Source organism: Amblyraja radiata, chromosome 17 (assembly GCF_010909765.2).
Source record: "Amblyraja radiata isolate CabotCenter1 chromosome 17, sAmbRad1.1.pri, whole genome shotgun sequence".
NCBI lineage: Eukaryota > Metazoa > Chordata > Chondrichthyes > Rajiformes > Rajidae > Amblyraja > Amblyraja radiata.
Genome location: NC_045972.1, coordinates 27,092,298 through 27,154,544, shown reverse-complemented (window position 1 = coordinate 27,154,544; position 62,247 = coordinate 27,092,298). Strand labels below are relative to the sequence as shown.

The window sequence follows — 62,247 nt, the reverse complement described above, 5'->3', positions numbered from 1 at the left end:
CAAATGGTTTTAAAGTTACAGAGAGAATGGGTGGGGAAGCTCTCGATTAAGGTGGGGGCAGGGTTGCAGTGGGATTGTTAAAAATGAAATGGTCATGTTAATGGGGGCAATAGAGAATATGAATGAAATAGTATTAAAGCTATAGAAGGAGCAGTTAGAGTGAGAACATATATGTAAGAGTTTTAAATTCAATGTTTGTGGAAGTTGTCAGTGACAGCACATTGTCCAGCCCCCAATTGCCCCTGAATTGATGCAAATTTGTGATCAACCAATTTCCTTCCTTGAAGAACATTGGAGAACGAGATGTTTCTTTGCACCAAACCTGCAATTGTAGGATTATCAATTACTAAGTACTGCATTTTAAAGTTTCCTGGTATATTTAATTCCCCAATTTAAGCAAGATTCAAATTCATCTCATTAGGGCGGCACAGTGTTGCAGCTGTAGAGTTGCTGCCTTACAGCGCCTAATACCCGGGTTCAATCCTGATTACGGGTGCTGCCTGTACGGAGTTTATACATTGCACTCAAAAAGTATTCAGACCCCTTCACTTTTTCCACATTTTGTTACGTTACAGCCTTATTCTAAAATGGATTAAATTCAATTTTTTTATCATCAATCTACACACAATACCCTATAATAAAACTAATTTTTTTGCAAAGTAATTAAAGAAATAACTGAAATATCACATTTACATAATTATTCAGACCCTTTACTATGACATTCACAATTGAGCTGGGGTGCATCCTATTTCCATTGATTATCCTTGATGTTTCTACAACTTGATTGGAGTCCACCAGTGGTAAATTAAATTGATTGTACATTATTTGGAAAGGCACACACCTGTCTGTATAAGGTCCCACAGTTGTCAGAGCAAAAACCAAGCCATGAAGATGAAGGAATTGTCCGGAGACCTCCGAGACAGGATTGTGTCAAGACAAAGATCTGGGGAAGGGTATAAAACAATTTCTGCAGCATTGCATGTCCCGAAGAGCGCAGTACCTCCGTCATTCTTAAATGGAAGAACTTTGGATCCACCACTATGAACCACCTTCATAGAGCTGGCCGACCGGCCAAACTGAGCAATTGGGGGAGAAGGGCCTTGGTCAGGGAGGTCACTCTGACATAGCTCCAGAGTTCTTCTGTGGAGATGGGAGAACCGTCCAGAAGGACAACTATATCTGCAGCAATCCACCAATCAGGCCTTTATGGTAGAGTGACCAGACGGAAGCCACTTTTCCGTAAAAGGCATATGACAGATTGCTTGGAGTTTGCCAAAAGGCACCTAAACAAGATTCTTTGGTCTGATGAAACCAAGATTGAACTCTTGGGCCTGAATGCCAAGTGTCATGTCTGGAGGAAACCAGGCACCCCTCATCACCAGTCCAATACCATACCTATGGTGAAGCATGGTGGTGGCAGCATCGTGCTGTGGGGATGTTTTTCAGTGGCAGGAACTGGGAGACTAGTCAGGATCGAGAGAAAGATGAACGGAGCAAAGTACAGAGAGATCCTTGATGAAAACCTGCTTCAGAGCGTCCAGGGCTTCAGACTGGGGTGGAGGTTTACCTTCCAACAGGACAATGACCCTAAAAACAGCCAAGACAACACAGGAATGGCTTTGTGACAAGTCTGAATGTCCTTGAGTGGCCCAGCCAGATCAAACCCGATCGAACATCTCTGGAGGGACCTGAAAATAGCTGTGCATCGACGCTCTCCGTCCAACCTGACAGAGTTTGAGAGGATCTGCAGAGAAGAATGGGAGAAATTACACAAATACAGATGTGCCAAGCTTGTGGTGTCATACGCAAGAAAACTTGAGGCTGTAATCGTTGCCAAAGGTGCCTCAACAAAGTATTGGGTAAAGGGTCTGAATACTTATGTAAATGATATTTCAGTTATTTCTTTTTAAATACTTTGCAAACATTTCTAAACACCTGTTTTCGCTTTTTTATTATGGGGTATTGTGTGTAGATTGATGATTAATTTGTTTTTATATTTAATCCATTTTAGAATAAGGCTGTAAAGTAACAAAATGTGGAAAAAGTGAAGGTGTCTGAATACTTTCTGAATGCACTGTACGCTTTCCCTGTGGCCGCGTGGGTTTTCTTCGGCGATCCGGTTTCCTCCCACACTCAAGACATGCGGGTTTGAAGGTTAATTGGCTTCGGTAAATTGGCCCTAGTGTGTAGGATAGTGCTGTTGTACAGGGTGATCGCTGGCTGGTGCAGACCCGGTGGGCCGAAGGGCCTATTCTGTATCTCTTGAACTAAACTAAACTCATCTCCCTGAAAAAAAGGTCTAAAGACCTGGATCATTCCCAGTAATAACTGCCAGATTCTGGAAGTATGTGGGTAGCAACAATTTGCATTGATATAGCAGCTTTGATATGATGAAGTATCCTGCGGGCTGACATTACAACAATCAGCGATAAAAAAGGAGTATTTAAGGTGGTGTAGTACTGGGATCTGGTATGGGCTGATGAGTGCATGGTTTATGACTTGGATAAACCTGGTGTGGGTAACAAAATAGACAGCAGGGCTTTTAGTGACTGTTCTATAGTTAGACTGTTAGAGGATGGAATCACAGCCACTAAACAAATAGCCAGATATATGGGATCGCAAGGAACTGAAGATGCTAGTTTACCAAGAAAATACAAAGTACTGGAGTAGCTCTGGCAGCATCTATGGTCTGACGAAGCATCTTGATCCAAAATGTCACCTATCCATGTTTTCCAGAGAAGCTGCCAGATCTGCTGAGTTACTCCGGTACTTAGTGACTTTGCATTGATTTGACCACAGTCTTTAGCCACCATCGAAAGCATCTACACCAGGCACTGCCTCAAGAAGGTGGCATCTATCATCAAGGATCCCCACCATCACAGCCGTGACCTCTTCTCACTGCTACCGTCGAGCAGAAGGTACTTGTCAAGCCTGAAGTCCCACACCACCAGGTTCAGGAACAGTTACTTTACTACAACCATCAGGTTTTTGAACCGTGTCGCACAACCCTAATCCCACCTCAGCAACGGAACACTACGGACCACCTCTTGCACTACCATGGACCTTTTTTCCCAATTGTGTATGTTTCACTAATGTTTTTTGCAGTCTTTTCACTGACGTAGAAGATATGTATAATTTGTTTTTGTGTATTTGAGTCTAAGTGCCTGTGATGCTGCTGCAAGCAAGATATTAATTGTATCTTGTGCAGATGACAAAAAACTTAACTTGACTGAAACTGAACAAAGATGGGCTGAAGTAACTCAGTGGGTCAGGCAGCACCTCTGGAGAAAAAGGATGGGTGGCGTTTCAGGTCAGGGCCTTTCTGCAGACTCAATAACCTAGTGTCAGGTGGGCGCCTGATTTTCTTTTAGTCATTGCAGCTTACCACATTAGCTTGTCCCATGGAGCTTAATTCATCAGGTGTTTGAGCTTAGTTTGTCACATGCACCGAGGTACAGTGAAAAGCTATTGTTGTGTGCTAACCAGTCAGTGGAAAGACAATACATGATTACAATCGTGCCATCCAGTGTACAGATACAGGGTAAAGTGAATAACTAAAATAACATATAGTGCAAGATAAAGTCCAGTAAAGTCTGATCAAAGATAGTCTGAGGGTCTCCAATGAGGTAGATAGTAGCTCAGGATCACTCTTCTTGTTGATAAGATGATTAAGTAGCATGATAACAGCTGGGAAGAAACTGCCCCTGTATCTGGAGGTGTGCATTTTCACACTTCTATACCTTTTGCCTGATGGGAGAGAAGAAGAGGGAACAGCCAGGGTGCAACATGTCCCTGACTAATAGACGTATAAAGCATACATTTCTATTTGTCCTAAGAATGCACAAAATCACACATGGAGCATTTTGCAGTAAAGATTTTAAGTTATTTAATTATGCTGAGGTTGTACTTCCTAAACTTTAAATGCGCTTTCCCCACTTAGATTGTTTACCTGTTTCTGTTTGTGTTTTATATATATAATACACGGTTTTTTGTTTGTTTATTATGGGCTTTACAGAGTATTATGTTTACATATCTGTTGTGCTACTGCAAGTAGGGATTTCATTGTTCCATTTTGGGACATATGACAATAAAACACTTTTGACACATTGCATTGGCAACATGATTCACTCCATCCTAAGTCACATTTCCTTAAGCCTCTCGAATAAATGAACTTCAGATCCTAAGTCACATTTCCTTAAGCCTCTCGAATAAATGAACTTCAGATTGTTGCCTTTTGGGGCTTTGAGTGCTCTGGGTACAGGTTGTTTAAATTATTCGACAGGTAACAGAGCACGAGAGAGACAGACAGGGGAGAGGGAGAGACACGTACATACAGAATGGAAACTGATGGAGTCAGACGGGGGGGGGAAGAGACAAAGGAAACTGATGGAGAGATGGAAAAAGAGACTGAGGTTGTGAAAGACTAGGAATAGAGGGAGTGAGGCGAGAGAGAGATTTGGTTTATGGAAGGAATTTGAGTAGGATCGAATGCCAGTGGTGGACAGGGAGGGAGAGGGCGAGACAGTGATGAGGGGGCGGAGTGAGGGAGAGGGAGGCGGGGAGCGAGTCCCGGACATGTTGCGGCTCCTGCACAAAGTTCGGAGGGTTTTCTGCTGGGAATCGGCCGCTCCGCTCCCGCCGCCCTGCCTGTAATCCCGGATCCCGGCGCCGGCAACATGCGGAGCTCGGAGGAGGCGGACGGGGTGGAGGGAGAGGCGGCCGGAGCGTCGATGATGAGCGCGGCGGGCAGCCCGTATCAGCCCACCACCGAGCCGGTGCTGCCCGGCCGCCGCCTGCACCTCCGCTGCGACACCGACTACCTGCGCTCTTCATTCGGCCTCCTCAAGCTGCTGCAAGTGGTGAGTGCGGGAGCCGGCGCCGCGGAGGGAGAGTGGAGAGAGGGAGCGGAGAGGAGGGAGGGAGGGAAGCTGAGGGCGAGAGGGGGAAAGAGGCAGACAAACAGGCAGAGAGCGGAGGGGAGGCAGAGAGAGAGAGACACAAGCACAGAGATACAGGGTGACAAACATACAGTGCCCTCCATAATGTTTGGGACAAAGATCCATCATTTATTTATTTGCCTCTGTACTCCACATTGTGAGATTTGTAATAGAAAAAAAATCACATGTGGTTAAAGTGCACATTGTCAGATTTTAATAAAGGTAATTTTTATACATTTTGGTTTCACCATGTAGAAATGACAGCAGTGTTTATACATAGTCCCCCCATTTCAGGGCACCATAATGTTTGGGACACAGCAATGTCATGTAAATTAAAGTAGTCATGTTTAGTATTCTGTTGCATATCCTTTGCATACAATGCTTGAAGTCTGCGATTCATGAACATCACCAGTTGCTGGGCGTCTTCTCTGGTGATGCTCTGCCCGGCCTGTATTGCAGCCATCTTTAGCTTATGCTTGTTTTGGGGGCTAGTCCCCTTCAGTTTTCCCTTCAACATATAAATGGCATGATAAATTGGGTTCAGATTGGGTGATTGACTCGGCCACTCAAGAGCTGACCATTTATTAGCTTTGAAAAACTCCTTTGTTGCTTTAGCAGTATCTTTGTGATCATTGGCTTGCTGTAAAATGAACCGCCGGCCAATGAGTTTTGAGTCATTTGTTTGAACTTGAACAGGATGTGTCTATACACTTCAAATTCATTATGTTACTACCATCAGCAGTTGTATCATCAATGAAGATAAGTGAGCCAGTACCTTCAGCAGCCATACATGCCCAGGCCATAACACCTCCATCACCATGTTTCACAGATGAGGTGGTATGCTTTGGATCTTGTTCCTTCTTTCCTCCATACTTAGCTCTTGCCATCACTCTGATATGAGTTAATCTTTGTCTCATCTGCCCACAAGACCCTTTTCCAGAACTGTGTTGCTCTTTTAAGTACTTCTTGGTAAACTGTAACCTGGCCATCCTATTTTTGTGGCTAACCAGTGGTTTGCATCTTGCAGTGTAGCCTCTGTATTTCTGATCATGAAGTCTTCTGCAGACAGTGGTCATTGACAAATCCACACCTGACTCCTGAAGAGTGCTTCTGATCTGTCGGACAGGTGTTTGGGGTTTTTCTTTATTATAGAGATAATTCTTCTGTCATCAGCTGTGGAGGTCTTCCTTGGCCTGCCAGTCCCTTTATGTGCAGTGCACTCTTTCTTCTTAATGATGTTCCAAACAGTTGATTTTGGTAAGCCTAAGGGTTGGCTGATGTCTCTAACAGTTTTATTCTTGTTTCTCAGTCTCATAATGGCTTCTTTGACTTTCATTGGCACAACTTTGGTTTATGTTGATAAACAGCAATAAAAGTTTCCAAAGGTGATGGCAAGATTAGATGCTGAGAGCTCTCTTATACCTGCATTAAGGAGGCAATTAAACACACCTGAGCAGTTACAAACGCCTGTGAAGCCATGTGTCCCAAACATTAGGGTGCCCTGATATGGGAGGACACTGTATAAACACAGCTGCAATTTCTACATGGTGAAACCAAAATGTATAAAAATACCCTTTAATAAAATCTAACAATATGCACTTTAACCACATGTGATTTTTTCTATTACAAATCTCAAATTGTGTAGTACAGAGGCAAATAAATAAATGATGGGTCTTTGTCCCAAACAATATGGAGGACACTGTATGTAGAGACAGATACACACATGAAGGTACTTGCAGTAATACATACAAACATACACATGCAGGTCAAAAACAGTTGCATGCTCGGACACATGGACACCAACATATATGAACGTACTAAACATGTACATAGACACAGACAAGTTACCCACATGCTCTTCCACCCATACCCTCATGATCTCCCCCTCCCCCTTCAACACTAAAGGGCCTGTCCCACTTGGGCATCATTTGTGCGTCACGCAGATGGCGCGCAAAGAATTTGTACATCCCAAAATCCTAGGGCGCCGCGCGCGATCGCGCGTCACTGCCTACTGCACCATGCGCACGTAATGCGCACCATGCGTGCGTCGTGATGCGTAAATTGTGTTGTGTAAATGACGCCCAAGACTCGCCACACACAAGTCCACGTCCCTGACACACAATGCAGATACTTGTGCACTTGAGTCCCAAACACTCCACAAACTCACCAACAACAACCACAGCCACTCCCTCTGGACAAATCCTCCACTTCCTGTTCATACCCCACACCACTCACCCCCCCTTCACACCGTGCACCACACAGGCAGACACATCCAGAGACACACTCAAATCCCCGTCCCCCACACCCCATTTACACCTGCCCCACACGCTCATCTGCACACATAATCCCAATCACACACACACACACACATTGCATATCCACTGCAAATCTCACCCTGGTCATTCCCCCTTCCACCCTCTCCCATCAGGCAAAAGGTACAGGTGTGAAAATGCATGCCTCCGGACAGAGACAGTTTCTTCCCAGCTGTTATCAGACAACTGAACCATCCTATCACTAACTACCTCTTTGGAGACCCTCAGACTATCTTTAATCAGACTTTACTGGACTGCACTAAACGTTATTCCCTTTCTCATATATCTTTACTCTGTGGATGGCTCGATTGTAATCATGTACAGGCTTTCCACTGACTGCTTAGCACACAACTAAACACTTTTCGCTGAAGCTCGGTACACGTGACCATAAATTAAACTAATAATTCACATCTAATGTACAAATATATTCACCCACACTTCTATGGCATACACATGTGCACACATTCAGGAACACGCTCACAAGTGCAAACACACACTCAGGGACACACAGGCACATGCAGGGGAGAGTGAAGTGCTTGCTTAGTGGTCAGTACAGTGTCCAGTGGCAGGGCCTCCACTGTTGGTAACAGTGTGGCACGGTGGTGCAGAGGTAGAGTTGCTGCCTTACACCACTTGTAGTGCCGGAGACCCAGGTTCGGCTACGGGTGCTGTCTGTATGGAGTTTGTACGTTCTCCCCATGCCCGCATGGGTTTTCTCCAAGATCTTCTTTCCCCCCACAGGCCAAAGACGTACAGGTTTGTAGGTTAATTGGCTTGGTATAAATGTAGATTGTCCCTAATGCGTATAAGGTAGTGTTAATGTGTGGGGGTCTTTGGTCGGTGCGGGCTCGGTGGTCTGAAGGGCCTGTTTCCGCTCTGTATCTCTGAACTAAACTATAATGACCAGAGTATGTCTACAATACTGGGACTGAAGCTGAGCTTTGAGGCAGGTGCGATGAGTTGTAAAGGGGAAGGGATGAGTTGCATGTTTGTGGATGAGCCATGACTGGCAAATACGTCCCTCTCCCTGCCTCGAGTGTGGCTTCACGAACCACCCGACCGTGGGGGAAGTGTCCAGACTCTTGTCTCCCTTGCAGTGAAGGGCAGGGAGAAACATTTGCCCAGTGCTAGGAGTAATAGTGCCGGATGGATGGGCGATGGGCAAAGTATGTGGCTGTGCACCTGGGTAGATAAGAGTCCAGAGTGCTTTGCTATCATATGTCCCAGATAGAACAATGAAATTCTTACTTGAATTCACACCAGAAAAAGTGAATATAGTGTAGAAATGGAAAGGAGAGTACTTTTCAGTGGCGAAAAACAAAGTGGTGGTTCAGGGGGTCTGTGTTACAAACTCCCAACTTACAAACATCCCTACGTACAAGCTAGCTCCTGCAATATTATTCAATTCAGGTCTAACTTGTGTACGCGTGTTTGTCCATATGAATGACAAAGTGCTCTCTCTCACCCTCTGCTTCCCTTCTGCTCCCCCCTTCTCTTTCGTACCCCCTTTCTCTCTCTCTCTCCTCTTTGCTCTCTCTCACTCCCCTCACTCTCTCGTTCCCCTTCCTCTCTCTCCCTCTTCCTCGCTCTCTCATTCTCTCTCTCTCTCACTCCTTTTACTAATGGTTCTTTCTTATTATCAGTGTTATGCAGTTCAGCCTGATATTGTGGAGTCATGGTTACGATGATGTCTGTGCTGAACGGGGCTTTATAACTCTTCTTAACTGTTGAGAGTCTCTGCCTCCACCACCCTCTCGGGGAATGTACTCTGGAATCCAACCACCCCCCTCTGGTGGAAACAAAATCTCTAAACTCACACCTCCCTGACCATGCTCTCATCTTACTGCTACCATCGGGAAGAAGGTGCAGAAGCCTGAAAACCGTGACCTCCAGGTTGAGGAACAGCTTTTCCCAACAATGACCAGGCTCTTGAACACTGCACAACACTAACTAGAGTATGGATTGCTTTAGACTTTGGAGCTGCAGGCCCTTCGACCCACCGAGTCCATGCCGACCAGCAATCATCCCGTATCCCGCACTACCCTAGAGGGATAATTTGCAATATTACCAAAGCTAATTCACCTACAAACCTGTGCGCCTTTTGGAGTGTGGGAGGAAACCGGAACAGCCGGAGAAAAACCATGTGGTCACAGGGAGACCTTGCCAACTCCATGCCAACAGCACCCATAGTCAAGATCAAACCCGGGTCACTGGCACTGTGAGGAAGCAACTCTACAATGCTCCACTGAGCTGTACCATTGGACGCACAATGAAAATCTTACTTGCAGCAGTATCACAGGCACATAGGCTCAGACAACACACAAAAACATAAGTTATACATAAATTCTAACGACAGAGAAAAGAAAAATATTCTGTAAAAAAACAAGACATTTGTGGAAATTTGATAACCAGAAATCAAGTCCACGGTAGTGGAAGAGGTGCGTAGTGTTCCATTGCTGAGGAGGGATAGGGTTGTCCGGGTTGATTCAAGAACCTAGTGATTGTACAGCACCCATGGGGCTGACAACACCCGTAGTCAAGATCGAACCCGGTCTCTGTGAGGCACAGTGAGGCAGCAACTCTACAGCTGCGGCATTGTGCTGCCATCCTAGTTGCACTAAGGATCAGTAATTTTGTGTTTATGATATTATCTATTCCTGTTGAATTTACAGGCCTGCAAGTAGTTATTGTACCGTTGTCAGTATGTATGACAATGAAACACAAAGTAACTCAACATGCTGCCTGACCCACTGAGTTACTGCAACAATTTGTGTCCGTATTTGTAAACCAGCATCCGCAGTTCCTTGAATCCTGACAATAAAACACTCTTTAGTTTAGTTTATTATTGTCACTTGTACCAAGGTTCAGTGAAAAGCTTTTTTTAATCTTTCTACGTGCTATCCAGTCAGCAGAAAGACTGTACATGATTACAACCAAACCGTCCACCGTGTACAGATTCAGGATAAAGGAGATGGCGATTAGTGCAAGATAAAAACTGATTCATGATTAACCAAGGGTCTTCCATGAGGTAGATTGGAGTTTAGAACAAGGCGTCACAGTTTAAGGATAAAGGGGAAATATTTTAGGACCGAGATGAGGAAAACGTTTTTCACACACAGAGTGGTGAATCTCTGGAATTCTCTGCCACAGAAGGTAGTTGAGGCCAGTTCATTGGCTATATTTAAGAGGGAGTTAGATGTGGCCCTTGTGGCTAAAGGGATCAGGGGGTATGGAGAGAAGGCAGGTACAGGATACTGAGTTGGATGATCAGCCATGATCATATTGAATAGCGATGCAGGCTCGAAGGGCCGAATGGCCTACTCCTGCACCTATTTTCTATGTTTCTATGTTTACAACCGCTCTCTAGTTGGTGATAGGATGGTTCAGTTGCCTGATAGCTGGGAAGAAACTGTCCCTGAATCTAGAGGTGTGCGTTTTCACACCTCTTGCCTGATGGGAGAGGGGAGACGAGGGAGTGACCAGGGTGAGACTGGTCTTAGATTATATTGGCTGCTCTCCCGAGGTGTCAATGGCGCGGAGTCTGGTTCGTCTGATGGACTGGGCTATATCCACAACTCTGCAATTTCTTGTGGTCTTGGGCAGAGTTGAAGTTGCACGAAACATTATTCCCTTCATCCTGTATCTGTACACTGTGGACAACTCAATTACAATCATGTATAATCTGACTGGATAGCACTCAACAAAAAAGCCAATCACTGTAGCTCGGTACACGTGACAACAATAAACAAGGCCGAGTGGTCACGATTGAGGGGCGGTGACCAGACACAGTCATACAGCGTGGAAACTAGCCCTTCAGCCCAACTTGCCCTCACCCACCAACATGTCCCATCTACCCTAGTCCCACCTGCCTGCATTTGATCCATATCGCCATAAGTTTGTCTTATCTAAATACCTGTTGTAATGTGTCTTAAATGTTATAATAGTACCTGCCTCAACTACCTCCTCCAGCAGCTCGTTCCATACACTCCCCACACTTTGTTAATTAGTTACCCCACAAGTTCCTATTAAATCTGCCCCCCTCACCTTAAAGCTTTGTCCTTTGGTTCTCGATCCCTCTACTCTGGGCAAGAGACTCTGTGTGCTCACCCAATCTATTTCTCTCGCAATTTTGTCCCCTTCATTCTCCTGCGCTCACAAGGAATAAAGTCCCAGCCTGCTCAACCTCTCCCTTTCAAGCACTTGAGTCCTGGCAACATCCTCATAAACCTCTGCACGCTTCCCTGCTTGACAACATCTTTCCTATAATGGATGTTTCCACTAGTGGGAGAGCCTAGGACCAGAGGGCACAGCCTCAGAATAAAAGGACATACCTTTAGAAAGGAGATGAGGAGGAATTTCTTTGGTCAGAGTGTGGTAAATCTGTGGAATTCATTGCCACTTAAGGCTGTGGAGGCCAAGTCAATGGATATTTTTAAAGCAACGATTGACAGATTCTTGATTTGTATGGGTGTCAGGGATTATGGGGAGAAGGCAGGAGAATGGGGTTGAGAGGGAAAGATAGATCAAACATGATTGAATGGCAGAATAGACTTGATGGGCCAAATGGCCTAAATCTGCTCCTTGAACTTATGAACATGGGGATCAAAACTGAACACAATCCTCTAAATGCAGCATCACCATCATCTGGTATATCAGCAACATGACGCCCCAACCTCTGTACTCAATAGATAAGGTCTGCGCATAGTATTCGGCAAGTGGCTTCACAGTAACTCTGCCCCGGCGCTCCCTGCCATGTGGAGCTCCACCGGTGTTATCCAGAGATCCAGACCTCTCGTGTTTGTGTGTAAAAGGCCGACTGACTAGCCGTGCCTCCTGTGGGTGAGACTGAACCAGCACATCCGGTCAGACCTGTTTAGCAGGACCACAGCCAGAACCTCAGAGGAAGTTCAGTGTAGAAACCAGAAACTGGTGTACAAAGAAAAGTCACAAAGTGCTGGAGAAACTCAGCGGGTCGGGCGGCCTCTCTGGAGAACATAGATAGGTGACCTTAGTCAGGACCCTTCCTCAGAGTCTCAAGAAGGGTCCATACCCGCATCATCTATCCATGTTTTCCAGAGATGCTGCTTGATACGCTGAGTCACTTCAGCACTTTGTGTCTACCTTTGATGTAAACCAGCATCTGCAGTTCCATCCTTCGCACTTATCTGTGTTCTCCTAAGATGCTGCCTAATCTGCTGAGTCACTCCAGCACTTTGTGATTACTTAATATAAGGAAGATCACATGTTTAAGGAAAGTTAGCTTTATTAGTGTCACGTGTAAACCCACATCAGCAGTTCTTTGTTTATACAAGAGCTTTGTTCTGCATGCTATCCAAACAGATCAGATAATACTATATATGAAGGGAAGTACAGTGGAGCAGGGATAGAGCCACTGCTTCACAGCACCAGAGACCCAGGTACGGTCCTGACCTCCGGTGCTGTCTGCGTGGAGTTTGCACGTTCTCCCTGTGACCACGTAGGTTTCCTCCGGTCTCTCCAGTTTCCACCCACATCCCAAAAGACGTTCGGGTTTGTAGATTAATTGGCCATCTGTAAATTGCCCCTAGTGTGTACGAAGTGGATGTGAAATGGAATAACATAGAACTAGTGTGAACGGGTTGGTCGGCATGGGCCGAAGGGCCTGTTGCCGTGCTGTGTCTTTAAACTGAACTAAATGCAATCAAGCCAAACTCAAGTACAGCAGGTAGAGCGAAGAGAAAGATACAGAGTGCAGAATATATAGTCAGTTATGTTACTACCATTCTCCTGGAGAACTCATCATAAAACCAAAAACACACAAATCAGCACTGCCACGACAGTTTACCATTGAATAGTAATCAAAAAGGTTGGACAAACTTGGATCGCTGTCTCTGGAACACAGGAGATCGAGGGGAAACCTGTCAGAAGTATATAAAATAATAAGAGGCATTATGTGATATGGTATAAATAGGGTAGTCAGAGTATTTTTCCCCAGGGTAGAAGCATCGAAGACTAGAGGGCGTAGCTTTAAGGCAAGAGGGGCAACGTTTAAAGGAGATGTTCGGGACAATGTTTTTTACGCAGAAGGAGGTCGATGCCTGGAACGCGCTGCCAGAGGTGGTGGTGGAGTCAGATATGATAGTGCTTTCTAAGAGGCTTTTAGTCAGATACATGGATCTACAGTGAATGGAAGGGATATGGATAGTTTAGTTTATTGTCACCGAGGTACAATGGAAATCTTTTTGTTGCTTGCTAACCGGTCAGTGGAAAGACTATAGATACATGGTTACAATGGAGCCATCCACAGTGTATAGGTACAGGATACAGGGAATAATGTTTAGATAAAGTCCACTAAGGTCTGATTAAAGATAGTTCGTGGGTCTCCAATGAAGTAGATGGTAGGTCAGGACTGCTCTCTAGTTGGTGAGAGGACGATTCAGTTGCCTGATAACAGCTGGGAAGAAACTGTCCCTGAATCAGAGGTGTGTGTTTTCACATTTCCGTGCCTCTTGCCTGATGGGAGAGGTGAGAAGAGGCAGTGACTGTGCTGAGACAGGTCCTCGAAGTTGGCATCATGTTGAGCACAAGCATTGTGGGCCGAATGGCCTGTTGCTATGCTGTACGGTGGGGGGATGGGGCAGGATATTCACTGTAGAGTAGGGCGCGGAATCAGGGACTAGTGATCAAGATAGACACAAAATGCTGGAGTATCTAAGCGGCCAGGCTGGTTCTCAGGACAAAAGGGATAAGTGACTTTTGCGTTGAGACCTTTCTTCAGACTGAGAGTCAGGGGAGAGGGAATCTGGAGATATGGGAAAACACGATCAGGATGGACTGGGAGCTACATTTGGAGTCTGTGAAACATCATTCAAGGGTGATCAACGTACATTGAGCAACCTGGAAGCCCCTGAACACACAGGTGGAAGTGTGATACTTTCCTGGGCCTTGACTCCTGGCTGAAAGTTCCTCAAATTACAACAGGACAAAATACGAGATGCCTCGATGCGATCTCGGCTCGGCTGACAAATGCTGCACTGTCATCCCACGCCCTGCCCGTTTCCATAGCAACCCAGCAACGGGAGAGGCTGGGCTGGGCTGGCACCTTACTGAACCCACCCACGGGGAGAGCGGGCAGTCGGGGAGGGGGTGAAGCTGGGGAGGGGGAGGACAAGAGGGGGGGAAGGGGGAGAGGGACAACTCATCTCCCTGCATGTGATCCATATCCCTCCATTCCCTGCATATCCATGTGCCTGTCCAATGTATCTTATTTAAGGCAAGACTAACTAGATTTAATTTTAAAAATCCTAATCTAGCAGCGATTAGGGCAGCACTGTGGCCCTGCGGTAGAGTAGCTGCCTCACAGTGCCAGAGACCTGGGTTTGATCCTGACTATGGGTGCTGTCTGTACGGAGTTTGTAAGTTCTCCCTGTGACCAAGTGGGTTTTTTCCAGGTACTCTGGTTTGCCCCCACATTCCAAAGACATATAGGTTTGTAGGTTAATTGGCTTGGTATAATTATAAAAAAGATTGTCCCTAATGTATGCAGGATAGTGTTCATGTACGGGATGGTCAGCGCGCACTCAGTGGGCCGAAGGGCCTGTTTCCATGCTGTATCTAAACTAAACTAAACTAAAGATAGACACAAATTGCTGGAGTAACTCAGCGGGTCAGGCAGCATCTCTGGAGAGAAGGAATGGGTGACGTTTCGGGTCGAGACCCTTCTTCAGACTGAGAGTCAGGAGTGAGAGAGACTAGAGACATGGAGGGGTAAAGGATGAAAAGCAAAGAGTCTGCTCTCTAGTGCGAGTATATGGGTTACCTATTCCATGTGAGTGTGGGTGAACTCACTGCCAATGGCTGTGGCCAGGTCTCTGGTGACTGGCTGGGTGTAGTGGAGCTGGGAACAGCAGCGTTTCACCAGCACCAACCGTCTGTGACGGCTCAGTTACCAACCCGACAGCCCCGTCACCGTGGAAACGCCGCCTAAACAATCTCACGTCACACAATGAACAGGAGCCGAGTGCAAAGAGAACCTCAACAGTGACGCTCGTTACTTCACACTTCAGAGATATAGCTTAGAAACAGGCCCTTTGGCCCACCGAGTCCATGCTGACCAGCGATCATCCGCCCACATTACTTCTATCCTACACACCAGAGGGCAATTTTCTACCGAAGCCAATTAACCTATAATCCTGTATGTTTTTGGAGTGTGGGAGGAAACCGGAGCACCCGGAGAAAACACCCGCAGTCACAGGGAGAAGGTACAAACTCCATAGAGACAGCACACAAGGTCAGGATCGAACCCGGGTCTCTGGTGCTGTAAGGAAGCAACTCTACAGCTGTGCCACTGTGCTGCCCTGTTGCCCTCTCTCTTGGCTTTTTTTCCCCTGACATATTGTGGTACCGTCACCCCCTGAGATGGCTAGCAGGGTCGGGTGGGCCGAGTGCCCTGTTTCTGGTCTACATCTTGTGCACACGGAACCCAGTCCAAGCACAGACAAGTTCTTCATTGTTCTTCCCTGCCCCGTGCTCCAACAGAACGGTTTAAATAAAGTCCAGGAACTCTGCTATTTTTTCCTGGAATGCCGTCTGATTAAACTCTCTGTAATGCTGATCGCAGAGTTTATTTTCTTTGCTGTGTGGAATGTTCCTCGCTGGGCTCCAGAGCTCACTGGCTGTTGTTTAATTACAGCTTGTGACTGCCGACCTAATCAAACTCTTCCTCCCCCCACTAGCCCCTTCCAGGCAGACTGGACATCTTTGCTCAATCCAGGGAGTGACCTCGCACCAGTCAAGAGGCAAGAGAGAGTCAAGGGGGTTCAATTGCTCAATTTGCAGGGCACAACAGGTAGAGCTGCTGCCAAACAGCACCAGAGACCCGGGTTCAATCCAGACTACGGGTGCTGTCTGTACAGAGTTTGTACATTCTCCCTGTGACCACGTGGGTTTTCTCCAGGTGCTCCGGTTTCCTCCCACACTCCAGACGTGTGGATTTGTAGGTTAATTGGTTCCCTGTAAATTGTCCCTAATGAGTAGGATAGATCTAGTGTACAGGGCGATCTCTGGTCGCTGCGGAATATGGTGGGCCGAAAGGCTTGTTTCCACGCTGTATCTCCAAACTGAAGTCCAATGTAGCAATTCCCAGAACGATTACATTCTTACTTTGCAGCTTAAGAGGCCCTTAATCGTAATAACATGCCGATAATCATATGATAATACAATATATAAATAACAATAATAACGAGGTAACCCTAAAACTGATCTGTGGTACAGACACAGGGTGGTGCAGCGGTAGAGTTGCTGCCTTACAACTTCAGAGACCCAGGTTTGATTCTCATTACGGTTGCTGTCTGTATAGAGTTTGCACGTTCTCCCTGTGACCGCGTGGGTTTTCACCGGGTGCTCCGGTTTCCTCTCACACTCCAAAGACGCGCAGATTTGTAGGTTAATTGGCTTCAGTAAAATTGTACATTTCCCTTAATGTGTAAGATAGGCTGCTAGTGTATAGGGTGATTACTGGTCAGAGCATACTCGGTGGGCCGAAGGGCCTGCGTCCATGCTTTATCTCTAAAGTATAGTATCTCAAAAATAAAGTTGCTGAGGTTTGTGTTGTGCCGTGTTCAAGAGCCTACAATGGTTGCTGGGAAACTGTTCCTGAACCAGGAGGTCACAGTTCTCAGGCTTCTGTACCTTCTTCCCTGCGGTAGCAGGGAGATGAGAGGGTGGCCAGGGTGGTGTGGGTCTTGGATGGTATGGGCTGCCTTCTGGAGGCAGTGTTTACTCTAGATGTGGGGTTGTTGATAAGTTCCATGAACAGAATTAGGCCACATTCGGCCCATCATGCCTACTCCCCTTCCCAACTCTCCCACAGCCCACTGTCTCCGCCTCTTCCTTTCTTCTTCCCGCCCTCCCCATCCCCACATCAGTCTGAAGAAGGGTCTCGACCCAAAACGTCACCTATTTCCTTCGCTCCATAGATGCTGCCTCACCCGCTGAGTTTCTCCAGCATTTTTGTCTACCTTCGATTTTCCAGCATCTGCAGTTCCTTCTTAAACATATAAACATATTTGATCTGCGATATTTGATTCTCTTCTGTTGTGTTGGTTGAAACATGTCGCCAGACACAGGAGCCATCTTGTCTTCCCCTCTCAACCCCATTTTTCTCATAACCCCCCCGACACCCTTATGAACAAGAATCTATCAATCCCTGCCTTAAAAATATCCAATAGCTGTTTGTGGCAATTAATTCCACAGATTTGTTCCCTTCCGACTGAAGAAATTCCTCATCATCTCCTTTCTAAAGGTACACCCTTTTATTCTGAGTCTGTGCCCTCCAGTCCTGGACTCTCCCACTAGTGGAGACATGCTCCATATCCTCTATCCAGGCCTTGCACTGTTCGACGTTGCTTGCTGGGTTGGGTAGCACCTTGCCGAGCTCGGGTTGACCTTGAGCGGCGTCTCTGAGTCAGTGGCCACGGCTCCACCTGTTTGTTTTGTCATTAATGTTCAACTGGGTTTAGCCAGTTGCCCAGTGACGGAGACGATGGGGGTCAGGTCACAATAAACCTCTGCCATATACACACGCCGTCAGGAAATAGGCAGGCCGGGGGAAGATTGTGGGTGACGGTGCTTCCGATAAACGAGGATTGAAAACGTAATGATATAATCTCACTCACTCCCCCGGGAACTATTTTAGGCACCAGTTTCCACAAAGAGGGTGTTGTGTGTGTGTGTATGTGTGAATATGGAACGAGCTGCCAGAGGAGGTAATTGAGGCAGGTACTATAACAACACTTAAAAGACACCTGGACAGGCACATGGGTAGGAAAGGTTTAGAGGAATATGGGCCAATTCTTCATTAGTAAAGGTGTCGGGGGTTGTGGGGGGAAGGCAGGAGATTAGGGTTGAGAGGGAAAGATTGATCAGCCATGATTAAATGCCGGTGTAGACTCAATGGGCCGAATGGCCTAAGTCTGCTCCTATAACATGAATAAATGTAGGCAGGTGGGACTCGTAGATTGGACATTTTAGTTTAGTTTAGATGTAGTATGGAAGCAGGCCCTGCGGCCCACTGAGTCCGCTCCGACCAGCGATCATCTCGTACACTAGTTCTTTCCTACACACAAGAGACAATTTACAATTTACAGAAGCTAACTAACCCACAAACCCGTATGTCTTTGGAATGTGGGAGGAAACCAGAACACCTGGAGAGAGCCCACGTGATCACAGGGAGAACATACAAACTCTGTACAGACAGCACCTGTAGGTAGGATCAAACCCGGGTGCCTGGCCCTGCAAGGCAGCAACTCTACCGCTGAGCCACTGTGCCACCCATCTTGGTTGGCATAGATGAGCTGGGTTGAAGGCCTGTTTCCGTGTTGTAGGACTCTAGAATGGTGAATCTCCCAGATCTATATGTCTGATTGGGTTTGATTATATTTAATATTTCATATTTATATATTTAATCTTTCCTCACCCACTGGGCAGGTGGGAGTAGTGTAAATGGAGCATCTTGGTTGGCATGGACTACTGCTGCAGGACTTTGTGTTCTCATCAATGCCCTTTATAATTGAAATATAACCTCACTACTTATGTATTCAATTCCCCTGAGACAAACAATAGCATTCTGTTCACTTTTCCAAGTGCAGTACGCGTGGCGTGGTCTTTTGTGAATCGTACACCACAACACTTAGAGCCCTGTGCAGCTGCCACTTCCTAGTCCCCCCCCTGCCAGCGTCCCACAACTCACTTCATCGATCGTATCCCTCTGCAGACTTCTATGTTCTCTGCAGCATGCCTCTGACTGCCCTTCACACCTTCCATTGTGTCGTTGGCACTTTCAAGACCGCAAGAAATCGCAGAGAGTTGCGGACGCAGCCCAGACCATCACATAAACCATTCTCCCTTCCATTGACTGCATCTCCACTTCACCAGATTCATCCAGGACCAGGTCACCCCCTCTTCTCCCCTCTCCCATCAGGCAAGAGGAACAGACATGAAAACGCACACCTCCAGATTCAGGGCCAGTTTCTTCCTAGTTGTTATCCAGGCAACTGAACCATCCTATCACCACCTAGAGAGTGGTCGTGGCCTACCACCTATCTCATTGTAGACCCTTGACTATCTTTAATCAGACTTTATCCTCTGGGGAAGCAAGAACCAATGTACATAGGTGAGTGGGGAAAGATTTAATAGCAACCCACGCGGCAACTTTTTCACCAAGTTGAATGGTTGGGATATGGAACGAGCTGCAAGAGGGGGTACGAAGTGCTGGAGTAACTCAGCGGGTTAGGCAGCATCTCTGGAGAAAAAGGGTGGGTAATGTTTCAGGTTGTAACCCTTCCTCAGACTGGATCCTTTGTACACATTTTGCCAGAGGGGGTAGATGTGGCATGTATTATAACAGCATTTAAAACACTGGGACAGGTTTAGAGGGATATATGAGCCAAATGTGGGCAGGTGGTACTAGTTGAAGCAACTTGGTGGGCTTGGCAAGCTGGGCTGATTGTGTGCAGTGTGACGCCAGGTCTCTTGGTTGGTGAATCTCCCAAATCTCTGTCCCAGGCGATGGTGGAGGTTGGATTAGACGATATATTTAAGGTGGAGATAGCTAAATTGTTGACAGATTGAGGAACCGAGGGCTAGGGGGAACTGGCACAGAATATCAGCCACTATCTAGGGGATGGGCTCGAGTGCCCCACTCCACTTACTGTCCTCCAGACAACAACAGGGAGGTAGTCGGGCTTGTACAACAGTATGGTAGTTAACACAGTCACTCCATTGTCTGCTCAGGACCATTCATCCAGAGAATCACTTTAATCTCATCACAGCAGCTGGGCAATTCAAATTCAAGTAAATTAATAAATCCCCCTGTCATTAAAACGCACCCTGGTTCAGTGATAACCTTCAGGGAAGTAAATCTTCCGTTCCTGCCTGTAAGAGTCTGTAAGTAACTCCAGATCCACTAATGTTTCGTTTAGTTTTGAGATACAGCGTGGAAACAGGATTTTCGGCCCAGAGTCCAGGCGACCATCGATCATCTGCTCACGCTAGTTCTATGTTATCTCACTTTCACATGCACACCGTATACACACTAGCGGCAATTTACAGAGGCTGATTAACCTACAAACCCGCACGCTTTCGGGACATGGAGGGGAAACTGATGCACCCGGAGGAAATCTATGCTGTCACAGGGAGAACGTGCATACTCCACATTGACAGCACCCGAGCTCAGGGTTGAACCCAGGTCTCTGGTGCTGAGAGGCAGCGGCTCTACCCACTCCGCCCCCGTGCCACGCTGTTGACACTTGGCTTTCCCCTCTGCTCCTGGCCAGTTGAGGATGGGCATTAAAGGTTAGCCAAGCCCCTCGAATGGATGGAAAATAACTGGACAACTTCACCTTGTCTACAAGGACCAGTATTTCATTTGACAGACACAAAGCGCTGGAGTAACTCAGCAGGTCAGGTAGCATCTCTGGAGAACATGATTAGGTGACGTTTCGAGTCTTTATTCGGGCTTCTTCGCAACCCACAACGTCATCCATCTTTTATTCTCCAGAGATGGTGCCTGGACCCGCTGAGTTACTCCAGCACTTTGTGTATATCTCTGATGTAAACCCACATCTACAGTACCGTCCTTTTACAGGTTTTGATTTGCATAGTTTCAACTGAATTCAAATGAGCTGAAGGTTGATTTGCATTTCCTGATGTGTGGTGTTGGGGCAGGGAACTAACCGATGGTGGATTTATCATGTATTTGTAACGAGCTGCCAGAGGAGGTGATTGACGTGGGAACCTTTCAATAACAGGGTGTCAGTGGATGGCAGTCGAGAGGGTGCTGGGGTTTAGTTCATTATTTATTGTTGTCAGGTGTACTGAGGTGTGAACGAGTGCTGGAGTAACTCAGCAGGTCAGGCAGCATCTCTGGAGCAAATGGATGGGTGACGTTACGGGTCAGGACTCTTCTACAGATTGAGTCTGAAGAAGGGACCCGATCCGAAATGTCGCCCATCCTTTTTCTCCAGAGTTGCTGAGTTACTCCATCACTTTGTGTCTATTTTTGGTATAAACCTGCATCTGCAGTTCATTGTTTCAATCAATCGATGGATAAATTCAATCAATCTGTCTTGCTTTCAGCTTCTGGCACTGATTGCTTTCATCTGCATTGAGACGGTGAAGGAGTGCCTTCCCTGTGGTGGGCTGTACCTCTTTGAGTTTGTCAGCTGCACAGCATTCGTGGTCACTGGGGTCTTGCTCTTGATGTTCTGCCTCAACCTTCACACCAAGGTGCCACAGATCAACTGGAACCTGACGGTGAGTGCACGGACCTCTCGGGGGTAGTGGTGCTGGGATGTGTTGCCGCCGGTCTAGATACAGCGCGGAAACAGGCCCTTTGGCCCACCAAGTCCGTGCTGACAAGCGTATACCCGTACACTAGTTATTTAGTTACTTACAATGTGCAGAGGGCCAATTAACCTACAAACCCGCTAGTCTTTGGAGTGTGGGAGGAAACCGGAGATAAAACCCACGCGGTGATGGGGAGCACTTACAAACATCGTACAGACAGCAGCCGTTGTCAATAGACAATAGGTGCAGGAGTAGGCCATTCGGCCCTTCGAGCCAGTGTGATCATGGCTGATCATCCACAATCAGTACCCCGTTCCTGCTTTCTCCCCATATCCCCTGACAGCTATCTTTAAGAGCTCTATCTAACTCTCTCTTGAAAGCATCCAGAGAACCGGCCTCCAACGCCCTCTGAGGCAGGGAATTCCACAGACTCACAACTCTCTGTGTGAAAAAGTGTTTCCTCATCTCTGCTCTAAATGGCTTACCCCTTATTCTGAAACTGTGGCCCCTGGTTCTGGACTCCACCAACATCGGGAACATGTTTCCTGCCTCTAGCGTGTCCAAACCCTTAATAAATTTATATGTCTCAATAAGATTCCCTCTCATCCTCCTAAATTACAGAGTGTACAAGCCCAGCTGCTCCATTCTCTCAGCATATGACAGTCCCTCCATCCCAGGAATTAACCGTGAACCTACGCTGCACTCCCTCAATAGCATGAATGTCCTTCCTCAAATCTGGAGACCGAAACCACACACAATACTCCAGGTGTGGCCTCACTAAGGCCCTGTACAACTGCAGAAAGTCCTCTTTGCTCCATTACACAAACCCGGGTCTCTGGCGCTATAAGCGGCTCTACCACTGCGCCACTGTCCTATATGATTCCATAACATCCTTGTAAATCTTCTCTGCACTCTTTGCAGCTTAATGGCATGTTTACTACAGCAGGGTGACCAAAACTGAGCGCATTACTGCATTGCAAAGCCCAGCACGTGCCTTCTCCCTCAGGTCTGGTACAACTGCAGCGTAACAACCCTTGAATAAGCACGGGCTGTGTATCACCCACACTTATAGTTAGCACACGTAATATCACGGTGTGTTTCCGCCAACACTTCCCAGTCGGCGTGGGGTTGTGGTGGGCAGAGGCACAGAAGGCATGGTATTTAGCAGCTTGGGTGGATTTCTGGGGCTGCACTGTCTGGCATCTCCCGGTGAGGTTGCAGCTACTTCCTCCTGATCCAGACCCAGCCGAAGAACTTGTTCCTCTGCACAGGCATTGAAGCCGAACCACAAAAATGTCAACAATCCCAGTTGGAAAAGTTTAATATCCATGTGGCTTGGGTTTTTACAAGAAGCACTTTCCAGATGTGGTGTGCTCTCTCACCCTGAGTTCACACTGTCTGCGGACCAGATGTTTCCGTCGGCACGGTAACAGGAGCTCCTACGAGGAGTGGAACCGCCCTCCAGTGTTGGACTACCCAACACCTCCAGACACCAACTCAGCTCGGCGATCCCGCCCGCAGCTGACTGACCTGGGATCAGGGTTGTGGACGGTACCTTTGGAATTAGAAGATTCAAAATACGCTGAGGGAATCTTAGTTTTAGTTTTAGTTTTAGAAAAAGGCCCTTCGTCCCACCGTGTCCACGCTGACCATCGATCACCCCATGCACTAGCACTATCCCACACACTAGGGGCAATTTACTGAAGCCAATTAGCCTACATTCTTGGGAAGAAACTGGAGCACTTGCAGAAAACAAAGATCAGCACAGTGGCGCAGCGGTAGAGCTGCTGTCTTACGGCGCCAGAGACCCGGGTTTGATGGCGACTACGGCTGCTGTCTGCACGGAGTTTTCTCCCCCTGTGACTGTGTGGGTTTTCTCCGGGTGCTCCGGTTTCCTCCCACACGCCAAAGACGTACAAGTTTGTAGGTTAATAGGCTTCAGTAAAAATTGTAAACTGTCCCCAGTGTGTAGGATAGTGCTAGTGTACGGTGCGATCGCTGGTCGGCAGTGGGCCGAATGGCCTGTTTCTGCGCTGTATCTCTAAACTAAACTAAAACCCACGCTGTTATAGGGCGAATATTCAACCTCCATACAGACATCACCCATAGTCAGGATCAAACCTGGGTCTCTGGCGCTGTAAGTCAGTAGCTCTACCACTGTGCCTCCCTTAATGCACACAGTCTTTCCCCTCAGGGTAGGGGAATCAAGAACCAGAGGGCACAGTTTTAAGGTGAGAGGGGAAAGATTTAATAGGAACCTGAAGGGGATCTTTTTGCCCAGAGTGTCAGTAACTCATCAGGTTTATTGCTGTTCACTAAGGTACGGTTAAAAGCTTTGTTTTGCATGCTATCCAATTAGATCAGATAATACTGTACCTAAATACAATCAAGTTAAACACATATAAACAGGCAGAACAAAGGGGAAGATACAGAGGCAGAGTATAGTTCTCACCTAGAAACAAAGAACTGCAGATGCTGCTTTACAGAAAAGAATATAAACAGCAGTAACTCAGCAGGTTAGGTAGCACACAATGCTAGAGTAACTCAGTGGGACCGGCAGCACCTCTGGAGAGAAGGAATGGGTGACGTTTCAGGTCGAGACCCTTCTTTGGACTGACAGAGTAGGGGAGAGGAAGCTGCAAAAGGGGGTGAGATAAAGCCTGGTGATTGATAGGTGGATACAGGTTAGGGGGGGGGGGGTGATAGGCAGATGGCTGTAAGTGGCAAAGGCTGGAGGTGAAAAGGAGATAAAAGGGTGTCAGATGCGGACAGGAAGAGTGAAATGTAAAGCCGGAGGGAGGGATGTGAGTGGAAGGGGCAGGGGAGGGGTCGGGAAATAAGGCGGTTAAAAGGGAAATAGGGTGATGGGGATGGGAGATGTCCATGGAGATAGAGGGCCTTCTGTTTCTCAGTCGCTGTTGTCGTCTTGTTCCTCAGGCTGTGTGGTTGGCCTGGTGGCGGGGAGCAAGCAGTTTGAGTTGAGGTGGGATCTCCGGGCCTGTGTGGTTGGTGTGATGGTCAGAAAGGCCAGGTTGAGTTGAGGTGGGGTCTCGGAGCGTGCGTTCCTTTGCCAGGTTCCTCACACTGTCTGCTTGCCCCTCAGGACCTGATCAACACCATCCTGAGTGCGCTGCTCTTCCCCATTGCCTCCATCGTCCTCACCGCCATGAACCATAAGAGCAGCGGGGAGATCGCCGCTCTGGTGAGTGACCTGGATGACCGCAGACCCCTTGAAGTCCGTGGAGCCGGCACGTGTTGTGGGGGAGCGTGCCCCCTGACCTGTGACCCCGGGGAGCATGCCCCCTGACCTGTGACCCCAGGGAGCGCGCCCCCTGAGCTGTGACCCCAGGGAGCGCGCCCCCTGATCTGTGACCCCAGTGAATGTGCCCAGGGGATCTCGGGGAAGTCCTGTCCCCCCCCCACCCCCCAAACACGATGGAGCTGCCATAATGCTGTCAATGACAAATATCTGACCTGGATATTTACGTTCTTTCCAACAACCAGCAGAATGTCCTCTCTCTATCCACAGTCACAGTCAACAGGCCATTCGGCCTAACCCATCCATGCTGGCCAACATGCCCCATCCACATTAGTCCCACCTGCCCATATTTGGCCCATATCCCTCTAAACCTTTCCTATCCATGTACCTGTCCAAATGTCTTTTAAATGTGGTTATATTATCTGCCTCAATGACCTCCTCATTCACCCTTTCTATCTCATGATCTTATACACCTCTATAAGATCACCCTTCGCCCTCCTGCCCTCCAAGGAATATAGTTCTAGGCTGCCCAACATCTCCCTAGAATCCAGGCCCTCAAGTCCTACAATATGGAACAGTACAGCACAGGAACTGGCCCTTCGGCCCACAATGTCCATACTGAACATGATACCAAGTTAAACTAATCTCCTCTGCCTGCATGTGATCCATATCCCTCCATTCATTATCCATGTGTCTATACAAAGCCTTTTAAATGCCACTCTCATACCTGCCCTCGCCACCACCCCTCGTAGCATGTTTCATACATTCACCATTTTCTGTGGGTAAAAAAAATATGCTTCGCACATCCCCTTTAAACTTTGCCCCTCTGGCCTGAAAGCTAAGCCTTCTCGCCTTTAATTGTTTCCATCCTGGGAAATAGATTCTGACTGACCGAAGATGGGTCTCGACCCATGTCACCTGTGGGTCACCTATCCACGTTTTCCCAGGGTGCTGCCTGACCTGCTGAGTTACTCCGGCACTTTGTGTCTTTTTCTGTCTATCGATGCCTCTCATAATTTTACATACTTCTGTCAGTTGTCCCCTCAGCCTCCGGTATTTCAGTGAAAACAATCCCAAGTCTGCCCAACCTCTCCCTGTAGCTAACACCCTGATTCCAGGCAGCATTCTGGTAAATGAGGTTTAGTTCAGAGATACGACATGGAAACGCCCTAAGGCCCACCGAGTCCATGCCGACCATCGATCATCCATTCACAGTCGTCGTCTGTTATCCCACTTTCTCATCCACTCCCTACAATTTACTGAGGCCAGGATCGAACCCGCTGTAATAGCAACAACTGGCTGCATCACCCGTGCCGCCCTGTGATGGTCAGTGTTGGTTGTGAGAGTCTACGTGCGGGACTAAAATGTGTCACCCCTTCTCCTCTCACCCCCTTGCCCTCTCTCCCCATCCCCCTCTCCACACCCCCCTCTCTCCCCACCCCCCTCTCCCCACCCCCCCTCTCTCCCCACCCCCTTCTTCCCATCCCCCCTCTCTCCCCATCACCCTCTCTCTCCCCACCCCCTCTCTCTCCCCACCCCCCCTCTCTCTTCCCATCCCCCCTCTCTCCCCACCCCCTCTCTCCCCATCCCCCCTCTCTCCCCACCCCCCTCTCTCCCCATCCCCCTCTCTCTCCATCTCTCCCATCCCCCTCTCTCCCATCCCCCTCTCTCTCCCCCACCCCCCCTCTCTCCCCAGCCCCCCTCTCTCCCCATCCCCCTCTCTCCCCATCCCCCCTCTCTCTCCCATCCACCTCTCTCCCCCCCCCCCTCTCTCCCCACCCCCTCTCCCCCTCCCCCCTCTCTCTCCCCATCCCCCTCTCTCCCCACCCCCCTCTCTCCCCAGCCCCCCTCCTCTCCCCATCCCCCCTCTCTCCCCATCCCCCCTCTCTCCCCATCCCCCTCTCCACCCCCTGTCTCTCCCCATCCCCCCTCTCTCCCCACCCCCTCCCTCCCCATTCCCCCTCTCTCCCCACCCCCTCCCTCTCTCTGCCCCTCCCCCCCTGCAGGTGTTTGGGTACCTGTCCGCCGCTGCCTACCTGCTCAACTCCTACCTGGCGGTCAAGGTGTGGCGTTTGGGTGACCGGCGGCCGGTGGCTGTGCAGGCCAGTGAGTACACGCGGGCACGATCCGAGTCCCGTGGAGAGGTGGAGGGACGGCCCGAGGTACAGCGGCTCGACGAGTGAGGGAGCTGCCCCCTCCCTTCTACTCCCTTCCCCTCTCCCTCCCCGCCACCCCCACCTTCCCCCCCCCCCCCCCCCCCCAGCACAAGGTACAGAGGCTGGAGGAGTGAAGGACATCTGCCCCCCACCCCCTCTACTGCCCCCCCCCCAGCATGGAGCCAGCGAGGGGGCAGTGAGTGAGGGGCCGAGCCATCTCCGGGACTGGGCCGTGGATGGAGCCGCCGTCGCTGCCAGAGGTTTCGAGCTGGATCAGGGGACGCCTGCAATCTGAAGGTGGAAAGATGTGGCCTGTCCGTCCCTCAACAGACGCTGCCTGGTGCGCTGAGATCCTCCAGCACTTTCTGTCTTTTTGTTCCAGATTCCAGCGTCTGCAGTTCCTTGTGCCTCCCAGAAAAGATCATGTCCTTATTCCCTGCTCTGATTCACCCCGTCACACGAGAGTGAATGTGAGCACGTGGGAACACGGGTTTGAGTGCGTTTATGGATGTGTGTGTTTCAGTGTGAGCTCGCTTATGTGTGAGCGTGAGTGTGCTTGTGATAGTGAGCATGTGTGTGTGAGAGTGAGTATATGAGCATGAGTGTGTCTGCGTGTGAGTGTGTGTCTGCGTGTGAGTGTGTGTCTGCGTGTGAGTGTGTTTGAGCAAGTGGGTGTGTGTCTGCGTGTGAGTGTTTGAGCGAGTGGGTGTGTGAGCGGGTGTGAGAGTGATTGCGTGAGTGTGAGACGCTCCCGTCTCCAGCGTGGCCTATTTACGGGGTGGAGGACGTTCCCCATCTGCTTTCTGACCTCCCATTGAAGATGAGTGAGGAGTTGTTGGCGTTGCTGTAGCAAGGCTGCTGCATGTTTGTGCACCTCCCCCGAGGCGGCGCCGTGCAACAGGGGCACCGCCAACGATGCATTACCCGCCGGTGAGCCTCCGGATCTTCAGCTTCGACGCCGCCATCAAGCGCAGGCACAGTTGCGACATTGCATTCTGCAATGGACTTGGCAACCGTGCCGGCTGCTGCTCTCTGTCAACCTGGCCTCGACTTGCAGAGTCCTGATTTGACCAGGAGCTGCTTTTCCCTCTCATCCCCACACTCCCGAGCCTCACCACATCTCCAGCGGTGTTGCTGGTTATTATTGGCGTGCAGGTTGCTGGGTGGGCTTGCTCCGCCAACCCCAGTGGAGACCCGCAGACGGCTGTGGTGGGGCTTCCATCATCTCCATGCTAACAGATAGACACAGAAAGCTGGAGAAACTCAGCGGGACATGCAGCATCTCTGGAGAGAAGGATTGGGTGACCTTTCAGGTCTTCTCTCCAGAGATGCTACCTGTCCCGCTGGGCTACTCCAGCTTTTTTGGTCTATCTTCGGTTTAAACCAGCATCTGCAGTTCCTTCCTACACATCTCCACGCTTGCCTTCCCTTCACTGGTTGTCTGAGTGTTGCAATAATGCCCTCAGAGCTGTTAATAGCTGATTATTTATTACTAGACAGAGTTACTGAATCAGAATTGTTAATGTATCTGTTCATAAATGTACAAAGACAGTGACTTGCATTTTTTCGAAAGCACCATCAACAATTGTTCCAAAGTGCTCTTCAGCCAATGTCGGTGTCAACTTCTAGAGTCACAGTGCTGGACAACTGGGAAACAGAATATGGACATTATTGTGTCCATACCGACCGCTGGCATTCTGGGCTAGTCCCAATTGTCCTATTTGCATTGGGCCCCATATCCCTCTAAACCTTTCCTTTCATTTAGTTTATTTGCACATGTACCCAGGTATAGTGAAAAGCTTTTTGTTGCGAGCTATCCAGCCAGCAGAAGGACTGTACATGTTTTAAATTTAGATGTACATAGTGTGCATATACAGGATTAGAGGAATAATATTTAGTGCAAGATAAAGTCCAGTAAAGCCCGATTAATGATAGTCCGATCGCAGAGTGGTGGGGTCTGGAACGCGCTGCCAGGGGTGGTGGTGGAGGTTGATACGTCAGTGGCGTTTAAGAGGCTTTTAGATAGACACATGGAAGTGTAGGGAATGAAGGGATAGGGATTACATGCAGGCAGAGGAGATTAGTTTAACTTGGCATCATGTTTGGCACGGACATTGTGGGCCGAAGGGCCTGTTCTTGTGCTGTACTGTTCTATGTTCGGTGGCTGTGAAACAGCTGAGGGAGTGCTAAAGGAATGCAGTCCTGTGTTGCTGATTCTTACAGGTTTAGAGTTTTGTTCGGCAGCTTTGTCCAAACTTCTGAGAATCAGCGGGTTAGGAGAGGAGCAGCGCTGTGGAGCAGCGGGTAGTGCCAGGATCACAGTCTGCGGAGTTTGTGCGTTCTCCCTGTGACCATGTGGGTTTTCCCCGGATGCTCCGGTTTCCTCCCACACTCCAAAGATGTACAGGTTTGTAGGTTAATTGGCTTTGGTAACATTGTAAATTTGTCCCTAGTGTGTAGGATAATGCTAGTGTACGGGGTGATCGCTGGTCGGCGCGGACTCGGTGGGTCGAAAGGTCTATTTCCACGCTGTATCTCAAAAAATATCTAAACTCAAACATGTTATATCTGTGGGGTACCCAGAATTGGCCCAACAGCGTTGTAGTGGAATAGCTGCTTTGAAGAGCCGTCCTAACATTCCCAAGCACCAATTACATTTGCAGGGAGGGAATGGGCAGAGATGGTGGAGGGAACATCACATCAATATCCTCATCTCACCACCAGGCGTCAGTGGCGAGCTGCCACCCATGTTTAGAGTGGCCCAGTATCACCTCATCTGTTGGAATCTGTAGTAAAGAGTTGTCTTCTAAACAATAGATTAGAAACAGGGAACTGGAGGTGCTGGGTTACAAAGAAAAACAGTGCTGGAGTAACTCAGCAGGTCAGGCAGCATCTGTGGAGATGAGATTTTGGGCCAAGACCCTTCTTCGGACTGAATTTCTTCAGAACTCGGGCGGCACAGTGGCACAGCAGTAGTTGCTGCCCTACAGTGTCAGAGACCCAGGTCTGATCCTGACTATGGGTGCTGTCTGCGCAGAGTTTTTATGTTCTCCATGTGACTGTGTGGATTTTCTCCGGGTGCTCTGGTTTGCTCCCACACTCCAAAGATGTGCAGATTTGTAGGATTCTGTAGATTATCCCTAGTGCGTAGGATAGTGCTAGCGTATATGGGGTGACCAATCAGAATACAAACCTTGAACAGCTTTTGCCCAAAAGATTTCTTTAGAAGGGTTCTGAGTCACAATGTCACCTATCCACCTTCTCCAGGGATGCTGCCTTACCCGCTAAGTTACTTCAGCAATCTGTGTCCTGCCTTGTAAACCAAATAGTTCTTTGTTGAAGAAAGGACCAAGCTGTTTTATTTTTTGTACAATGCTTGAAGCGTCACCTTAAGTGCCTATTGCAACTCGTAAGAGACAAAAGTTGGTTTTGTAAACCACATTTTGCTTTTCCATTAATTAGACCTCACTCACCATGACAACCCTTTGTGTTTGGAGCGGGTAGAGATCAGGGTCCACGGTGAGGCACAGGACAGGTTGTTGTGCTATAACACGACAGTTACACTCCTAACAAACTAGCGTTATAGAAAATCGTGTGAGGAAAACTCGTATCTGAGATTGGTTAATCTAGGCATCATGTTTAGCACAGACATAGTGGGCCGAGGGGCCTGATCCTGTGCTGGACTGTTCTATCTTCTAAAAACAGTGGCGTCTGTTGGGTAAAGGGGTTAGGGACTGGAAAGTTTCAGATCGCAATAACAAACTTATTTTTCCCTGCAGGATTTTAAACACACAAAGGTCTTTAAAGGGGGTGGAGTAAGTGACAAAGGCTGGAGGTGAAAAGGAGACAAAAGTGTGTCAGATGAGGAGAGAGGAGGAGGAGTGAAATTTAGAGCCGGAGGGAGGAATGTGGATGGAAAGGGGGAAGGAAGGGGAGGGGGAGAGGGGGGGGGTGGGAATAAAGGGAGATTGGGGTCATTATGTTGTCCCAATCTCTTTTTGAAAATTGCCCATGTTTTGGTGGGGTTTGAGGCAGGATGCAGTCCAATTTGTTGTTGACACTGAAGGTCAAAGCACATCAACCCTGTCCAAATATGAAATCTGGGTTTAATGGGAGGTGAGTTTTTCAATGTCCTGTGTTGTGGTTTATTGTAACTTGTTGATCGCTTTTCTCTCAGTTCTACTGTGTTTTTTTTTTGTAGATGTTTAGATTTTTACAGGGTGTTGTGGAGCCACTTGTACAGAGTCCTTGTGGTATCATTGTCAAATAAAAACCAAATATAACAGTCGCGGTTGTTGGCAAAGTGTTTGGGGAAAGACTTTACACCCAATTATTAACCTTCCCCTCTGCAGGAAACAGGAAGTGTCAATGGTTGAAATGTCTCCCCGCCCCCCCCCCCCCAATTTCGTCTCCAATTAAATGTTGGCAGGAAATGCACCCCAACCTCCATCACTCTCTAAACAAATTGGAATTGTCCCAACTTACAACAAAACTTTGGGCTTCCCTCCCCCCCCCCCCCCAGCCCCTCATTTCTCTGCACCTACCCTTGCTGTGAACAGAGGCAGCCACTCTGGGTGGCACAGTGGTGCAGCATTAGAGTTGTTGCCTTACAGCGCAAGAGATTCTGGTTCGACCCTGACTACAAGTGCTGCCTGTACCAGCCCCGGAATATTTGTTCTATATCTCTCCATCACTGTCTACATCTCTTGTTTCCCTTTCCCCTGACTAGTCTGAAGAGGGGGCTCGACCCGAAATGTCACTTATTCCTTTTCTCCAGAGATGCTGTCTGACCCGCGAAGTTACTCCAGCTTTTTTGTGTCTATCTATGTACTGTGCTATGTTCTTTCTATATCTGACAATCGGTCTGAAGTCGGGTCTCAACCCGAACACGTCATTTATCCATATTCTCCAGAGATGTTGCCTGACCCGTTGAGTTACTCCAGCACTTTGTAGCTTTTGTGTAAACCAGCATCTGCTGTTCCTTGTTTCCACAGAATGTCTACCCTTTGCTAATCAGCAGGTAGACATTGTCCTGCAGGAACACCAACAACCTCCAGGTGGCAGTGGTGGGTAGGCGGTGGATAACATCGATTGGATAAGGGGATTGAAGGCTTTGTGACCAAGTTTGCAGATGATGCTAAGAAGTTGGTGGGGCAGGCAGAGTGAAGGAAGCAAGGTCTCTGTAGATGGACTTGAAGAGGTTAGGAGAGTGGGCAGAGAAGTGGCAGATGAAATTCAGTATAGTGAAGAACGGAGTCATGCATTTTGGTGGAGATAATTTTCTAAATAGAGAGAGAATCCAGAAATTGGAGTTGCAAAGGGGCTTGTTAATTTGCACGTAGAATCGGTAGTAAGGAAGGCAATTTCAATGCTAGCATTTATATCAAGAGGACTGGAATATAAAAACAGAGATGTAATTCTGAGGCCTGGTCAAGCCGCATTTGGAGTACTGCGAGCAAATTTGGGCCCCATATCTGAGGAAGGATGTGCTGGCTCTGGAGAGGGTCCAGAGAAAGTTTACACGAATGATTCCAGGAATTAGTGGGTTAGCATATGATGAGCGTTTGACAGCACTGGGCCTCTACTCGCTGGAGTTTAGAAGGTTGAGGGGGGAACCTCATTGAAACTTTCAGAATATGAAAGGCATATAGTGGATGTGGAAAGGATGATTCCACTGGTGGGGAAGTCTAGGACCAGAGGTCATAACCTCAAAATAAAAGTGCCTCTTTTAGAAAGGAGGTGAGGAGGAACTTCTTTAGTCAGTGGATATTTTTAAGGCAGAGATGGACAAATTCTTCATTAGAACTGTGTCAAGGGCGAAGGCAGGAAAATGGGATTAGGATGCAGAGATCAGGCGGAGTAGACTTGATGGGCCGAATGGCTTAATTCTACTCCTATAACGTGCGAATTTGCAGTGAGCAGCCCCACCGCGCTCAGTGGCGCTACCATCAGGCTTGCTGAGGTATTGCAGGTGGTGACCATTGCACAAAGACTGTTGCCCATTCGGCCCCATTACTTCAATCTCCCCTCCCTGTTCCCTTTGCCCAATGTGCCATTGCCCTTATTGAACTCCTTGGGTAGTGTCACTATCTGTCACTCAATCAGTACTGAGGGAGCTCCATACTGGGAGGGGCGGAAGTGAGGGAACACCAGGTTGTTTGGTTGTACGGGGAAACTAGTGAGCCAGATAATAGTGCGTTATTTGGAGTATTGCGTACAGTTCTGGTTGCCCCATTACAGGAAGGCTGGAGAGGCTTTGGAAACGGTGCAGAGGAGGTTTACCAGAATGATGCCGAGATTGGTGGGTGTTTGCTACAGGGAGAAGTTGAGAAAACTTTGGTTCGTCTGGAACGCCAGAGATTGAGAGGAGATCAGATAGCAGTATATAAAATTATGAGAGGCATAGATATGGTAGACAGTCAGAACCTTTATCCTAGGATGGAAATATCAAATAGTAGAGGGCATTACTTTAAGATTAAAGGGGCAAAGCTTAAATGAGATGTATGTGGGGAAGTTATTTTTAACAGAGAATAGTGGGTGTCTGAGATGCGCTGCCAGGGCTGGTGATGGAGGCAGATATACGATAGTGGCATTTAAGAGACTTTTGAATAGGCACAAGGATATGGAGGGATACGGATTATGTGCAGGCAGGTAAGAGATGGACTTGTGGCATCATGTTTGACACACGTTGTGGGGCTGAAGGGTCTGTTCCTGTGCTATATTGTTCTATGTTCTAGGATGGAACTGCAGATGCTGGTTTATACTGAAGATAAACACAAAATGGGACTTGGGAGTGCTGGTACAGGATTCCCAAAAAGGTGATTTGCAAGTTGAATTGGTAGTAAGGAAGACAAATGCAATGCTAGCATTTATTTTGAGAGGGCTAGAATACAAAGACAGGGATGTAATGCTAAGGCTTTATAAAGCACTGGTGAGACCACGTTTGGAGTATTGTGAGCAGTTTGGGGCCCCTTATCTGAGGGGGGTGTGCTGGCATTGCAGGGATGTTTATGAGAATGATCCTAGCAATGACTGGGTTAACATATGATGAGTGGTTGAAGGCTCTGGGCCCGTAGTTGGATGAGAGGGAGAGGGGGGATCTCATTGAGACCTGGACAGTGTGGATGTGGAGAGGATGTTTCCACTAGTGGGAGAGTCTAGGACCAGAAGGCACAGCCTGAGAATAAAAGGACGCCTTTAGAAAGAAGATGAGGAGGAATTTATTTCATGAGATGGTGGTGAATCTGTGGAATTCATTGCCACAGACCTCTGTGGAGGCCAAGTCATTGGATATTTTTAAGGCGGGGATTGACACATTTTTGATTAGTAAGGGTGTCGGGGGTTATGGGGGAAGGCAGGGGAATGGGGTTGAGAGGGAAACAATGATCAGACATGATTGAATGGTGGAGTAGACTTAATGGGCCAAATGACCTAATTCAGCTCCTATAACTTATGAACATGAAAATACTGGAGTAACTCAGTGGGTCGGGCAGCATCTCTGGAGAAAAGGAATAGTTGATGTTTTGGGTCAGGACCATTTCTCAAACTAGTGAAAAATGTGTGAAGACGGATCCCGACCCAAAGCGTCACCTATGCCCGACACACTGCGTTACTTCGGCATTTTGTATCTATCATTTGTTCCATGTACTTTTAAAATAGAGGAAGCTGTTTTAGTTCCCACTTTGTGTTTCCCTTTGTCTGTGCATTTGTGTAAGCACTGAGGCAGGGCACTGCATTGCTGCATGGCCACAAACCCATGACTAAAACCACTTCCTCCCTCAATCCTCCAGTGCCACCACCAGTGTGGAGAGCATCGCCGTGCGGTGGCTGTAGCTCCCAGCTGGGCAGGCAGCTTCCACTTTCCATGTTACCGAATCATAGAAAACTGTAGGTTCAGTGCTACTGGTGGCAATGCAAGGTCCTGAGGGCAGAGTGCAGCAAACTCTGTAATTGAGTGGGGAAGCGTATACACCTGAGGCAGAGAGAGCAGGGACCGGTATTGAGGGAGTGCTGGACTGGGAGGGGTGGTGAGGGAGCGCCGCACTGTGGGAAGAGTGGTGGCGGAGCACCACACTGTTAGAGGGAAACGGGCCCTTCGGCCCAACTTGTCCATGCCGAACAAGATGCCCCATCCAAGTTGGTTGCATATGTCCGTGTTTGGCCCATATCCCTCTAAACCTTTCCTATCCACGTACCTGTCAAAATGTTTTTTAAGCTTTGTTATTGTACCTGCCTCCCACTTTCTCCGGCACGTCCTCCTTGACCGCAGGTAGTCATTGGCTGATGTTCGGACCCCAGTTATTAACTCAGTGTCCTGGAAGATCCTTGACTCAAGCTGACACTCACCCGCAGGTAAGGCAGAGGTGTAGTGAACCGCTTGGGTAGCTCACAACCCAACAGTATGAACATCGAATTCTCCACTTTTAGATATCCTACAAATACATCCCCTCCTTCCCCCCCGCCCCCCCCCCCCCCTTCCCCGTCCTTGTCTGCCTCAAGATGACCCATCACTCGCCATGTCCTGTCCTGTCCCCTCCTCTCTTCCTGCTTTCTCCCACCCCGGGTAGAGAAAAGTCGTCTGTCCATTCCCTCCACAGATGCTGCCTGACCCGCTGAGTTCCTCCAACACTTTCTCTTTTGAACAAATTAATTTTATTGGATAATTTGCCTGTGGTCTCACCAATGCAGAGGAACACAGGATGAGTGAGGAATCACTGATGCCCCCCCGTACCAGAGTGAAACCTTCCTGTTGAATCAAGAGCGTATCTACTACACGTCTCAAACATGATGTAGTGGTGAGTTGGAGTTAGGAGCGAGACTTGTAAAGACAACACTGACAGGCAGCAGAGGAATAGTTGGGACCACACGGAGCAGTGGGATCATTGACCTGGGTGGGTCAGGTCTGTAGATCCCTGGGAGTGAGTCATTGTTGCAACAGGGATCCGTGGATGACACAGTGACATATCTGACCTGTTATCAGGGTGAGGGGGGAGGAACCTCCCAGCCTGTACTGTCCACAGGGAGGGGGGGCTGTGGGGGTGACCTACACAGGTGAGGTTTGTTGTAGACATGCCGCTGGTCTCACGGGCACACGAGGATCGAACTGTCCCGGCCGTTCACTCGCTGTCGGAGTCTGAAGGCACCGCATCTTCCCCTGGGGACCAAAGAGAGAACCGTTAAACAGCTGCCAACAATTCCTGGTGCTACAGTGGGAGTGTCACACTGTTTAGTTTGGCTTTTTTGTTTTTTTCTAACCAAAAATAATTTAATCTATTATTAAAAATAATATTTACAATATTAATATTTACAAATATAAAACGAAACAAAACCCACCACCGTAATACGAGTCAAACAAAAATACTAAACAAACTACTATATAACTATATTCTAATCCACATCGAGGATGACTTCCACCCCACGTGGTGTCCAATGGTCTCGGCAATTCCCCGTGGACAGCACGCGGTCCCTCTCAAGTACAACCCGGGGGCGGATGTAACCCCGGTAAAGGGGCAAGCAGCCGGCTCGGGCTTAGCCCTCTTCCGCTTGGCGCCGTGACTTGCAGATGGCCAGCTTGGCCAGTCCGAGGAGCAACCCAACCAGGACATCTTCGGCCCAGGGGGAGCGCCGCACTGTGGGAGGGGTGGTGCTGTGGGAGGGGCAGTACTGAGGGAGGGGTGTTGCACTGTGGGTGGGAGCGCCACACTTATCCGTCTTTGTCCGTGGCAGAAGCTACATAGATACGTAGAAAATAGGTGCAGGAGGAGGCCATTCGGCCCTTCGAGCCAGCACCGCCATTCATTGCGATCATGGCTGATCGTCCCCAATCAATAACCCGTGGCTACCTTCACCCCATATCCCTTGACTGCACTAGCCCCTAGAGCTCTATCTAACTCTCTCTTAAATCCATCCAGTGATTTGGCCTCCACTGCCCTCTGTGGCAGGGAATTCCACAAATTCACAACTCTCTGGGTGAAAAGGTTTTTTCTCACCTCAGTCTTAAGTGGCCTCCCCACAGTCCCCTGGTCCTGGACTCGCCCAACATAGGGAACATTTTTCCTGCATCTAGCTTGTCCAGTCCTTTAATAATTTTATATGTTTCTATAAGATCCCCTCATCCTTCTAAACTCCAGTGAATACAAGCCTAGTCTTTTCAATCTTTCCTCATATGACAGTCCCGCCATCCCAGGGATCAATCTCGTGGACCTACGCTGCACTGCCTCAATCACAAGGATGTCCTTCCTCAAATTAGACCAAAACTGTACACAATACTCCAGATGTGGCCTTACCAGAGCCCTATACAACTGCAGAAGAACCTTTCTACTCCTATACTGAAATCCTCTTGTTATGAAGGCCAACATTCCATTAGCTTTCTTCACTGCCTGCTGTACCTGCACGCCAACTTTCAGTGACAGGTGTACAAGGATGCCCAGGTCTCGCTGTACCTCCCCCTTGCCTAACCTAACCCCATTGAGATAATAATCTGCCCCCTTGTTTTTGCCACCAAAGTGGATAACCTCACATTTATCTATATTATACTGCATCTGCCACACATCTGCCCACTCATTCAACCTGTCCAGGTCACCCTGCAACCTCCTAACATCCCCTTCACAGTTCACACTGCCACCCAGCTTCATGTCATCTGCAAACTTACTAGTGTTGCTCCTAATTCCCTCTTCCAAATCATTAATATATATGGTAAACAGTTACGGCCCCAACACCGAGCCTTGCGGCACTCCACTCGCCACTGCCTGCCATTCTGAAAAGGACCCTATCACTCCTACTCTTTGCTTCCTGTCTGCCAACCAATTTTCTATCCATGTCAACACCCTACCCCCAATACCATGTGCTCTAATTTTAGTCACCAGTCTCCCATGCGGGACCTTATCAAAGGCTTTCTGAAAGTCTAGATACACTACATCCACTGGCACCCCTTCATCAAGATTAGTCAAGCATGATTTTCCTTTCATAAATCCATGCTGACTTGGACTAATCCTTTTACTGCTATCCAAATGCCCCATTTTGTACCTCTTTAATAATTGACTCCAGCATCTTTCCCACCACCGAAGTCAGGCTAACTGGTCTGTAATTCCCCATTTTCTCTCTTGCTCCTTTCTTGAAAATATCCTACAATTCACAAGAACTGATCCTGAATCTATTGAACATTGGAAAATGATCACCAATGTGTCCACTATTTCTAGAGCCACCTCCCTGAGGACCCTGGGATGCAGACCATCAGGCCCAGGGGGTTTATCATCCTTCGGTCCCATTAGCCTACCCAATACTATTTCTCTCCTAATGAAAATTTATTTCAGTTCCTCGACCCCCTTAGATCCTCTGTCCTCCAGTACTTCTGGGAGATTGTTTGTGTCTTCCTTACTGAAGACAGATCCGAAGTACCTGTTCAGCTTTTCTGCCATTTCCTTGTTCCCCATAATAATTTCACCCGTGTCTGCCTTCAAGGGACCCACATTTGACTTTGCTACTCTTTTTCCCTTAACATATCTACAAAAGCTTTTACTGTCCTTCTTTACATTCCTGGCCAGCTTCCCTAATATACTTCATCTTTTCAGCCCGTATTGCCCGTTTTGTTTCCTTCTGTTGTCCTATGAAACTACATCACTGACACTTCCGATTTAACCTTCTCCTTCTCAAATTGCAGATTAAAATGAATCATATTATGATCACTCCCTCCAAGCTGTTCCTTTACCTCGAGTTCTCTTATCAAATCTGGTTCATTGGACAATACTAAATCCAGAATTGCCTTTTCTCTGGTCGGCTCCATTACAAGCTGCTCTAAGACTCCATCTCGGAGGCACTGTACAAACTCTCTTTCTTGGGGTCCTGAACCAACCTGATTTTCCCAGTCTACCTGCATATTGAAATTCCCCATCACCACAGTGGCATTACCTTTGTTACATGCCAGTTTTAACTCCTGCTGCAACTTACACCCTACATCCGGGCTACTATTTGGGGGTCTCTAGATAACACCAATTAGTGTCTTCTTGCCTTTGCAATTCCTCAACTGAATCCACAGTGACTCTACCTCGTCAGTCCCTATGTCTTCCCTCGCAAGGGACTGAATTCCATTCCTCACCAGAAGAGCTACCCCCCTCTGCCCACCTGCCTGTCCTTTCTATAGGATGTACAACCCTGAATATTAAGTTCCCAGGCCTGAACCTCCTGCAGCCACGTCTCAGTAATCCCCACAATGTCATATCTACCAACCTCTAACTGAGCCTCAAGCTCATCTACTTTACTTCTTATACTTTGCGCATTCAAATACAATACTTTTAATTCCTTACGCATCTCACCATTCACATCGATCCCTATTACACTTGGCCATATTCTCCTATCCCTTTGTGAGCTTCCTTTCCCGTTAATTCTGGGGTCATTAATGATCCCTTTACTCCCTTTCCCTTTAACTCCATCCTTGACTATCCCATTTGACACTCTTCCCCCCTCCCCCCTTATTCAGTTTAAAACCACCCGTGTAGCAGTGGCAAACCTGCCTGCCAGAATGCTGGTCCCCCACCTGTTAAGGTGCAATCCGTTCCTTTTGTACAGTACCCCCTTACTCCAAAACAGATCCCAGTGATCTAAGAATCTAAATCCCTGCCCCCTGCACCAGTTCCTCAGCCACACATTCAGGTCCTGTATCTCCCTGTTCCTGCTCTCGCCAGCACAAGGAACTGGAAACAAACCGGAGATAACCACCCTGGAGGTCCTGATTTTCAGCATTTTTCCGAGTTCTCTAACGTCACGCTACAGAATATTCATCCTCTTCTTTCCGACATTGTTTGTGCCAACATGCACTACAACTTCCGGCTTCTTGATTGATTGAAAGATACAGCATGGAAACAGGCCCTTCGGCCCACCGTGACCATGCCGACCATTGATCGCCCATTCACGTCAGTTCTATGTTATCCCCCTTTCACCTTCATTGTCAGTGTAATATCCAGAGACCAACTAACCTACAAGGGAGGAACCCGGAGCACCCAGAGAAAACCCACGTGGTCATAGGGAAAACGTGCAGACTCCACACAGACAGCACCCGAGGTGAGGATCGAACCTGGGTTTTTGGCGCTGTGAGGCAGATGCTCTAACGGGCTGGTATTGGGGTCTTGTTAAGCGGCTGAGAGTCTTTTGCAGGGGACATACAAATGCAGGCTGGTGGGGAGGGGGTGCGGGCCCAGGTGCCGCCATACCTGTGGTCTTCCTGATGGTGGCGGTGTGGGTGGGCAGCTCCTGTGGGTTGATGAAGATCACCAGCTGGTTGAAGATGCCGTAGAAATCAAAGGCAAAGACAACGGTGGCCACGAACCCAAAGATCTGTGGAAGAGGGAAGGGTGAGAGGTGGGTAAGGTAGGGGGACAAGAAGGGAGAGGATGGGGGATGAGAGGGAAGAGGTGGTGGAGAGGATGGTCAGGGAGGAGGCGGATTGGTGAAGAGGAGAGTGGGGATGGGAGACACAAGAGGGGGAAGGAGGAGACTAGGTGGGGAGAGGATGGGCAAGTCAGGGAAGGAGCGGGGAGCCGTGAGGGGGAGAGCGTGAGGGGGAGGGAGAGTGAGGGGAGGGAGAGTGACGGGGATGGGTGGAACCAGGGAGTAACGCTACTCACGCCCGCTGCCTTCGAGCCCGCGCCACTCATTGTGACGGCGTAAATCGAGATAGCAAAGAAGATGAGGGCAGCGGTGGTGCAGCGGAGGAAATCCTGCATTGGAAGAAGCTACAGATTAGAGACTGCAGGCTGCTGTAATAACTGGTATCATGCTGTATAACATCTACATGAGACCCCACTCAACCTGCTCCTTGCTTCTCTTTCATACACTCATCTCCCACAACCCGTCCCAAATTCCCCATCTATCCCCCTCTTTCACCTCTCTGTCCCCTTCCACCCATATCCCCTCCTCCCACTCACCCAGCTTTACATTTCACTCTTCCTCCCCTTGTCTGACTATTTACTACAATGAAGCATAGGTTGCTGGGTTATATATTTAGGTTTATTACAGAAACATAGTCACACAGCACAGAAACACATCCTTCAGCTCAACTTGGCCATGTTGACCAAAATCTCCATCTGCACGAGTCCCATTTGCCTGCATTTGGCCCATATCCCTCTAAACGTCCCATATCCAAGTGTCTTTTAAATGTTATACGACCTGCCTCAACTACCTCATCTGACAGATCATTCCATATACCTACAACCCACTGTGTGGAAAAAATTGCCCCTCAAGTTCATATTAAATTTTGTCTCTGTGTCCTTAAAAATACGCCCTCTTATTTTTAAATTCCCATATGCTCGGTAAAATGCTCAGTGCATGCACCCTATTTATTCCCCTCATTATTATCACATGTATCGAGGTACAGCTTATGAACAATAACTTGTTAAAATTTAGTTTAGTTTAGTTTATTGTAACGTGTCCGAGAGACGTGTTTCTTGCGTGCTATCCAGTCAGCGGAAAGACTATACATGATTACAATCGAGCCGTCCACAGTGTTCAGATACAGGATAAAGGGAATAACGCTTAAGAGTCCAATTAAAGGTTGGTTTCCAATGAGGGTCTCCAATGAGGTAGATGGGAGGTCAGGACTGCTCTCTGGTTATTGATAGGATGGTTCAGTTGCCTGATAACAGCTGGGAAGAAACTGACCCTGAAGAAGGGTCTCGATCCCAAACGTCGCCTATTTCTTCGCTCCATAGATGCTGCCTCACCCGCTGAGTTTCTCCAGCGTTTTTGTCTACCTTCTGAATCTGGAGGTATGCATGTACACAGTTCCATACCTTTTGTTTGATGGGAGAGGGGAGAAGAGGGAGTGACTGGGGTGAGACTCATACTTGATTATGTGTGGTGTCCTTGCTGAGGCAGGTACCCAGCGCTCTCTGAGGGAGCAGGGTTGGGGAGGTACCAACGATGAGGGAAGTTACTTACGATGAGAGGGCAGTGAAAGCCATTAAAGCGCTCGACAAACTTGGTCACGTAGAGGTAGTATGCGGTCAGAGCGAGCAGGAACTCGATGAGCGGCGCGGTGAAGAGGAAGACCACGGACGATGCCAGGTAGCAGATGAAGATGATAAAGGACAACAGCTAGAGTGGGGATGAGGTGAACGTCAACATTACCATGTCATGGCGGAGTTGCCTCACCACCCCCAGGCCAGTCATTCCCCCCCCCCCCCCCCCCCCCCTCCCCCCCCACCACTCTACCCCATGCACCCTTCGACACCTCAAGCAGTCCCTTGCCACCTATGGAATGGTCACAGGAGACTTTGGCGATACAGCTGGACACAGGCCCTTTGGCCCATCGACCAGCGATCAACCCATACACTAACACCATCATACATACTACAACCCCGCACATCGGGGTGAGAGCAAGCGGAGAAATCCCACGCGGTCACAGGGAGAAGGTACAAACTCCACACAGACAGCACCCGTAGTCAGGATCGATCCCGGGTCCCTGGCGCTGTAAGACAGCAACTCTACCGCTGCGCCAACAATGCTGCCATTTGGCCCCGAGGCCATTCAGCCCGATGTACTCCTGCCGGCTCTTTGAAGGAACTGCCCAATCAGTCTAGGATGCCATGGACCAAGTATTTCTCCTCCTGACCTCTGAAATTCCCGCTCAGTTGCTAACTCTCCACGCCCCCCATTCACCCCCCCGCCGTATCCGTCCCGCCTGAGTAAAACACAAAGCTCAAGAGGAACTCAGCGGGTCAGGCAGCATCAGTGGAGGGAATGGATAGACGATGTTTCGGATCGGGATCCTTCTTCAGACTGATGGAGCATGGTGGAGAAAGCTGGATAGAGTGGTGGGGGCAGGACAAAGCCTGGCGAGTGATAGGTGGATGGAGGTGAGGGGGGTGATCGGCAGATGGGTGGAGTAAGAAAGGCTGGAGGTGAAAAGGTGACAAAAGGGTGTCAGATAAGGAAAGGAAGAGTGAAATGTAAAGGCTTCTGTCCATTTCCTCCACATATGCTGCCTGACCTGCTGAGTTCCTCCAGCACTTTGTGCTTTTCATTCAGGATTCTACCATCTGCACTTCCTCATGTCTCCATTCTCATCTTTCTCGTCTCCTCTAGTTTAATTTAGTTTAGTTTAGACATACAGCATGGAAAAATGGCCCTTCAGACCACCAAGTCTGCGCTGACCAGCGATCCCCGCAGACTAACACTATCCTACACACACTAGGGACAATTTAATAATAATAATAATACATTTTATTTTTGGGCGCCTTTCAGACATCTCAAGGACACCTTACAGAGATTAACAGGAATAGAAAACATATAATCAGAATAAAATAAATAATAAAGACATCACAGAAACACAAATTAGAAACAGAATTCAGTCCAAAAACAAAAAATCAAAAACACAATGTGAAGAGAGCAGCGGCAGCTAAAGCGCGCCAGCGTCCACTCTCCCTTCCGACAGCCATCTTGGACACAGACTAACAGGATTACTTACAGACAAAAAATCATCCCCCCACAATGGATACCACTGTGAGGGAAGACACAATGTCCAGTCCCCAACCCCAAGTTCACCCAAAGTCAGGCCTATTGAGGCCACCGCAATTGCCTCTACGGAGGCCCGATGTTCCTGGCCGTTCTCACCGGGTGGTCTTGCCCCAGCGTCGGGAGAGTCCTCTCAGCGGCTGGGCCACCTGGAACGGCCGCTTTCTAGCTGGAGACCGCAGCTTCCGAAGCCGACAAGGCCGCGCCGGGTTGGAGCTCCCAGGCTCCCGATGTTGAAGTCGGCGCCGCCCGCTCCGCTCCGCAGACCCGCAGCCCGGAGGTGTTGAACACGGCGGTCACAGCTCACCGGAGCTCTAGCGCGTCGATCCAGAGCGGCGACCCAGGCAAGGCATTGCCCGCGGTCACAGGGAGAATGTACACACTCCATACAGACAAGCATCCGTAGTCAGGATTGAACCCGGGTCACTGGCACTGTAAGGCAGCAACTGTACCACTGTATCACTGTGCCACCCTACACTGCACCACCATGCTGTATCACTCCAGCTACAGATCTTTTATCAATAGGAACGCTTTCTACTTTGCTCATGACTTACAACATCTCTATTTCCCCCCCCCCCCACCCCCCTCTTGTAACACCAATAGCTCCAACCACATGTCTCTGGGGCCCTATCAGGAAACCGTCTCTGCAGCCTCTTCCGGTCGATTACATCTTTCCGAAGGTGCAAAGCCAGTGTCTTCCAGCACGGAAACAAGCCCTTTATCCCAACTCATCCCTGCCAACCAAGATGCCTCATCTAAACTAGTACATTTGCTCATGTTTGGCCCATATCCTTTTAAACATATCCATTTACCATAAGTCTCTCTGTATTGTGTAAGGGTGGTGTGAGCTATAAAGTCAACCATTTCAAATCATGTGCACAAAATACATGAGAGGAATAGATCGTGAAAATACACAGTCTCTTGCCCAGAGTTGAGGACATAGGTTTAAGAATAGGGGGGAAAGATTTAATAGGAACCTTAGGGGTAACCTTTTCACACAAAGGGTGGTGGGTGTATGGCATGTGCTGCCAGACTAGGTAGTTTGAGAAACATTTAGACGGGTACATGGATAGGGCACATTTAGGGGGATATGGGCCAAACGGAGGCAAGTGGGACTAGTGTAGATGGGGAATGTCGGCCGGTGTGGGCAAGGTGGGCCAAGGGCTCTGTTTCCATGCTGTATAACTCTATGACTAAATGCTTTTTAGCAGTAAATGACAGATCCCTAAGAAGCATTGATGGAGAGAAGGAACCGAGGATGCATGTTTATAGCTCGCTAAAAGCAGCAATACAATTATCTGGGTGGCACGGTGGTGCATCAGTAGAGTTACCGCCGGAAAGCACCAGAGACCTGGGTTCGATCCCGACTACGGGTGCTGTATGTACAGACTTTGTACATTCTCCCTGTCTTCTTATAGAGTCCACATCACAAGATTAGAAATTGTTCAGCCAGAGCTGAACACACTTTTCGGCATTTGCATACAATTCTGTCTTACGCTTCTTGTGGTGGAAAGATTGGTGGAAATAGGACGCAACGTGAATGCACTTTCCTTGACCCCATTCTCCCTGTGACCTCATGGGTTTTCTCCGGGCGCTCCGGTTTTCTCCCACACTTCAATGACGTGCAGGTTTGTAGGTTAATTGCCTTTGGTGAATATTGTAAATTGTCCCTGGTGTGTAGGATAGTGCTACTGTACGGGATGATTGTTGGTCAGTGCGTTGAAGGGTCTGTTTCCGCACTACACCTCTAAACTAAACTAAACAAATCTATGCAATTCTGGTTGCCTCATTACATGAAGGAAATGGAGGATTTGGAGAGGGTGCCAAAATGATTTACCAAGATGCTTCCTGGATTACAGAATATTAGCTTTAAGGGGAGGTTGGACAACTTGAATTGTTTTGTCTGGAGGCTGAGGGGAGACCCGGAGACTTACAAAATTCTTAAGGGGTTGGACAGGCTAGATGCAGGAAGATTGTTCCCGATGTTGGGGAAGTCCAGAACAAGGGGTCACAGTTTAAGGATAAGGGGGAAATCTTTTAGGACCGAGATGAGGAAAACATTTTTCACACAGAGAGTGGTGAATCTCTGGAATTCTCTGCCACAGAAGGTAGTTGAGGCCAGTTCATTGGCTATATTTAAGAGGGAGTTAGATGTGGCCCTTGTGGCTAAAGGGATCAGAGGGTATGGAGAGAAGGCAGGTACAGGATACTGAGTTGGATGATCAGCCATGATCATATTGAATGGCGGTGCAGGCTCGAAGGGCTGAATGGCCTACTCCTGCACCTATTTTCTATGTTTCTATGATAGAAGTTTATAAAATGATGAGAGGGACAGGTAGTCCCTTGTCTTGCCCCACCTCTCCTTTCCAGCTTCCTCCCACTGCTCCATTGTCTGAAGAAGGCTCACAACCCAAAACATCCATTCCCTCCACAGATGCTGCCTAACCCACAGAGTTCCTCCAGCACTTTGTGTTTTTTCCCCAAGATTCCAGCACCTGCAGTTCCTTGGGTCTCCTAGCATGTGATAGGTAGATATAGGTGAGTAGGGGTGGGGAGTTTGGCAGGTGGTTGGGTGTGTCTAGGGGTAGAGACATAAGGGACTGCAGATGCTGGAATCTTGAGTAAAACATGAAGTGCTGGAGGAACTCAATGGGTCAGGCATCAGATGAGGTTAGGAGTGCTGCATGTGAACCTCTGCTCACCTGAAATGACTGCTGGGGCCCCTGGATTGAGCTGAGGAAGGAGGTATAAGCTCAGTCTGAAGAAGGGTTTCTACCTGAATCGTCACCTATTCCTTTTCTCCAGAGATGCTGCCTGACTCGCTGAGTTACTCCAAATTTTTGTGTCTATTTCCGAGGAGGTATAAGGACAGGTGTTACATCTCCTGTGGTTGCAGGGGAAAGTACCTGAGGAAGGTGGGAAGGGATGAGTGAACCAAGGAGTTGCGGAGGGAGCGGTAAAGGGTGAAAAGGAGACAGATAAGGAAGGGAAGAGGAGTGAAATGTAAAGCTGGAGAGAGGGGTGTGGCAGCAGTGTAGATCCGTGGACACAAGGGGGCTTGGGGAACGGAGTTCTGTAGAACTTCAAACATGCATCTTGAAAATCAGGCATCATTCTTACCAAAGATCCTTTAGCTCGCTATAGGATCTTTGATTCTTACAAGGTCTTACAACGAAAGATCTTAGACCTTCTCAGCTCTAGTATATTTGCTTACAACAGTCTGAAGAAGGGCCTCGACCCGAAAAGTCACCCATTCCTTCTCTCCAGAGATGCTGCCTGTCCCGCTGAGTTACTCCAGCATTTTGTGTCTATCCTCGGTGTAAACCCGCATATGCAGTTCCTTCCTACCTACACATGATTCTTACAAATTCCCCAATTGCTATCCATACAAAAGCTTGCAACCCGTTGCCAAAACAAACAGGAACTCTGCGATTAACAGAGGGCTGTTTCTTTTGGCACCGTTTGAGCGAAGCTTTAGTTGTCATCGGCGCCGATGCTGTAAGCAGAACGAGGAGCGTCCGGGGCGGCGGTTAGGGGGGGGGGGGGGGGGAGGGGGGGGGGGGGGGGGGGGGGGGAGGGGAGGGGAGGAGAGGGGGAGGGGAGGGGGGGGGGGGGGGGGGGGGGGGGGGAGAGGGGAGGGGGGGGGGGGGAGTGCGAATTTGTCAACGATTGCGGACACTCACCACCTCGGCGGCCAGCAGCAAACCCTTCCGAGAAGTCAAGAAAGCTCTGTCCGCGATTAAAGCTCCAAGCCCCGGTTGGGACTGGGGGCTAGGCTCCGGTGATTCACACTCGCTCATCTCCACACTGGTTCTGGGTGGATGAGGAGTAGAGGAGGGAGGGGGAGGGTGAGCAAAATAAGTTTAAATTGGGGGGGAAATTGGAGCATTTGGAGAAAAAAAATACAGAGGGACTTCAGCGGAAAACGGAAACAGTGTGCAGAGACTTGGGATGTCCAGTGTAAGGACTAGAAACAATGGAACTATTACAGCAAAAATACCCAGCAAACAGGAAATTAAAAAAAATGCAAGGGGACTCAGTGAAATCAGCAACAGCTCTGCGTTGTTAAAATCCAATCACCCCCCAGCTCTGCTGAAATTAGTTATTGAAACTCTGCAATCTAGTTCTACTTTGCAAATAATTGCAAAACAATATTGTCAGCGTCTTGGTCAGCCTTGACAATGTCTTTGCATTCGAACCTTTGCAAGCAATCGTGAAGTTGCAAACTTTCCAAATTTATAAAACAAAAAAAAAGTTTGCAAAATAAATCACCTACCCCCGCCCCCCCCCCCCCCCCTCTTAAAAAAAAAGCTTGTCGATAACTTTCAATCTCTTTTGCAAAGTTCTTTTCTAAAAATAAACTGTACGGAAACTGATTTCTTTTGAGCAGAAAAGTGTTGATGGTTTGTATTTCAAGCGCTCCTTTTAAAGGGGGTTCCTGAATCCTGGTGAGATGCGGAATATAAATATCCCAAAGATAGACACAAAGTGCTGGTTTAAGTCAATGGGTCAGGCAGCAACTCAGGAGAACATGAATGGGTGGTGTTTCGGGTTGAGACCCTTCTTCAGCACATTGTGCCCATCTTTGGTATAAACCAACATATGGTTAGTTTCTATTTTTCTTAGTTTCTAAGTTTCTGCAATTTAAAATTTCCATTGAGCTGCCTCAGGTGTAACCTTTAGGGTGGGCACAGAGTTTAGGTGGACACAAGGAACTGCAGGTGCTGGTTTACCAAGACAAAGTCACAAAGTGCTGGAGCAACTCAGCGGCTCGGGCAGCATCTCTGGAGAACATGGATAGGTGGTGTTTCAGGTTGAGACCCTTCTTTAGACATGGGTCTGCGGTTTTGGGTCTCAAGTATTCAAATGCATCACAGCATGGTTTGGGAACAGCTCCATCCAAACCGCAAGAAATTGCAGAGAATTGCCTCCCTTCCATTGATTCAGTCTACATTTCATGTTGCCTCGGCAAGGCCACCAGCATAATTAAGGACGAGTCTTACCCCGGTCATTCCCACTTCTCCCCTCTCCCATCAGGCACGAGGTAGAGAAGTGTGAAAGCACACATCTCCAGATTCTGGAACAGTTTCTTACTAGCTGTTAACATAGAAACATAGAAAATAGGTGCAGGAGGAGGCCATTCGGCCCTTCGAGCCAGCACCGCCATTCATTGTGATCATGGCTGATCGTCCCCTATCAATAACCCGTGCCTGCCTTCTCCCCATATCCCTTGACTCCACTAGCCCCTAGAGCTCTATCTAACTCTCTCTTAAATCCATCCAGTGACTTGGCCTCCACTGCCCTCTGTGGCAGGGAATTCCATAAATTCACAACTCTCTGGGTGAAAAAGTTTTTTCTCACCTCAGTCTTAAATTACCTCTCCTTTATTCTAAGACTGTTATCAGGCAACTGAACCATCATCCTATCACCAACTAGAGAGCGGTCTTGAGCTACCATCCATCTCATAGAAGACCCTCGTACTATCTTTAATCAAACGTTACTGGACTTTATCTTGCACTAAATGTTATTACCTTTATCATGTATCTGTACACTGTGGACGGCTCGATTGTAATCATATATAGTCTGTCCGCTGACTGGATAGAATGCAACAAAACGCTTTTCGCTGTACCTTGGTACACGTGACAATAAACTAAACTAAACTAAACCAAACTAAATTACCTCTGGCCAGTATTTGCAAGGTTTGCAGAGTTGCAGAGTTTGCAGAGTTGCAGAGTTGATGAACTTCAAAAACAAACTCGCTAACACGCTTCCTGTGTTATTCTGTCTAATTTTCTCATTTTTTTTAGTACTGAGGCATGATGATTTGAGTCAATGAGTCACACAGAAGGGCATTTGGCCCATTAAGTTTCTACTACTTCTATTAAGATCCCAATCCTACCCAAACTCAGTTTATGTCCCCCATCCCCCCCATAGTAGGTGGATACAGTGATGCAGCAGGTATATCCGCTGCCTCACAGCACTGGACACCCGGGTTCCAACCTGACCTTGTGTGCCTTGTGTCTGTGTGGTGTTTGCACATTCTCCTTGTGACTGTATGAGTTTTCTCCGGGTGCTCCGGTTTCCTCCTACATTCCAATTTACAGCACCAACAGCCAATAATCTTTTAGAGTCCTAGAACCATACAGTACGGAAACAGGCCCTTCAACCCATCTTGCTCATGATGGTCAATATGCCCTATCTAAGCAAGTCCCACCTGCCTGCATTTGGCCCATATTCTTCTTAACCGTACCTATCCTTTTCTATCAAGTTCAAGTTCAAGTGAGTTTATTGTCATGTGTCCCTGTATAGGACAATAACATTCTTACTTTGCTTCAGCACACAGGACATAGTCGGCATTTACTACAAAACAGATCAATGTGTCCATATACTATAATATAAATATATACACACATGAAAAAATAAAATGATAAAGTGCAAATAATAGATAATTGGTTATTAATAATCAGAGTTTTGTCCGAGCCAGGTTTAATAGCCTGATGACTGTGGGGAAGTAGCTATTCCTGAACCTGGTTGTTGCAGTCTTCAGGCTCCTGTACCTTCTACCTGAAGGTAGCAGGGAGTTGAGTGTGTGGCCAGGATGATGTGGGTCTTTGATGATACTGCCAGCCTTTTTGAGGCAGCGACTGCGATGGATCCCCTTGATGGAAGGAAGGTCAGAGCCGGTGATGGACTGGGCAGTGTTTACCATTAATCATTGGAGACCCTTGGACTATCATTAATCAGACTTTACTAGACGTTATCACACACTAAATGTTATTCCCTTTATCCTGCATTTGTACAGTGTCAACGCTTGATTGTAATCATGTATAATCTTTCCACTGACTAGTTAGCATGCAACAAAAGCTTTTCACTGTTCCTCGGCACACGTGACACTAAACTAAACTATCCGTGTAGCTATCCAAATGTCTCTCAAATGGTGTTATACTACTTTCTCTGGCAGCTTGTTCCATATATACCCACCGCCCTCTGTGTGAGAAAGCTGCCCCACAGCTTCCTATTTAATCTTTCCCCTCTCACCTTAATGCTGTGCCCTCTATTTCTGGATTCCCCTACTGGTAGTAAAAAACACTGGGCATTCACTCTATCTATTCCCCTCATGATTTTATGCACCTCTATAAGATCACACCTCAGCCTCTTACACTGGGAACCGCCATGGAGGGGGGGGGGGGGGGGGGGGAGAGAACCAAGGAGGGCCAGCTGTAGGATACATTGTAACTTTGTCACTGCCCTTTATGTGGCCACTCTTTGCATACCTTTGTTGTGCAAAACAAAGTACATCGCTGTGACTCGACAATAAAGCATCATTCATTTAAATAAATAAAGTCCTAGCCTGCCCAACCTCCCTCTGTGGCTCAGGCCCTCATGTCCTGATAAATTTTCCATGTAAATTTTCTCTAAACCCTTTCCAGCTTAATAACATCCATCCCACAGCAAGGTGACCAAAACTGAACATGATGAAGCAATGAGCAAAAAAACGTAAAGTGCTGGAGTAACTCAGCGAGTCAGGCAGCACTTCTGGAGAACATGGACAGGCCACGTTTCGGGTCAGGACCCTTCTTCAAACTGCCTGACCCAGTTTCTCCAGCACTTTGTGTTTTTTGCACAAGATCCCAGCATCTGCAGTTCCTTGTGAAAGCAATGAACATGTTTAAAAATGTTGATTCAATTTGGATCAAATGCCAAGAATAAGTAATGTATGAACTTGTACAAACACCGCGAAATGGCATGATACAGGAAACTGGGCAGAAAGTGGGCAGAGCAGAAGGTAAAAATATTCCATCTGTTTCCTCAAAAAGGAGCTCTGCATTTTACGCAGGTGTAACTCTTCATGGTAACTGCTGCCACTTCAAATGCAGCGCTGGCAAATACAATGTTAAGGGCCTGTCCCACTTTCGCGACCGTTATAGGCGACTGCTGGCACCCGTGATAGGTCGCCGAAATTTTCAACATGTTGAATATTCAGCGGCGACCAGAAAGACTCTGGTGACCTCTCACGACCATAGGAGACCTCTTACGACCATACAGGCTGTATGGTTGTGAGAGGTCTCCTACGGTCATGAGAGGTCACCCGCGACATGTCGCCAGGGGTCTCCTGATGACCGTGAGAGGTCTCCTATGGTCGTGAGAGGTTTCCAAAGAGTTGTAGCGACTTTCTGGTCGCAGCTGATTTTTCAATGTTGAAAATTTTTGTGACCTATCATGGGTGCCGGCAGTCGACTGTAAAGGTCGTGTAAGTGGGACAGGCCCTTTAGTCTTCATTTTGAGGGGATTAGAATATAAAAGTCCAAGATTTATTAGACACTGGTCAGGTCACATTTGGAGTATTATGAGCACTTTTGGGCCCCATATCCGAGGAGGGATATACTGGTGTTGAGGAGTGGAACATGGGATGTTGTCTTTGGGAAGTGGGAGGAAACCAGAGCATCAGGAGGAAACACACACGATATAGTCACAGGGAGAACAAGCAAACTCCACACAGACAGCACCACAGGTCAGGTGCTCTTGCTTCCAGGAAGGACACTGCCTTCCTGGGAAGACCAGTGGCGGGAATAGAGGCAACCTTCGCCCATCCAGGACAGACCAAAGCCAGTATTCGAGGGATTCATGTTCCTACGCTGACCAGACCCTCCTGTGGGGTGAGGAGGGTCGCTGTCAGCTCAAAGGTCAAGCCCTCACTGGGGGCACCAGGGCAAGGATGGCACGGTGGCGCAGCAGTAGAGTTGCTGCCTCACAGTGCCAGAGACCCAGGTTCGATCCTGACCTAGGGTGCTGTCTGTATGGAGTTTGCACGTTCTCCCACATTCCACAGACGTGCAGGTTTGCATGTTAATTGGCTTCTGTACATTGTCCTTAGTGTGTAGGATAGAACTAGTGTATGGGTGATCGCTGATCAGCATGGACTTAGTGGGCCGAAGGGTCTGTTTCCACGCTGTATCTCTAAACTAAACTAAACTAAACTAAACGAAACAAGCCCCATGAGCTCCTCCAGTGCATTGTAAGCCCTCTCAAGGCACCAGTATACATGGGTTAATGTTCAGAATCTATCTCCCAATCAATGTCACTAAGTAATCATCTCTTCACATTGCTGCAGGTGGATATGCTAGAACACGCAAAACAGGCTCAGGACTCCTTCAAGTCAAGTCAAGTCTATTATCGTTTGTATAAGTGCGAGGAGGTGCAGTTTAGTTTAGCGATACAGTGTGGAAACAGGACCTTCGGCCCACCAAGTCCATGCCGACCAACGATCACCCATACATTAGCACGATCCTACACACTAGGGACAATTTTACAGAAGCCAATTAACCTAAAAACCTGCACATCTTTGGAATGTGGGAGGAAAACAGAGCACCCGGAGATAGCCCACGCGGTCACAGTGAGAACGTGTGAAAACTGCACAGACAGCAGCCGAGGTCAGGATCGAACTCAGGTCTCTGGTGCCGTGAGGCAGCAACTCTACCGCTGCGGCTTGGTGCTGCCTCAATTGTGCCGTACCATTGCAGGTACAATGAAAATATTACTTGCAGCAGTATCACAGGCACATAGGCTCAGCCAACACACAAAAAACATAAATATACATACATTCTAACGACAGAGAAAATAAAAATATCGTGTAAAAAATAAGACATTAGGGGAAATGAATAACGAAATCAAGTCCACTGTAGTGGAAGAGGTGCGTAGTGCTCCGTTGCTGAGGTGGGATTAGGGTTGTGCGGGTCGGTTCAAGAACCTGAAGGTTGCATGAAAGTCGCTGTTCCTGAACCTGGTGGTGTGGGGCTTCAAGCTCCTGTACCTCCTGCCCGACAGTAGCGGTGAGGAGAGGGCACAGCCCGGATGGTGGGGATCCGTGATCATAGATGCCGCCGCCTTGACGCAGCGCTCGGTGTAGAGGCTTTAGATGGTGGGAAGGGCGATGCCCGTGATAGACTGGGCTGAGTCCACCGCTCTCTGCAGCCTCTTGCAATCCTGTGCGTTGGAATTGCCAAACCAAGTCATGATGCAATCAGGCAGGATACTTTCTGGTGTTTAAGAAGGAACTGCAGTTGCTGGAAAATCGAAGGTACACAATATTTCCTTCGCTCCGTAGATGCTGCTGCACCCGTTGAGTTTCTCCAGCATTTTTGTGTACCTAGGATACTTTCTGGAATGCTTTGTCGGGGTTTGTTAGAGCACTCAGTAATATGCCATATCTCTTCACATGATTGCAGCAAACCCTTGGAAAAATGGACCACGGGGAGAGGGGGATGGTGTCCGTTATTGCCAATTGACCGCTATAACCGAGTGAGGGGGGGGGGGGGGGGGGGGGGGGAGTTTAATCCAAGGCCGGGAGGGAAGCGTGCTCATCCAGTCAGTGGAAAGACTATGCATGATTACAGTCAAACAGTCCACCGTGTACAGATAAGTGATAAATGGTGCAACATTTAGTATATATTAAGTCTGATAAAGTCCAATTAAAGATAGTTCAAAGGTTCCCAGTGAGGTGTATGGGAGTTCAGGACGGCTCTCTAGCTGGCGAGAGGACTGTACAGTTGCCTGATAATAGCTGTGAAGAAGCTGTCCTCAAATCTGGAACATTTCCTCGCCCAAGTTTGTCCTCCCACAAGTTTAGCTCTGCTGCAAGTTAACATGTGCTTTATTGCTTTGCAAACTGATTAGTTTAGGCTTCTGTTTATTATTGTTACGAGGTATATAGTTGATCTCTGGGACACCTCACTATTTACAGATAGCTTATTCAAAATTGTCCCATTGATCCCAGCACTCTGTTTTTGGTTAGTCACCCACTTCCATATCAAATGCAATTTACAATTCCCACCCCTGCCATCATACTGGATATGGAATGGCTGCCCTGTTATTGTCCTTTGCATTGCAACAATGACTGCACCCCAGTAGTAACTCGCAGGACCAGCGACATGAAAATCCATGTACCAAATATTACTGATTATTACTTTACTGTATAATTATTGTATATTTATTTGTGCATTATTGTGTTGGTGGGCCTGTTAAGCTGCAGCAAGTAAGAATGTACTTGTTCCGTTGCCGGTACATGTGACAATTAAATACTCTTGAACTTTGCTTCAATAACACAGTGGCGCAGCGGTAGAATTGTTGTCTAACAGCGCCAGAGACTCGGGTTCGATCCTGTCCTTGGGTGCTGTCAGTATGAGTTTGCACGTTCTCACTGTGACCACATGGGTTTTCTCTGGGTGCTCCGGTTTCCTCTCACATCCCAAATACATGCAAATGGTTGATAGATTAATTTGCTAACTTAAAATTGGCCCTAATGTGTAGGTTAGAACTAGAGCATGGGTGATTGTGGTTGGCATGGACTCGGTGGGCCAAAGGGCCTGTTTTCACACTGTATTTCTAAATCTAAAACTAATGACAAAATAAGAATTTGGCGATTGTTTTATTGAAGCTGCAACATGTTTACAGTGTATACCCAAGTTACGTCAGTGGCGCTGACTGGAAATTCCCCATTACCAAATTCACAAATGACTCACAAAAAATTAAATTTCCAACATAAAAATGAATTCCTATGGAATTTAATTAATAAAAAAAGCAAGAATAGTGAGAGAAACAACAACTCTTGTCATTTTTATTTCCCCCTTGCACCTACATTCCTTCCTCGTATCTTCACAATTTGCAACTATTCAATCCTTTTGTCTCACACCTTCTGCTTTACATCTGTGGCTTTTGTCCAATCATCAGCCGATCAAGAAACGTCCTCACCTGTACCAACCCTATTATGTGGCAGGTAATTTAGAGGGACATGGGCCAAATGCAGGCAGGTGGGATAAGTGTAGATGGGGCATCTTGGTCGGCATGGACGAGTTGGGGCGAAGGGCCTGTTTCCTTGCTGTATGACTCTGCAACTCAATGAATGTTATTCTGACAACGTTCGATGAGAGGCTTTACTTCATGTTGAGGTGGAAAATCACGCGCCCATCGTGAATTCCAAGGAGGCTCAAGAGAAGATAACAGAAAGTTTCAGAAATGCAGTGATGAGTTGAGCGTGGTGTGGAAGGGGCTGAAGGTCCATCAGGAGATGAGTCACGTTACTGGACACGCATGACTATCTGGCTGGCACGCTTGTGGGCTTTGTTTGGTTGAATGTTATGAGGCTGAATATTACGTATGTGTCAACTGCGTAGACTACGACTCCGAGGAACCCAAAGACCTGGCGATAAAATTAGACAGAAGATAGTTAGCATCTAGAAAGACCTAGAGCCTTCGTTATTCTCAGCCCTAAGGTCTTCTCAAGCTGACAACTCTCCAACGCTGAACATAGAACAGTCCAGCACAAGACCAGCCCCTTTGGCCCAGAGTGTCCATGCTGACCATTAAGCCAATTTAAACTAATTAGATTGGTTTGTTTAGAAATAGAGTATGGAAACATGCCCTCTTGCCCACCAAGTCCGCGCCCGACCAACGATCACACTAGTTCTATCCGACAGACAAGGGACAATTTACAGAAGCCAATTAACTACAAGCCCATATGTCTTTGGAGCATTGGAGGAGACCAGAGCACCCGGAGAAAACCCATGTGGTCACGGGAGAATGTACAAACACGGTGTAGATAGCACATGTAGTCATGAACGAACCCGGGTCTCTGGTGCTGTGAGGCAGCAGCTCTACCCGCTGCGTCACTGTGCCACCCGCCAGGCGACCAGGCTTAGACGGAGAGGTGCGAGTGAGAAGGTGAGAGGACAGGATGGGAGATCCAGTGGTCAGTTCCACCAGAGGAAGTCAGTCACGCTGGGAGAGCACATCCCCGCCCACACTCACCGAGCCGGTGATGATTCCCGCTGTGGTCTTGATGACAACGGCCCGCGATACAAATAACCAGCAGGAATAGGGCCCGCGAACGCTGAGTTCACAGAGTCCTGGAACACAGACACGATTTTCAAATAAATTAATCTATGTTTTTCTTCTCAAGGTGAGGGCTGTTTATCCCTGAAGCACAAAGACCTTCTAGAAGGAAGTTTCTGCATCCCACTCTCCAGGAAAGCTACATCATGTTCCCTCTACATACCCCTATCACACACTCCTGGGGACAGGCACAGAGTGAAGCTCCCTCTACATACTCCCAGGGTCAGGGGTCAGACACACTCCCATGGTCAGGGGTCAGACACACTCCCAGGGTCAGGATCAGGGGTCATACACACTCTCAGGGTCAGGGGTCAGACACACTCCCAGGGTCAGGGATCAGACACACTCCCAGGGTCAGGGGTCAGACACTCCCGGGGTCAGACACACTCCCAGGGTCAGGGGTCAGACACACTCCCAGGGTCAGGGGTCAGACACACTCCCAGGGTCAGGGGTCAGACACACTCCCAGGGTCAGGGATCATACATACTCCCAGGGTCAGGTTCAGGGGTCAGACACACTCCCAGGGTCAGGGGTCAGACACACTCCCAGGGTCAGGTTCAGGGGTCAGACACACTCCCAGGGTCAGGGGTCAGACACATTCCCAGGGTCAGACAGAGTGAAGCTGCCTCTACATATTCCCATCACACCTTCAAAGAGCAGGTATGGAATTGGTAAACCACAATGATCTTCATTCATCTGGCATGTCCAACGTTCCCAACCCTGCCCTCCCACCGCCCCACCGGATGTTTCTCACGACGCGATCTCCCTTTAGTCGGGTCTCGGGCAGCTCGCCCCATTGGGCTGGAGTGCTCGCGCTTACCATCAGCGGCCAGAAGAGCTGGGTTATCTTGGAGTCGAGCTTGAGCAGATACAGGAGGTAGAAGGCCAGCGTGATGAAGATCTCCATGAGTGGAACGGCCAGGAAGGCCCCAGAGAATGATGAAGCAGCAAAGCAGACAAAAGCCACAAAGGCCACAACCTTTGAACATAAACACAAACACAAGAACATAAAGCCCTTGGTAAAGCACACTGGCCTCCCAATATCCCCGTTGCTCTCCTCCATAAGACCGTAAGACACATATGAGACCTGAAACTTCACCCATTCCTGCTCTCCAGAGATGCCTTCTATCCCACTTACTCCAGCATTTTTTTAAATCTATCTTAGACATATATGAGACCATGGTCCATAAGACCATAAGACATTAATCATGTATAGTCTTTTTGCTGACTGGATAGCATGCAACAAAAAAACTTTAACTCTCCCTCAGTACACCTGACAATAAGCTAAACTGTAGGAGCAGTATTAGGCCATTCGGACCATCAAGTCTACTCCACCATTGAATCATGGCAGATCTATTCTTCCCTCTCAACCACATTCTCCTGCCTTCTCCCTATAACCTTTGATGCCTTTGAGGAACGAAGGGCAAAGGGTCCTGGCGGGGGGGGGGGGGGGGGGGGGGGGGGAGGGGGGAGGGGAGAATAGAGGAGGAGTCGGCATGCTTTGTAACTTTGTCAGTGCCGTAGGTGACCGCTGTTTGTATACATTGGGTATACAAGCTAAGAATTTCACTGTGCCTAGTCACATGTGACAATAAAGTTATCCATAAAGTATTCCATTTCAATTCCTTCCTAATCATGACTTCCTCTCTGGAATGACCTCCCCCAACAACGTCTACACCCAGAGAAAGCATCCTATCAGGATGTATCGCAGCTTGGTTTGGGAACAGCTCTGCCTAAGACCACAAGAAATTGCAGAGTGTGGACGTTAGCCCAGTCCATCACGCAGACCAGACTCACCCACCATCGACTCTATTGTAAGCATGTATTGTCCTTCCACTTTCCACTGCACCTCAGTACACATGGCAATAAATTAAACTCAAATCTACAATTGGCTTTCCAAATGTGTCCAAATGTTGTTATAGTACCTGCCTCAACTACTTCTCTCGCAGCTCAGTCCATATACCCACCCACCCTATGGGTGAAACATGTTTCCCCACAGGTTCCTATTAAATCTGCCCCTCTCACCTTAAACCAATGTCCTCTGGTTCTTGATGCCCCTGCTCTGGGGTAAAAGTCTCTGTGCGTTTCCCCCCCTATATATTCCACTCATGATCTTATCCACCTCCATAAATCACCCCTCAGTCTTCAGCACTCCAAGGAATAAAGTACAAGCCTGCGCAATTTCTCCCTATAGCCCAGGCCCTCGATTCCTGGCACCATCCTTGTAAATCTTCTCTGCACCCCTTCCAACTCAGTGGCTTCTTTCCTATAGCAGGGTGACCAAAACTGAACACAACACTCGTTTAGTTAGGGCTGTGGTGTGGTGAGAAGGGTTTGAAACGGCAGAGGTGCGGGCTTGGATGAGGCAAAACACAAAGGAGTTGACAAAGTTTGATAAGAAGGAACCTTATGACCTGATGAACTGCAGATGCTGGTTTATACCAAAGATAGACACAAAGTGTTGGGGTAACTCAGCGGGTCAGGCAGCATCAGAAAATGAAGACACATTAAAAGCAAAGATCTTATAGCTATAAGATCTTTGATTAAAAGATAAAGGGGATTGCAAATTGACTGAGACTGGATAAAAATGATCGATACCTTTCCCTGAGGCACACAGGATTTTACGACAAGGCAGTGACTTAACAACGTGGTTACCCAGACTGTAGAAACCAAATATCTTAGAGCGAAGAAACAAGGAACCCTGAAGAAGGGTTTCGGCCTGAAACGTCGCCTATTTCCTTCGCTCCATAGATGCTGCTGCACCCGCTGAGTTTCCCCAGCAATTTTGTGTACCTTCGATATTCCAGCATCTGCAGTTTCTTTTTGAACACAAGGAACTACTTATGCTGGTTTACCAATTATATATAGTAAGTGCTGGAGTAACTCAGAGGTTCAGGCAGCGTCTCTGGAGAAGACGGATAGGTGATTTTTCGGCTCAGGACTCTTCTTCATACTGAGTGTGAAGACCTGGTTACTCCTGCACTTTGTGTTTATCTTTGGTGTTAACAAAGTTATTGTAGAATACGTGTTTAAAGTAACCTATGGCGTGCAGCTGTTTGCCATGTAATGCAAACGGTAGAGACCAAGAGTTTATGTAGGAAGTCTGTAGAAACAATCGCAAGTATCTAATATACCAAGCTTCAGTACAAAACACGCCCAATTACAACCAACAGCCAAAAAATTTAAGAAGCCCTACATGTACACAATGCCAGTGCAGTCACCGTCTGACCCGGTGACCACACACTTCTGACTCAGTGACCCCACACAACCTCCACTCACGCCCTGTTTTGTTGCTGTTTTGAACACTTCACATCCCGGTGGTTCTTCCCTCTGCACTCCCTCTCTCCACACCCCTAACCCCCCCCCCCTCTCCCATCCACTGGACCCCCTCTCTACAACCCGTCTTTTCTCTCCCTCTCCACCCTTTATTTTCTCTCCCACTTCTTCTCTCCACCCATTTCTCTCACTCTTCCTGTCCCTCTCTTTCACTCTATTTACGCCCCTCTCTCTCTCTACCCGCTTCCTCTGCTACCTGTCTTCCAGCCCTCTTTCTTTCTCCGTCCTCTCTCCTTCTCTCCTCCCCTCTTCCCCTTTCATTATCTCCTCCTTTCCCTCTCTCTATCGCCTCACTCTCTCTCTCTGTATCTCTCTCTCTCAATGTCCTCCCCACTCACACTCTGTATACTTCCCTCTTTCTCTTTCCCCCACTCACTTACCCCAAATTTCCCTTTCCCCAACCCCTCTCCCTGTCTCCCTCTACCTATCTCCTTCTCTCTCCCCCTTTCTCTCTGTCTCTCTCTCTCTTTTCTCGCTCCCCCCACCCCCCCCCCCCCCCCCCCACTCTCTCTCTCTCTCTCTCTCTCCCATTCACTCTCTCTCACCATCTCCAGAATCTTCAGCACACTCCGTTTGGATTTCACAAATGGGAAATTGACCTCTATGTCAGGCATGTTCTTGCTGTTTTCAGAGCGGTTCTGTACAGGGCAATCTGCAGTTGTTCGCAAAGAATATAGGATCTTTGGTTGTTCGGGCTGAAACACTTCCTGAAATCTTTCTTGGCCAGCCCCGACCACCTCCTGTTGTAACAGCCAATCTCTGTGTGTCTGCCTTTGATTGATGCATCAACATTAGTTAGTTACATTTTCTATGTAACTAACCGGGTTCTCCAGCTCTCACCCCCAGGGGGCAGTAACAGGGGGGAAATACTTTAATTTCCTTCAACCCACTCACTTTACATCCTCTCACTCTAGAATGGTCACCAAAATAAACAGAAGAATTAGAATAACTAGCTGTAATCTATCGATTGTATGACATTGTTTCATTCATGTCGAGGCATGCAGCTTAGTGCAATGTATCGGGCTCAGACATTTCCGTCAGTCAGGCTTTTAAAAAGCCACAAACTTTATTTTTCTCAGTTTTAGATAGAAAGGAGTTGGCAAGAGAGTCAAGAGTGTTTTATTGTCCTCTTTACCGGAACAGAAAAATGGGCAAGTCTGAAGAAGGGTCTCGACCCGAAACGTCACCCATTCCTTCTATCCAGAGATGCTGCCTATCCCACTGAGTACACCATTTTGTGTTAATCTTCAGCATTCTTACTTGCAACAGCAATACAAAAGGGTTATAAACATAGTACCTAATAGATAATATAATAAACAAAACAAACGTTCAATACATAAAAGTCACGTGCACAGTGAAAAGCTTTCTTTGTTAGGTAGTCAGTAAAAGGACTATACATGAATACAATGAAGCCGTCAACCAATCTATAATCTTTGCCGTCAACAGTATACAGTGACATGACAATTGTCATGTGTACTGAGATTGAATGGTGGAGTAGAGTTGATGGGCCGAATGGCCTAATTCTACTCCTATTCCTTATGACCTTATGATAAAGGAAATGACGTTCAGTGCAAAGAACAATATTAGTGCAAAAACAAAACAAAGCCCCAGGTCCCTAATGCAACCCAAGCCAGGGGGGGAGGGGGGGGGATTAGAGTTTGTGGATAGGGACAGGCCCGCTGGTGGAGTGGACCTAATCAGGTCTGAGTAGGCGGCCAGAATTTAGGGGGTTTCAGAAGAAGGCCATTCAGCCCATTGACCCCGCACTGGCTGACTGTGTCATAAGTTCATAGGTTATAGGAGTGGAATTAGGCCATTCGGCCCTTCAGGTCTACTCCGCCATTCAATCACGTCTGATTTATCTTTTCCTCTTTCCTGCTTTCTCCCCACAACTCCTGACACCCGTACTAATCAAGAATATGTCAAACTCCGCCTTAAAAATATCCATTGACTTGGCCTCCACAGGAGGCAATGAATTCCACAGGTTCACCACCCTCTGACAGTCATTCTTGCTTCTCTGCATCCAGTTGTAGATCTGCAGGTTTATTGCCCTGTTACCTGTACAATTTGTCTTTGTAATCACTGGTTTCCACATCCAACATTCCCACAGACTGTGAGTTATCATTCACTCTCGTACTGTTCCTCAGGAACTTCCTCTTCCCCTCTGTTATCAGGCTTCTGAACGGCACTGTCCAATTCCCCTCTACCCCACTGCGGACATTGGACTTTGTCTCTGTAATTGGTGCGTTACAATGCTGAGAACGATATTCTGCACTCTGTATCTTCCCCTTTGCTCTACCTATTGTACTTGTGTTTGAGTTGATTGTATTGATGTATAAAAACACTTTCATAAATCGGACTTCACTGGACTTTATTTTGTACTAAATGTTGTCTCCGCCTCTCCTTTAGGTCTCCTGTCTGAAATGCTGTTTTATTCTCCACAGATGCTGACTGACCCATTGAGTGCTCCCAGCGTTTTCTGTTCATATTTCAGACTCGCAGCCTCTGTGGTTCTGGGACTGCCCACT

The 62,247-nt window shown here is 48.0% G+C and overlaps 3 protein-coding genes across 4 annotated transcripts; 1 reads left to right on the top strand and 2 right to left on the bottom strand.

The window, feature by feature from the left end:
- The first annotated feature begins 4,532 nt into the window (after positions 1-4,532).
- cmtm4 (CKLF like MARVEL transmembrane domain containing 4) lies at positions 4,533-29,929 on the top strand. Its single transcript, XM_033035879.1, has 4 exons — positions 4,533-4,859; positions 21,365-21,541; positions 24,678-24,776; positions 26,840-29,929. The coding sequence occupies exons 1-4, from the start codon at positions 4,677-4,679 to the stop codon at positions 27,014-27,016; spliced, it is 636 nt and encodes a 211-aa protein (XP_032891770.1). The 5' UTR covers positions 4,533-4,676; the 3' UTR covers positions 27,017-29,929.
- A 5,695-nt stretch (positions 29,930-35,624) lies between these two features.
- On the bottom strand, positions 35,625-47,510 carry cmtm3 (CKLF like MARVEL transmembrane domain containing 3). Of its 2 annotated transcripts, XM_033035881.1 has the most exons (5): positions 47,179-47,503; positions 41,921-42,076; positions 40,609-40,701; positions 40,195-40,318; positions 35,625-36,143 (listed from the first exon to the last, which is right to left on the bottom strand). In XM_033035881.1, exons 1-5 carry the CDS (start codon positions 47,293-47,295, stop codon positions 36,106-36,108), a joined length of 528 nt encoding a protein of 175 aa, XP_032891772.1. In that variant the 5' UTR covers positions 47,296-47,503; the 3' UTR covers positions 35,625-36,105. The 2 variants fall into 2 exon arrangements, with proteins under 2 accessions (XP_032891772.1, XP_032891773.1); XM_033035882.1 differs by lacking the exon at positions 40,609-40,701 and having other exon boundaries at positions 47,179-47,510.
- Positions 47,511-54,903: 7,393 nt separating this feature from the next.
- Positions 54,904-60,465, bottom strand: cklf (chemokine like factor). Its single transcript, XM_033035878.1, has 4 exons — positions 60,265-60,465; positions 57,204-57,362; positions 56,300-56,397; positions 54,904-55,691 (listed from the first exon to the last, which is right to left on the bottom strand). The coding sequence occupies exons 1-4, from the start codon at positions 60,331-60,333 to the stop codon at positions 55,667-55,669; spliced, it is 351 nt and encodes a 116-aa protein (XP_032891769.1). The 5' UTR covers positions 60,334-60,465; the 3' UTR covers positions 54,904-55,666.
- Positions 60,466-62,247: the final 1,782 nt, after the last annotated feature.

Bases quoted from the DNA above. Each gene is read 5' to 3' on its own strand.
- cmtm4 (XM_033035879.1), top strand. From the start codon at position 4,677: ATGCGGAGCTCGGAGGAGGCGGACGGGGTGGAGGGAGAGGCGGCCGGA. The intron at 21,542-24,677 runs GTGAGTGCACGG...CTTGCCCCTCAG, and splicing joins AGATCAACTGGAACCTGACG to GACCTGATCAACACCATCCT. The intron at 24,777-26,839 runs GTGAGTGACCTG...CCCCCCCTGCAG, and splicing joins GCGGGGAGATCGCCGCTCTG to GTGTTTGGGTACCTGTCCGC.
- cmtm3 (XM_033035881.1), bottom strand. From the start codon at position 47,295: ATGAGCGAGTGTGAATCACCGGAGCCTAGCCCCCAGTCCCAACCGGGG. The intron at 40,319-40,608 runs GTGAGTAGCGTT...CCTCTTCCACAG, and splicing joins CGGGCTCGAAGGCAGCGGGC to ATCTTTGGGTTCGTGGCCAC. The intron at 36,144-40,194 runs GTATGGCGGCAC...TTTGGTCCCCAG, and splicing joins CACCATCAGGAAGACCACAG to GGGAAGATGCGGTGCCTTCA.
- cklf (XM_033035878.1), bottom strand. From the start codon at position 60,333: ATGCCTGACATAGAGGTCAATTTCCCATTTGTGAAATCCAAACGGAGT. The intron at 57,363-60,264 runs GTGAGAGAGAGT...TTATGTTCAAAG, and splicing joins TGCTGAAGATTCTGGAGATG to GTTGTGGCCTTTGTGGCTTT. The intron at 55,692-56,299 runs GTGAGTGTGGGC...TTTTATCGCCAG, and splicing joins CGGGAATCATCACCGGCTCG to GTCTTTGGGTTCCTCGGAGT.